Raw genomic sequence first — 72089 nt, forward strand, 5'->3', positions numbered from 1 at the left:
ATCCAAAGCTTTGGTCGATTTTAGTTGCTTGGCCGCAAACATTGGAAAATACATAGTGATCCAAAGTTATAGAAATGATAATGGACCAAATCACTAGATATGTTATGTTTAGCCCTCACTTTTTCTAAAAGTAGAAAGATGGATTTATAAAGAGAAGCTAGGAATAGAACCCTAATTGCTTTAGGATTGTCTGATTTAAGCAAAGAGACATGGAGGGCATATTTAGAAACAATAGCCTTTGAAGAAGAGCATATAAAGTACTTACAAAACCAAAATAAGAGAAAAACATTGTGTTTTGCGTCAAAAACAATATTCTTCGTCTTCATGTAAGTGGTGATGAAATGGGGGTAGCCATTGGTGGACAGGTCAAAAGAAGACCCTAGGTCTTTAAAGGGTTGGTCGAACAAGGAAGGCACTTCATCGCTGACAATAAGGAGGCCCAAGATGGTAGCCATCTCTTGTAACCCGATAGTCATGAAGTGATAACTATAAAATTTGAGTTAATTTGATAGTCAATTTTGGCTAAAAATGATTGCAATTTCGTTACTTTACCGTTGTTTTTAATGAAATAATAAAAAAATTAATATCTTTGTATTTTTTTATTAACAAAAGTTAAAAGAAGAAGTTTCAAGTGCTTTGGAGAAAAATTGATGCAAAAACTTGAAGAAAAAGCCTTGAAAAATTTGAAGATTGGGACAGCTCGCTTAGCGCGCAAGACAGGCCCAGCGTGTTTCCTTGCTTAGCGTGAAAAAAGGCCCACAAAGAAGCCCAAAGGCGCACTTAGCGTGAGGAAATTAAGCTACCTTAGGCCTTTAAAAGGAGTAGGAAGCAAAGGAGAAAGACATTAATCCTTACACACCGGGACACAGAGACTCAGAGCTCTCGAATAAATACATCCTAAGCCTGAGTATCTCAAATAGGGAAAACCCTCTATCTATGTCCATTATCCCCTTCTCTTCCTTTATCTATCCCTCTTCTTCTATCCACATCAGCCCCTAAAGTGTAAAGTCTATCATTACAATGAGAGGCTAAAACCCCATTGTTGGGAGCCTAACAGGCCAACTCTTGTAATGTAACTCTTTCTTATTATCTATTTAATGCAATCATGTTTCTATTGCTCTTTTCTATGCTTAATTGTTTATTATGACCTGGTCATCCATATAGTGTTTAGGGGATAATTCATTGTAAAATGGTTATTTTCTAAAGAACTGGGAAAAGGTGTCTAAATGAAATCATTGCTAGAAATAGATTGATATTCGTTTAGCCTATTTCATGCATTTCTAATCTTAATGTGATTTATTATTTTTATCTTTGCAAATAAATTTGGAAGAAAAGAATAGATAAATTAGACTCTTCGTGCGGGAAACCGAAGATAGAGTATCATAGTAGATGTGGGTGGAAACTGGGATAACATTAGATAGAGAAAATCATTAACATTGCATCACAAATAATTTTGGCATGCTAGGCCCCAACATATTTGTCTTCTGAATTATCTTTTTATCATCACCTTTATCTTATACTTTTCTTATCTTTAAATCTCTTATCTATTTATCTTTTATTTTTTATCTTTAAATCTTTTATCTTTTCTTTTAAATTTTTATCTTATCTCCTACCTCTCTTTATCTTCTATTTTAAATTCCTTATCTTTTGCTTGTAAATTGGGTTTGAATCAATCTAAGTACCAACAAAGTCTCTGTGGATTGACACTCGAGCTTCCAAGTACTTTACTACTTGAGACAATTTGGTGCACTTGTCAATGAGTTAACATGAAGCTGAAAGAGAACACAAAAGTGTTCGTAGCAGTGGACCAACATCTTAGGAAGCTTAAGATCAAAGGGTAATTCAGCTCAACATCGTGATAGGTCAAGTTGATGGCGTCAAAGATGCCACATCATTTCCAATCAGTCTCTTTTGCAACGGTCACTCTTTTAAGCCATTTGTAATAAAGGTTAGAAACCCTAGGCCAAATGCCCAAATTGGAACGGATAGAACTTAACTTGAACCAAGACATAATGGGAATAAAATAGCTATCATGTTGGAGGTAATAATCAAGAAAAATAATGGCATCTATGACATCATCAGCACAAGGACGAAGGTAGAAGTGTCATTCATGGGCTTTAAGAGGAATAATGAAACCACCAGGAGCTATGGGTTTTTCTTGATCATCTTAATTGCTTGAAAAGTTAGAAGAGGAGGGTGATAACTCCTCATTAGAGCCATCACCATATTCGTGGGGTTTCGATTGAAAATTGTTGGTGGATGACATGGTCAAATAAAAGGAAAGATTACTAAAGGTGAAAGGAGAAGAAAGTGAGGATTAGGATAAATTGGATGGTTCAACAAAAGTAAAAAAAAAAAGTTATTTAAAGTGATAAGATTTCTGCAGATGTAACAACTAGATATAATAAATGTAAAGTCAGTTGCAAAGATTAAACTAAGAGGGAAGGATTAAACAAATATATCTTTACCCTTGATTTCACCAATCAACGTCAAGATATAGGGGGACACTTTTTACCAATTGAAATATTTTCAGTTAGTTAAATGAATTGAAATGGAAACTTAGTCGAAAAAGGGATTATTTGTTATTTCAAATAAGTGATAAGATTTGAACATTATAGAAAGATAATTCGGCCAATTTTTTAAAATTTAGAGGAAGCTTAATAAGTGCATTTGATGTAGCTCCATGTAGAGCTTGTAGGCCTTGGATCTTCTTCATCAATGGAGTCCTTTGCTTCTTGAATATCAATGGTAGCGGAATGGAGAAGGGGGAAAGGTGATTGGAGACGCCACGTCAAGGAGAAGATGAGTCAAGAACAAGCTCACCACCATAGGAAGCCATGGATAAGAGCTTGAACGTAGGAGAAGATAAATAGAGGGAGAGGGAGAGAAGGGGCACGAAATTTATGCCTCAAATGAGGTATGACCTTTGAAGTGTAATTTCTCAAATAATCAAAGTTGAAAATTGCACACACATGGCCTCTATTTATAGCCTAAGCGTTACACAAAATTGGAGGGAAATTTGAATTTCTATTCAAATTTCACTTGAATTTGAATTTGTAGAGCCAAATTTGGATCCAAAATTTGACTAATTATGATTACTGAATTTTAGCTATGTGTTAATTTCTATCCATGAGCTTTTAGTGCATTGAAAATAATTAAGAAAATAGCAATGTGCCTCCAATTTATAGTTCTTTTGTGGAAATTGTAAATATTTTCGTTCTTGTATGAATTTATAAAGTAGAAACTCAATTTTAGCGAGGCAGCCAGCTCGCTCAGCGAATGCAAAACCCTAGAAGATGATAAGTCAGAGACCATCCCGCTTAGCGTGCATTCAGCCCGCCCAGCGAGGAAGTTGTCTCTACTCACGCTTAGCGCGCCCAGACTCGCTTAGTGGATTTTCACTTACTCTCGCTCAACGAGACATGCTTGCTGAGCGTGCCTTCATATGTTAAGAAGTCCAAAAGCCTTCAAAACATTGAGTTGGTGGGAAATGAAAGGACACCAAGCTAGACCAAGCATACTCTACATGAAAACAGAGAGAAGAAGGCAGAGAGGCTGGAGAGAAAACATTCTTCTTCATCCTTTTCCATTTTCTTTCCCAAAAATATTCATTTTCCTATTTGTATAAAGCTCTCCTTGTTAATGGAGGGCTAGGAACTTCATTGTTGGGGAGTATTCTACTGAGCACTCTTAATGTAAACTTCTAACTATCTATTTAATGTTATTTTCTGGTGTTCTTTGCTTCTATATGTAATTATTTTACATGCTTGTGGCTTGATCATCCATTTGTATGTTTAGTTAGGATTTTGAGTGTTGGAAAATGCTTTAAATTCTTAGAACTTGATAGAGCAGCTAGAGGCCTTTGTATCTAGGAATAGAATGCAGTAATCTAGTATATTTTGCACACTGCACGTACTGCAACTCTTTTAGAATGAGTTTGTTGAGGAATCAAGAACAAAAACTAAAAGAGTTAGGCTTATTCTTGTGAGGAATCATGGTATGAGTAATTAGTTGGTGCAAGAGCGCTAAAATAACGTTAAATAGAGAAAAAAAATTTTATATGGCAAGAGAAAGTTTAGTAGAAGACTCCCCGGCGCTTTTATCTTGATATTTATCACATTTTTACCGCTTTGAGTTTATTTCGTAAGTTGATGAGTAGAGTAATTGATTGCAGAAAATTAAACCATCATTGAATCTTTTATTTCATTTCCAAAGTTAAAAGTGTTTACATACTGAATATACATAATTTAAGTGAATCAAATTCCCTATGAATATGATACTCGGTCTTACTGTTTAAATACTACTTATGCAAATTGGTACACTTGCCGATTGGTCAACACTATGGTTCAGCCCACTAATCCAAGATCAATTCCAAGAGTCTCCACTAAGTGTGCTTAGGTGTCATGAGGCATGTAAAGCATGAAGGACATGCACAAAGGGTGACTATATGATGTGGCAATAGGGTGTAGCAAGCAAATGTTCACCTCCCCCTTAGGAAGGTCCAAAATTTAATTGGATTGGGCTTCACCCAATTCAATTAAATTTCTCTCCCAACACACACACATCAAATAGTACACTTAATGCATGTGAAATTACAAAACCATCCCTAATACAAAAACTAGTCTAGGTTCCCTAAAATACAAGAGTTGAAAATTCCTATATTACTAGGGTACCCTCCCTACACTATGGAGCCCTAAATACAAGGCCCAAAAATAATGAAACCCTAATCTAATATGTACAAATATAAGTGGGCTCACACTTAGCTCATGGGCCAAAAATCTACCCTAAGGCTTATGAGAACCCTAGGGCCTTCTTCAACAGCTTTGGCTCAATCTTCTTGGAGTCTTCTATCCAATGCCCTTGGGGGTAGGATTGCTTCAGCATTAGAGTTTGAATTGAGGCTAAAATCAAGGGATTCTAGATGGAATAACTTGTGAACGTGAAGATCTAGTGATCTAGGAAGTGGTTCTTGAAAAATTGGAACGTGGGATGTACGCCAAGTGGTTACTTAACCGAAACACGAATAAACTAGTGGTATTAGTTGAAAATGAAGGAGTCGTGTACAAATCTGGATAAAATGATTTAGATTAAGTTAGTTTATATTTTACAGTATAAATAGTTGTTGCAGAAATGTTTGTAAGGACCTTCAACCAATACAACCAATCAATGCAATTATTTTTTAAGTTATTTTTCAGTTATCTTTGCCTAATTTATTGTTTTCTTTCAAATTCAACTTTTACTTTAGTTTTTTCATATTTTCTTTAAGATTCCCCCTAAATCAAGTGTTTTCTTTAGTAAATTGAAATCCCACAAAAGGTCAAGATGCAATTTCCCCTCTTGAAGACTAAATCACTTGACCCATCACTCAAATTTTTGAATCGTATTGAAAAAGTTATAGCTAAACTCATTTTGGCTAATTCCTAAAATTTCTCACAATAACACGCATACATGTTTATCTTCAACAATACAAACATTCAATAAAAAAGATATACCTTATAGCCACATCATATTATTGAATATAGAATAAGATATGAAGTGATAAAGTGATCAAATATTGTTAAATGCCTACATAAAAATCCATCACAAAAAAAAGTTGCCTATATAAAAATATTTTATACTAATAGTGCATATAAATTAAAGTCAAATGCAATTTCAAATACTATCCATTTTTATTATCCAAGAGTAATTGGAAATTAATAACAAGTTGCATGAACCCAACTTAATCAAGGAAGTTCGTTATCACCGCATGAAGCACCAAATTGCAAAGAACAAAAATAAATTCACGCTCGGGTGCAAGATTTTGCACTAGGATGAAGGGTCAGATATTTGTATGAATAAATCAAGTGAAGCAACCAACTAACAGTAAAATATCACTTCATTTCTGCATTTCCTTCTTTATTTGTTTTGTCATATTATGGATGCAAGGACCTAAGTTTGAAAACTACATAGTTTTTCCAAATTGTTGAAATATAATATGATGAATAAAAGAAAAGCAATTAAATATACCATGGTTTGCAACTTTCAAGGTAAATTCCAGGTTCCAATTTGACTCACATATATCCACTAAAGGATTGAAATAGATCTTGCTAACCAAAAAAGAAAGATATGATAAATCTTTTAATTCCTTATTCTCTTTATTTACTTGAATCTGAAGAGAAACTAATCATAAGTAAATGAGGATAACTTTGATGAGAAAGACAAGAAAAAACAATTTACTCGTTCACCTAGATTCAAGAAAGACAAGAAAAAAAACAATTTATTCATATGTGCCTATAAAGATAAGAAAAGGGTTGGCTCAACCGAATAAGGCTTAGTTGCGTTCACATGTGAGAGAATGATTTATTTAGTGAAAAAATCTATGTTCGGTTCCCACTGAATGCAAAATTTCCTTGGACCAATGATAGCCACACACCAGGAGCGAGATTAGCCTTTGACCTAGTGGGTTAGGGAACACCCGTAGTCTCTGACCCAGGACCAAGAAGAAGATTCAAGAGCCTCACACCATGCATATGTAGCAAGTAGGTTTAGAAGTCTCATATGTAAAATTTTAAGGGTTTCCTAGATTAACAATTATAGGAAACCAATGGGATCTTGAAACCTATGATTCTTACAAATAATAGATAAAAAAATGCAACATTTCTCCATAGTGAGGCTTTTCTCCAGTGAACTTTGATTTCTTGGAAGAGGAGAGAAACAAGATTTCACTCCCTTGACTATTCTTTTTGTCTCTCTATGTTTGTGATGACTAGAGATTAGATAGAACACTTTTCTGTCAGGAAAGAAACATCATTTCACATTAGTGGGTATTAACCCCTTTCATAACCACTACTCTCATCAAGTAGCAATAACCTTTAGAAACTTCTATTTAACCCAATTACAATTTAGTCCTTAATTATTAATTATTTATTAATTAGTCCCTACATAAGTCACATGCCTCTCAAATGAGACATTAATTCTAACATTCTCCCACTTGGCTCATGTGACATTACTAAAAATTATGGACTAAATAAATAAATAGACTAAACTAACATAATGCGCATTAAAATGACTAAACCATTCTATACATTAGGTACATCATAATTTCATGATTAAGAATAGGAATCAATTTGAGTCATGGCAGTTGTACATCACTTAATCGACACATTCCCTTCTATGTACTACAAATTAGTCTTCTCCTTAATATGACCATTATTTAGAAGTACATAATTGGTCCAACATAATTCCTTTATTCAAGACAAAACATGTTAACATTACTCTAATACAAATATGCATGCAAACATAGAGAAAAGGTAATCAGAAACATGTCATAAATGAACTCCAAGTGTCAGTAAAATGCATAAGTTAAATTACACTTAATGATCATCAATAACAATAATGCTCATACTTTCAACATGTTCTATAAATGTCTTCGACAGTAATCCCTTTGTCAAAGGGTCAGCTATCATAAAGTTTGTGCTAATATGTTCTATTGACACTATTTATTTCTGAACTTCTTACTTCGCGACAAAGTACTTCAATTCCATATGCTTAGCACCCTTAGAGTACTTGTCGTTCTTAAAGAAAAATATTGTTGTGGAGTTATCACAATACATTTTCAGCGGCCTATCAATACTGTCGATAATTCTAAGCCCTGAAATAAAGTTCTGTAGCCAATTAGCCTGAATTGTAGCCTCAAAACATGCTACAAATTCAGTTTTCTTGGTAGACGCAACAACAACTGATGCTTACAAAATTGCTTCCATTTGTTTTCATTCCATATCATTTCTAAGACATTGTGCGAGACTAAATTTGTCTCTTTCTAAATTGGAACAGGTGATGTTGAACACCTTTCCATGCAAAGTTGTGTATTGCATGCAAAGTTTGATCGATCTTCAATTGAAATATTTGCCCTAGTGTGTAAACCAAGGAAACCAAGATCTTCTTATGAGATCATTGTTGTGATGCATGATAAATAAGTGTAGTCATATTTTTACTTTATGAAAACCGTGTGCCTAGTTTTTTTATGTTTTTAAGAAAAATTTGTATCAGTGTTTCTTTAGTTGTTGATGTTTGTTTTATGAATCAATTGAAGAGGTCGTTGTTCTTACATTACTAGGCACATGTTCTTTAAACAATTGATGAACACAATAAAAGTAATTCAACCACAACATAAACTTGAAAAAAAATCTTTCAAAACAACATCAAAAAAATTGTATATACTATATCAACACATAATAATAACAACAACATCAACAACAAGAATAATAATAACAATAACAAAAACAACAACAACAATAATAATAATAATATATGTCCAATACAATTATCAACCGCCTGTACCACCCTTGCTAGTCCTCTTCTTGAGGTTCTGTGTGTCTAAGTTGCACTTGGCTACTAAACCCTCCTACAACAATTGCAAAGTTTGTTGTATGAGTTAATGATGACTCATACCCTTTAGTACAACTTTGAGGTCTAACAAGCTCTGCATAACTGTTGACAACATCTGGAATCAATCCTACAATAGCAACAATTACAATTAATAACTATTTTTCCAATGACAATTTTGAGAAAAAAAATCAACAAAATTCAATTTGTATTACCTAGCAAAAGTAGTCTCCACCTGTTTGCCAATGACTGCCCAGGTTGTGACTGTCATGGAATGGGTGGTAAACGCACAGGACTACATTGTGCCCATCCTTCCACCAACAACATGACATAAGGGTGTAAAACCTTGTAAAAATAAGGCAAATAGTCAGAGATGCAAGTTTAGGAATCCTCAGATGGCATAACATTGCCCTAAGGAATGATATGTTGTTGTCACTCCCCCCTCCCCCTCCCCCCCCAATCTTATCACAAAGTTCACATGTACGACAGGGAGGTGGTTGGCGTGGAATTGTTTGTACCAGGCCAAACTGCCTTAGTACCCTCACGTCAGTCCTACATCTAATGAAACCGGAGTAAAGTGTTTTCTCTACGAAGGGTCTCACACGCCTATGGTCCTTCTATGGACACCATATGACAACATCCATTCGTAGCTCATCCAATCTCTCCTTCATCAGAAGCGCATGTTCGCTACCTCTCAATGGCTTCCATTTAGTGGCTAACGGGTCCTTATCAATGTAATCATTTGGCTCCAAGTAACCAACATTGGGAAGATGCTCAAACACCCATGCCTGTAAAAATCAAATTTCATTTAAGTACAAGAATAAAAAATATTAATAAAAAATAATTGCAATACAAGCTCAAATACTAAAATAACTTCATTACCATGAGTAACGTCATATAACCCCCACGCTGCTTCTTGTCCTACAAGCTCGCATAGGAGAGAGGGTCATAGATGTATGCCAATACAACTACTCCCCATGCGTACTCGTGACAAGCAGTCAGGTTGTCAAGGCATTGGAGGTAGGTGACATGAACGTGAGTCGAGCTTTTGTCAACAAATATCATATTATCGATCAAGTACAAGAGATAGCTCGTGGTAGCCCAAACATAGGATTCTGACTCAATATATCTCTGATATAGATCTATCAACCATGTCAACCTTACCTTGGAACTTGCATTTGATGTCACTACAATCTCTTTCTTTGTCGGAAGGCCAAGATGAATCTAGACAAAGACACACTATGAAATTGTGATTCCACTGAGTGTTTGGACAAAGACCACAACAAAATTGTGTTTTCGTTGTGGCATTCAAAAGTAACAATAACAATAGTGTTGATTTCCTTTAAGTTTTATTTTATCAATTTTTTCACACTTTCGCTAGTAGTTTGGGAACCCATAGTTGAGAGTACATTTCCTTTCTCAATGTTAATTGTTTGAATTTTGTTTTCAAATTATGTTAAAGTATTAGTAGATTTGATTGACTAATTTTTCCTGTGACAAGAATGTGTATATAAATATGCATAACTAGCTAGTCTACAAATTGTAACAGACCGACCTTTGTCGCTTACCAACAACAACAGTAGGCCCTACACAAGAAAAGAAGAAAATACTCTTGAAAAGGAAGGAGTTACATGGAAATGATTTCATCAAAAGTCCTAAACCATATGAAGTGCGAAGTCCCTATTCATAAAGGGGATAAAAGAAGAACATATGTTTCAACAAAAGCAGGGACTCCTTTCAAAATTTTCACACATATCCCTATTTAAAATTTTTTATTAGAATAATATTATGACACCCTTTAACCCAACATACATATAGTGAAAGGAAACATAAAATAGCAGGAGTAATATAAAAAAAGATTTACTTCACAACTCAATATAAAACTTCTCAACGGAGTAAAAAGTTCACATTCCCTAATTAACCAAGTTAAAACTTATCAGTAATAATATAAAAACATGGTCCAGCTCCAAACAATGATCGTACTAGTATTACAATTGAAATTCCAATGAGAAACATAGAAGTAAATCATGTTCAACTACATATCTCAAACTAGCATATGGTAAAAAAAACATAAAATCGTAAGCCCTGATGTCACATTCTATCAAAGCAAGGTGTCCCCCCATCCTTTAGCATGAGGTTCTCCATAATCATTCACCTAACCATCTGCTCTCATGAACACAAGGTTCGAGATCATTACAGGATCCAAACACAAACAACACACAGGGAGTGAGTTATCACATTCCTAGCTAATAGAGAGAAACAAGACAACATGTCGTATACATATCATATAAATGAAATACAACTCATGTCATTCCACCACTTATTGTATAACATCACGTCTCAACACAACACATCTCACATTTTCACATCATTCACGTACTCAAGGATCAAAAACAATATCACTCAACCAGTTAATAATGATCAATACACGAGCAATATGTAACAGATATACTAAGACAAAATCCTAGATGCAATATGATACCATGTTAGTGAAAAACCTAGTCAAGCGCCCAGGAGTACATGACATGACAGACCACACACTGGTAAGTCAATTCTCTCTCACTAGGTGAAATCATAGAGAGACCAGTCAGGACCACGCTATTTTTGCGAGAATGCTCCAATCATGTGGGATTGACAGAGGCTTAAAGGAGCACTCAAAATGTATTTACCCCAAGGCCTAGACTTCGAGAAGTTCGTTGAGACCTCTCCCTCCTGATTCAGGTCCAACCCAAAAAAATATTTTAACACATGGACTCTACCTATGAACTATGCAATACACACAATTACTCAATTGTTTTCAAAATCATTTTAACTCGTTATGCCTCAAAGTGATTAGACTCATCGGGTTCCTATAGTGGAGCCCATCATAAAACTCGTCGCGCATTAACCCGTTGTCCTTAAAGGGTCTTACAATTGTGTGATTGTACAGTTCATAGCTCACAACTCAATGCATACAACATCTCAATACACATGTATCCTACAATTCAACACATACTCATTTTATCACATACACTCAATCTCAATCACAATGTTATAATCCCAAAGTAACATATTAAAGGGTCTTACAGTTGTGTGATTGTACAATTCATAGCTCACAACTCAATGCATGCAACATCTCAATACACATGTATCTTACAATTCAACACATACTCAATTTATCACATGCATCCAATCCCAATCACAGTGTTATAATCCCAAAGCAATATGTTAAAGGGTCTTATAGTTGTGTGATTGTACAATTCATGGCTCATAGCTCAATGCGTACAACATCTCAGTACACATGTATCTTACAATTCAACACACACTCAATTTATCACGTACATCCAATCTCAATCATAGTGTTATAATCCCAAAGCAATATGTTAAAGGGTCTTACAGTTGTGTGATTGTACAATTCATGGCTTACAACTCAATGCGTACAACATCTCAATACACATGTATCTTACAATTCAACACATACTCAATTTATCACATACACCCAATCTCAATCACAATGTTATAATCCGAAAGCAACATGTTAAAGGGTCTTACACATGTATCTTACAATTCAACACATACTCAATTTATCACATACACCCAATCTCAATCACAATGTTATAATTCCAAATCAACATGCTATCACACCTCATGAATCATATACACATCACATAGTATTAATATTTACATGACACAAAACATGTATATATTAAATTGAACTATATTATTTTGAATTAAAAAAGAGTGAATAAATAATTAAACTAAAAATGCATTAAAAGTATTTATTGTTGAATCTTAATATATTAATTTCCTTCAATTTAATTTTACTATTTGAACTATTAATTCCTAATTTATTTTAAAAATTCATATACATATGTGTGTGTGTGTGTGTGTGTGTGTGTGTGTGTGTTTTGTGTGTGTGTGTGTGTGTGTGTGTTATATAATCATCAACATGTAATAAGCTTATGAGACCAAAACATGACAAAGAACGTTTCCAACAATCTAATTCTCACACTAATCTAGTATATCTTGTCCTATTCTTTATATAGCTTTATGATTACCCAATTGATTCAAGAACTAAGGGCAACCCTGCATATTCGCGTGGTACCATGGACTATTATATAAAAATATTTCTGATCATCATCAATAAGAAAAATACAGATATTGTTGATAATTAATTGAACAATAGTATATTAAAATCAAATAAATATCTTGTGTCACAAATATACTGAAAGCGCACTCAATTCATAATAATAAAGCAATCAAACGTACAATTTATAGGTACAAGAAATAAGAGAAAGACACACATTATAATCATAGATAAATTTTTAAAGCATGAAACAAGGGAATAGAACACATCAATTTCACAATTTCACATCGGAATATCAATTGGTCTGTCAAATACAGTCATTTCCAAAATTAAAAGCAAGAGAACATAATTGAATTTTATAAAACATCCAAAAATAATCCAAAATTGATCCTATAGGGATCCTTACACATGTTCATTTTAACCTCCAAGCGTGAATAACTCATTTTTTTACCTCTAAGTGGGCTCATGTGAGTAATTCTACAGTGATAACGACATCTCTAGCAGTTCCCTAAAATTCCATAAGTTTTTCTTCTGATTTTTTTGCTAGGATTTTCAAGCCTTACAGAGAAGGAGAAGGAATTTGAGTATCAATTTCACTGTCTCTATGAGAGGAGTATATCTCTCTCTCTCTCTCTACAAACATTATTTTACAAACCCCTATGGTGGGAGTGTGTGAAAATGAGTTCCCAAGGTGATGTCCGAATTTTAGGATGATCCCACGGTTAACGAGTCTGTAATCGTAGTTTTACTTGGACAAATTTGGATGTACATGGAAAAAAGAGAGTTTTGAAAGGGAAAGAGAGAGCAAAGAACATACATAGGTTTATGGAAACTACTCCGACGTTAAAAAGACTATTTATACGCCTGAGTACTCTGAGCCTATAATTTATCCTATTTTTATTTATTTTATTATTTTATAAAAATGAACTCTATTTTACTTTTTATTAAATAAATAATCTATTAAAACATCTCTTTATTTTCTAAAATATTATTTTACTCTATTTATTTTCTAATACTATGAAACCCTTATTTTAATTAACAAAAACTATTTTATCTCTATTCTTTAATTTCTAAAAACTTTTTATTAATTTCTGATTCACATGACTAATCATTAAAACTCAATTTCAGCCCAATATCTCACCCAAAATATTTACTTAATTCAATTAATTATAAAAAAACTCAAAATACATGCTTAATAAATATCAATATATATTTATTTACCAAAAACTGGGTGTTACAAATATAGCCTTTATAGATGAAATTTTAGAATTAACCTTAGTAAAAAAAAATTACCCTTGATTAATTATGATGACTAGATGTCAATTTTGTATTCAAATTACTCGAATGATTAATTGTGTTTATATTAGATTCGTTGTGAAAAATAATTATTTTTCATGGTGAAGACAAATCTACAAATAGAATTTTGCATTCAAATTACTTGAATGATTAATAGTGTGTTTAGATTAGATTCCTGATGAAAAATAAATAATTATTTTTTATGGTGAAAATAAATCAATAAATAGTTATTTTTACTTTTTCATATACCACCATAATTTGGAGAAATAGAATTGTTTCTTAGTGTTATCCAAACACACTGAATTCATAGCTAGACTGAACTGGCTACCTCATAAAGACATGGTAAATATTGGATTGGGTGTACTGATTTCATTTGGTAAAAATCCAAGACACTGGTTATAGAGGTTATTTGGTTACATAATCAAACGAAAATTAATATACACAGCCTACACACACCCCTCCTAACTAACAGTACTGGTTTTTTCACACCACAAATCTATTACTTTGATTTGGCCCTATTAACTTTACGAAAGGATGCAATTAAATCCCAATGCCATAAACCAAAGTCAAAACAAAATTAATTTTGACTTTAATTGAATTAATAACCTGCATGCTATCAACATTGTTATATACAAAGTCCAATTTTAGTATACAAGGGCCTCTAGCATTCCCCCTTAACTCTAAATCAAGAACATACATGGAGCTTCAGTGAGGAGAATATTCATCAGATTATCTTACAGGAACAAAAACTTTTTAAACCCTTTTTTCCTTTAAACTTCTGGTCACAGAGCTTTTACTTCCAAAGTTCAATTCCTAACAATGATTCACCCCAAAGTACATCAAAGACTAATTAAAAACACCCCAGCAAAAACTAAACGGTTTAAGTCTAAAGAATAAACAACAAAGTCCTTGCCACAATAATCATGTGACAATATATAATGATAATCTTCTAGGTCCCGTTGTAAATAAATATCATTCAATCAAGTATCTATCATCTATTTCACTTATATGTACATTGGCTCCTCAAATTTCCTTGGATCTCAAGCAATGCAAGTTGGCATCAAGCAGCTTGGAAAGAAACACAACCCTCTCTTCTGCATTAAACAAAAGCAAAAGGCAAAATAAAATTAGAAAAGGGATTTTATCAAAACTTTTGCTAAAGATGCAAATAGCAAAGGACTGAATATGCAATGAATTTGACATTATGAAAGTAATAAAGATCAACACAAAAAATGTGTTTAGTGGAGAAAAAAGCAAAAGGGTATTGTGTGTGTGTGTGTGTCGGGGGGGGGGGTTGGGCTACGAGTAAGACCTTCCTATTTTTGGCATAAAGAAGCTCTGGTGAGATCTTGTACAAGTCCTCATCCACCGGCTTTGGTTTTGGTCTTTGAATTGGACTAGTTGGGCTAGGTAGCTCCTTCACATTACTCACCCAATTCTGCTTTTTTTCGTCTTTTTCATTCTGGCAACGTACCTTTTCCTACAATAGTGTCAACAACAAAATAAAAATTCCATCAGAAAAAAAAATAAAAGTTACCTCTTTGAAGTTACATGTCTGGCATCTACCACATGAATGCTTACCTAGCCTGGTGTGTGTCATTACTCATCATTATATCGCAATTTCAACTTTGATTACTTTATTGCCTAGTTATGATACCGATGGATCCCATTGTCTTTGTTTTTAGTGACCAATTGACATGGACAATAAAGCCTAAATTGCACCCATTGCACTAAGTCATTTTTAATCATAGTTTATTATCAAAAGATGTTATTATAAAATTGTTAATAAGTGTGAGATGTACAACGTCACAAACAATCTGTGTGCTCGTGAAAAAGCTCCTGATATAATAATTTCTCACCCTGTCGCGTGAATCATGAATCTCATTCAATTCAATATAGCTGGGCCCACTATAAAGTGTGTCTATAAAGTATAAAGTGTAACCTTAGAGAAAGAAGTAACAAAGTTGTTTTGTTTTTCAACACTCACGGCCTAACCCGATCATTAGGATGACTATGGATATGCATGGAAAACATTGGAACTTCGTTTACTAGTCATTAATTAATTTTCACCTTCTTTTGAGGTGCCATACGTCGTTTTACAAAATTAAAATTGAAAAATAGAAGACCCTTTATCGTGATTAAGCACAACCTCACAAGATAATATAAAAAAGACTCAGAAGACAATGAAGCGTGTTAAAAGGGGTGGATCAGTGCCTATAATATTGTACACACCGATGTTTTATAGAACTACATTTGAATTGTCACTTTAATCACTTTAAAAATCGGACATTAAAGTGAATGACTCATACAATATTAATGACAAGTGAAGATTAACTTGTTCTAGAAAATCTCTTGTTTCAGCTTTCAGCTAATAATAAGCAACGAGACGATGGGGAATGAAAACAGGGAAAGAAATATAAACTACATTTCAACACATTTTTTTACTACTTACTAAAATTAAAACTCATGCTTCATCCAAAATTAATACAGACTTAAAGAGTACGTTAAAACGTATTATACTAACATTTCCCGTCAAAAAATTTGTCCAACTTCAAATTAATGTAGCCCGAAGGTCGCTTCTAAATGTACAAAAATCAATTAGTTGCAGTTTCCTTTGATATTTTACTATTCTTCATTCAAAATCAAAATTTCACCCTAACAAGGTGTAATAACGTTTAGTGTAAACTTCATGTTACACAATTTATCAAAATAAAACTCAAATTCCCATTAGAAAAGAATATAAAAAAATTACACTCAAAATATGTCCCTTACAAATATCCTCCCGTGAATATATTGAAAGCAAAGCAATTAATTTTTAACAATTTAAACACTTCATTCTTTTCAAAAGATTATAGGAAAGAACTTCTATAATGCATAAAAAAATAATTTTGTATATTCTTATTTTCATTGCCAATCATACTTATTTAAGTTGATTTAGTGGCATATAGAAGCAGAGAAAAAGAAGAAGTTGCATATAGAACATACCCGATGAAGAAAAAAAGAAAATTGAATCATAAAAAATAAGAAATGTAGAACATACCCTTCTGCGAGGAACAACGATCACAGCGGGTTTGACAAAATCATTCTCATACAAGTCTCCAGTGACATAAAGATCTCTATCTTCAGACTCAGAGTAACCATATCTTAGCAAACCAGCCTGTCTTGCAGACTCAAAGCATTGTGTAAAAGGAAGATTATCATTCCAATCCCAGCTCCCAAATGCTGGCACGTGATGTCTCTGGTAGTAATACTCCTATATACACAGGAAATTAATACATTAGAAACAAAAAATTACTTTTTCATCACAAAAAATTTAGTAACAAACTTATAAAAATTATTATGTCACTAATGTTTTTATATATACTTTGATTTACTCATATTACTAGTTGATATGGAATCTTTAACGTGTAATTAATATCAACTATTCCCACAAAAATCAAAGTTAAATAAAAAGTAGCCTAACAAATGTTGATTTTATACACTATATTACTAATTGGTACGGAATCTTCAACATCTATTATCAACCACCCACAAAAATATCAAAGTTAAAAATAAACCAGTAGCATAACAAAATATAAGTAGTTATAACAATACAAAGACTTATTATGACTTACTTCCATTGCAGCTACACACAGTGTTTGTTTGCTAAGTGAGAGAATGATTGACCAAGTGAATAGGCTTTTGGTTGTGTTGTGGCTCTCTCAGCTTTGGAGGTGGGAGGACTTAAAAAGAGGATGAGAATGTGTGATGTGTGAGGTAGAGAGAGAGAGAGAGAGGGAAAAGAGGAAAGTGGAGTTGATAGGGTACGGGAGAATGAAAGCAAAGTAAAGTGGTATAGGTAAAAATGAAGGGAAAAGATAACGAAGTTTCACAGTGAGAAGCAGAGGGACAAAGTGGTAAGGTAGGAGAAACAGTGAGTAAGGGTGAAAATTGAAAGGGAAATAAGAGAAGGGTATACGTTGTTTTGTTTGGTTCCGTGTAATATCCAAGACAAAGTTGATCGGTAACAGAAAAGAAAAGGTACTCAGATAAAGAAATAAAGTTACAACTTTTTATTAAATAAATGTTATTTGCATATTCTTAATTATGATAATTTTTAGAATGGAATTTAATTTATATGTAAAACTTTTTAAATAGAAGATTAATTTAATATTTTATCAGGTCCTTCGTGTTTATAGTAGCCTTTTTGTACCTGTGTTGGAGCTAAAAATTAAATAAATAAAAAAGTGCTAAAAGATGCATAAACTACTATTGTTATCTCATTCTAAAACGTTAGTCCATTTCAAAAACACACACCTTATCTCATTCATTAATATATTTGGTCAAAAGTATTTAATTATATTCACGATTAATATAAATTAAATTAAAACTTCAATAGAAGTATATTTTCAATGTAATTTTTAATAAAAAAATGTTATCAGCTCCCAGCAAGACTCATGACAAAGCTTTGGTCGAATTTTTTTCATATTATTTTCAACAATAACCAGCTTGCATTAAATGTGTAATCGAATTTTAAATAAATATTCATATATTAATATTTAATTAAAAGAACTTCCTATTTAAAAATTGCATAATAAATGAAATTTGAATTAATATATATAAATATAATTAAAATGCCAGTATTTTAAGTACAAATTTACATTAAAACGTGTAAGAAATTGACTCACAAAATTGTGAAACTGACCTAATTACTGAACTGTATGCCCCTTTTGTTTGGACTCAAATTTTTAAATTCTGGCATGACCTTTTATCAAGGGGATCTCTCTCTGTCTCTGAACAAACGTGTATTATTCCAATGCATGAGAAAAGAACCAAAGGTGAAAGGTGGTTGCTTCTTTCTTGGGGCACCCCAATTCTCGATACTCACACCACTCTAACCCTATTCCTCGTGAATGCGTTCACCTTTTTTAACCCCACGCACACGCGTACCCATACATTACCCTAATGCATTGTGCTTTGTGCAATCACATGTGATCATGTCTGTTTTTTGTGTTGACATCAGAGTAAGTTGAAACAATACAACTACATTACAAAATTGTCCTATAAAGTTTCTCCTCACCTATGTTTTTTAAGGGTGTTGTTAGGAGTGTCATTTTAAGACACTGATTAAGGAATAAAAATTATAAATATTTAATGTGAATATTATAGAAAAATATAAAAATAATTATGCATCGTGTAATTTTTTATCTTTTAATAAAAATATTTTATATTTAAGTTCTTTAAGTAGTGCTCAACGATACTAATTAGTATTTATTTTTTTTAATTGTAAAATTAAGGGTGGGTTGATGAATTAATCATTGAATTTGGGTGTTAGATAAAATCAAATTTTTTGACATAGGAGAATGAAGTCAATAAATGGTTTAGACTTTAGCATGTCTCACCCGACAACTCTATGAATGTTGTAATTCCTATCAATGAATTTAAAATTAAAGGTCAGCTTTGAGGTCAACCAACGCTGGTGATAGGTGGCAGAGTTTCAGACTTTTAAACGCAAAACTCAAAACCCCGGTGATATGTGCAGAATTTCGTAAAAGCATTTAAAAATAAACATTTATGGATATTGTTATCAACTTATGGAGTTAACTCATTAACTTTTAAGAGATTAAAAATTCACTTTTCATTTACCAGTTGATTCTTAAGTAAAATGTTTTTGTAGTGGATTTTGAACAAATTTTATAAACTTTAAGTAAACGCAGTAGATTCTCAAGTTTATTATCGAGTCAACAAATTAACAAGTTAAAAAAATTATATCAAAATGTAAATCATTTTTATTGTTTTCTCTCTATTTAATATTCAACATACCTTTATTTAACATGTTATTCTCAAATACAAAATTCTCACTTTTAATAATATCAAATTATTGTTCTCTAATAACATCAAACCCTCGATGAAAATGATTTGTCATTATAAGCTTAAGTTATTATCTAGTACTAATATATTACTACTAGACTTGATTATTTAAATATTCTAACTTTATGATTTATTGTTTTGTTTTATTATATTGTTGAAATGTTTAATTAATATATTATATATAGATACTTTTATTATTATTATATGAACTAGACTCTTACTAGTCTATGAATTGAATCCACAAGTCGAGTTTATGAAACTCTCACGAGTTTAGATAAACTCTTGAATTTGATAACATTATTTATGATTCTTGCTAATTAGATTTTTTTTTCATCCAATAATACAAATAAGTTAAATAATTATGTAAATAAAACAACCCAGAAAGATATTTATCCTAAGATACAACATATTGAACAATTTCTCACGTGTCATTTTTTTACACATTATAAAATCAATTCTTTCATGATGTTATTTTTTTTTCTAAACCACCTTATGAAATTGGTTCTCCAAGAACTAGTTTCATAAGGTGTTTTTTTGTTTAGTTTAAAATGAAAATTAAGGTTTTTTTATTAAAAAAATTTGTATTTTTTCTTTAAATATTTTTAAAAATAACTAACTTTTTTTAAAAATTAAACATTTTTGTTTTTAAAAAATATTTAAACACTTAATATAAATATAATTTAGTTACATATTTATAAAAAATACATATATTTAAGTGATGTAATTATTCTACCTAAATAAATTAAATTAATAAAACATGTTCAATTTTAATAGTATGCATTTGATGATTGATCTAAAAATATAAGTATTTAAATATAATTTATTTAAAATAGTATTTTATATAAATAATTCATTCTAAAATAAATCCTGACAATTTTATTATTGTATCATCCCTCTTAATATTTATTTTCCCAAATATCCCTTTTCCAAATTATGTACCCAAATGCCCCCATTTTTTTAAGGTGTGAATTCCATTGGAGGGACCCGAATTCACACCATTGTTTTTTAAAAATTGCCATAAAAAACAATTAAGAATTTGATTTGCTGAAAACAGACTTCTTTACGTGTTTTTTTTAATATTAAAAAAAATAATTAGAAAAATATATCATATTAATTAATAAGACTTAATGTAAACTAGAATTGCTACTATTATTAAAAAGACATTGTGATTGAACTTAAATGATAATCCATAAAATAAAAGAAGATTACACATAAAATTCCTAAAATATATATGATCAGGACTATTGGGAAATACCTAAGTCTCACATCGGCTGCCTCAATCCTTGGAGTGGAGCTTATATATCTGTTGGGCAACTTCACTTATATCAATTGGTTTGCACGAAATGCATACTTTTTGACAAAAGGTCAATTGTCTTTCGGAAGCACTTGTATCAAATATTAACAACATATGAGCATACAATGTAATTTTGTGAATACCAAAATTATTGGTAACCTAAAATGCAAAAAACATTACCTTGACAACATTGTGCAATGTAATATTCAAACAACATTTGGAGTGAGAAGGAAAGGGGCAAAACACAACCACTTGTAGAGTATATCATTCAATTCAATAAAAAAAATACTCTATATGACACAAAAAGTAAGAAATTAACAAGAGTAAGAAACCTACCTCTCACATAACTAAGACAGAACCAATAGCTATATATGGCCCAAAATCTTGACGACTTTGAGTGAGCTCAAATTCATGCAATGACATCTCACTATCTTTCCCATCTCCATCATAGATGAAGGTATCTAGAATCTTTTCCCCATCCTAGATGGGGTATCTCATGCATATTATTTTCTCAAAATAAATAGAATGTCTATCTTCATCCCTCAACACACATAATTATGAAATATCTTTCTAAATAACTACCAAACAAATTTCCTCGTTCCTTTTATAAACGTCAAATTTACCAGGTTTTCATATATATTTTGTGATGCTTATTTGACATTTTAGTTAACTTTAGGCATTACTTTGAATCAAATTAACTTTAAATTTGATTTTTACTTTGTCTTAGGTAGGATTTTATGTTTTAGTTATTTTTAATGAATTTTTTTTAATTTTTCAGCAAAATCATTAGAAAGTTCTGGAAGGAAAAATTGTGAAAATTAATGAAAAAAACTAGAAAAGAGTAAGATATTTTTCAAGGATAAATCAACTAAAAAAGAATATAATTACTTTAATTAATTAGAGATATTATTAGTTTATAATTTATTGAGATTATCTCCTTAATTAAACCAACTAAAATTCTATAAATAGGAAGTTAAGCATTCACTGAAATATGTAGAAGTCCTGATTAATTCTTAAAATTATATTTTAGACTTCCACATACTAGACACTTCCATTATTCTATTAGACACTTTAGGTTTCATTGTATTATTCTTATGAGTACAATTCCTTCCAACTAGGGGAGAAAAGAATAAACCTTGTTTCTCTTTAATTGTACCATCTCAATACTAGTTGATTTATCCTTGATAGAACATTATGGCGGAAGTTGATCCATGTAGCCGACCCCACCTAGTGGGATAAGGCGTTGTTGTTGTTGTTGTTGTTGGTTATCTTATAGATGAATTTAGGAATAAACTTGCGCTTTGGCGAGCCTTGAGTTACTACATCATGATTGGGTTACACTTGGTCTATAAGTTGAATCTAATGTGAAATAAAATCAAGTTTTTTGCATCGTTGTTGGGGAATAAATGGAATTTTATTTTTATTTATTAAGAACTTGTAAATATTTGTGACTAGTAAATAATTGTAAATAGTTATAGATAATTGTAAATAGATTTTATTAGATGTAGATAAATTAATAGACGATAATTAGAGTAAACAAAGTAGGTGTATATATCTTCTAGATTTAATTATGTGTATATATCTTGATTAGATTTAGGTAGTTAGTTATAGAGTAGATTTGATTAGACTGTGAATATATCTTATATTCTAGTTAGTTATTAAAAAATTTAAAATTGAAAATTTAAATAATATCTACCTTATCTTTTAAGTTTGATTGATATCTCACTTCCATTTGAAATTTTTATTTGTATTTTTATCTTGTAAGTATATTATTTAATTGATTGTATATTTTAGATTTTTTTATTTACTAACATATCTTTTGTAATTATCTTATAAATATTTTCAGCATTTAATTTTTCCTCCCCTAATTACTCCTCATTTTCAAATGTAGATATCTTTTTAATTTCAGTTTTTTTAATTTTTATCTCTAATCTCTCTGGGTAAATGTAGTATAAATATAGTATGTATAATTTAGTTGGTAGATTTATTTTTAATTTTTAGAATTTACATTTTCTTTTGTTTTCAAACTTTTGTGTATATATATTAAATGTATATCTTTTTATATTCTATTTTTTATATATTTTTATGAACTAATATAATTTAGAATATTAGAGTAGTTACTTTTAATTTTTATTTTTAGATTTTATAAAATTTCAAAAATCATATATATATATATATATATATATATATATATATATATATACCTTTTTTTGTTTTTATTTATTAGTGAATGTATCTTAGATTATCTAATTAGAGTAGTTTTATTTTTCAAATTTTATTTATCTTCTAGTGTATCAAATTAGAAAAAAAAACTAAAAATAAATATACCTTCTATTTTTATTACCTTTTTCTTTAATTAAATGTTAACTATTCCTTAAATAAATCTAGATATAATTAGCATTTTAATTTTCAGATTATATGTCATATATAAACTTTTAAAAAAATTTAATTAATAATATATCTTTTTTTGTGATTTTTATTTTTTAGTACTTACAATATTTATATTTTATTTTCAGATTTTAATATTTTCCTTTTTAGTTAATTTTTTGAAAATTTAATAATATTTTTATCTTTTATTTTCTATTTAAACTAATTAAAGTGACCACTCTACTCACACCTATTCCAAGTTTCTATTTATGCTTAAATGCTAGTTACAAGGAGCAAAATGTTGGATCGAGTGGCCTCAGAATAATTAAGAAGGGGGAGTTGAATTAATTATTCCTAAACCTTTACTAATTAAAAAATTACTCTTTTAAGGCTTTTACTAAATTGTTAAGAGAATGAGGAGTAGAAGACAAACTTAACAAAAAGTAAAAGCAGATATTAAATGCACAGCGAAAAGTAAAAGAGTAGGGAAAAAGGAGACAAACACACAAGAGTTTTTATACTGGTTCGGCAACAACCCGTGCCTACATCCAGTCCCCAAGCGACCTACGGTCCTTGAGATTTCTTTCAACATTGTAAAAATCCTTTTACAAGCAAAGATCCACAAGGGATGTACCCTCCCTTGTTCTCTTTGAACCTAGTGGATGTATCCTCCACTAGAACTGATCCACAAGAGATGTACCCTCTCTTGTTCTCAGTCAAACCCAAGTAGATGTACCCTCTACTTGTACCACAAAGGATGTACCCTCCAATGTGTTGAGACAAAGATCTCAGGCTGTTAAACCTTTGATACTTTGTGAATGGGGATACAAAAGAATTCTCAGGCGGTTAGTCCTTCGAACACTTTTGTATTAGGGAAAGGGAAGAATCAAAAGAATTCTCAGACTGTGTCGTTTTGAATTCTTTGACAAGGGAGAAGGGAGACACAAAAGAATTCAGGCGGTTAGTCCTTTGTTCTTTTGGAAAAGGGAGAAGAGAGACACAAAAAGAATTCAGGCGGTTAGTCCTTGGCGAATTCTTTTTGGCAAAGGGAGAAGAGAATGAAAAGATGAATACCACAAGTTTTCAAGGTTTGGAAAACCAGAAAGCTTTAGAAAGCTTTTGGTACAAAGAAGAAGAAGAAGTTCAAAGAGATTCAAGGCTTGTAAAGGATTGTAATGAAAATGATTGGAAAAGTATTCAAGATTGTTGAAATGCAAAACAAAGCCTCGCTTTTATAGACTCTCGATGTCTGGTCAAGAAGACCATTCAGAAGAGTTATAACTTTTAGAAAAACTTAAAACCCATTTGAAAAAGTCAAAAACCTTTTTGAAGAGTTACATCTTTTGATTTTTTTCAGAAACAGTTACTGGTAATCGATTACACAAGGTTTTTAAGTGAAAGGATGTGACTCTTCATATTTGAATTTGAATTTTAACGTTCAAGGGCACTGGTAATCGATTACCAAAACATTGTAATCGATTACAGCCTTTTGAAAATAATTGGAACGCTGTAAATTCAGTTTGAAAACTTTTTCAAACTCATTTTGCTACTGGTAATCGATTACAACAATATGGTAATCGATTACCAGAGAGTAAAAACTCTTTGGTAAAGGTTTTGTCAAAAACTTATGTGCTATTCAAAGTTTTGAAAAAACTTTTTAATACTTATCTTGATTGAGTCTTTTCTTCATTCTTAAATCTTGAGTCTTGAATCTTGATCTTGATTCTTGAGATCTTGAGTCTTGATTCTTGATTCTAGGCTTTCTTCTTGAGTCTTGAATTCTCCTTGATTCTTGAACTCTTGACTTGTTCTTGATTTACTTGAGATGTTCTTTAATTCACTTGAGTTGTTCTTTGATCTTTGATCTTTTTGTTCATCACCTTTGTCATCATCTTTTATTGTCATCATTGTTATCATTAAAACACCTTTGAATCACATTCACCATGAAGCTTTGCTTCTACACAAAATAGTTGTTCTAACTTCTCTTAATCCTGAAATTGAAAGCGCTTTTCAAAAGCTAAAGGGGAAAGCTTCACGTGCCAAGAAGCAATTGTTTGAAGAAGGATCCTCTTCAAGCTCATCAATTGAAGCAACCGAAATAGACAATGAAGGATGGCGAAGGTAGAGCACACCATGGTGGAATTAGCAGCCAGTCAAGTAACCGACATGAGCCAACCCATTAGACCACCAAACATCGGGGACAACCAAATCAATTTCCCTTCACAGGTCCACAACAACCCCAACCAAAACTAATTCATGGGAGCAAGCACCGAGGACCCATGCTCATCTCATAAGATTTCTATAATTATGTGTATCAATAAGGCTGTCAGGTATTAACGATGAACATATTAAACTCCTACTCTTTCCCTTCTCTTTGGGGGGAAGTGCAGTCGATTGGCTCAACTCGCACCCATATCATTCACTAACCACATGGAAGGAAGTCAAAGGCAAATTCCTCAATCACTTCTTCCCCAAGTCTAGAGTTGAATCTATCAAGGAGCGCATCGTCAACTTCAAACAAACTCCAACTAAATCATTATTTGACACATGGGAGAGATACAAAGCCCTCCTAAGGAGTTTCCCTTGTCATGGATACAACCAATTCATGCAAATTTCAATGTTCATGAAAGGAATCACCAACAATTGTATGAAGATGATCAATGCATCGACTAGAGGAAACTACCTTAATAAAAACACCACTCAAGTAAGACCATAATTGAAGATTTGGCAGCTAGTGAGAGAACCGTAGAAACAAATCGATCAAATATGATGCATTCCTCCCAAGGAGGGGACCCATCACCAGAGCCATGGCTAGGAGACTCCAGGAAGATTGGGTCAGGGATGCAGGAAAAGACCCTAGGGTTCTTATGAGCCTTAGGGTAGATTTTGGGTCCATGTGCTAAGTATGAGCCCACTTATCTTTGTAGATATTAGATTAGGATTTCATTATTTTAGGGCTCCATAGTGTAGGGAGGGTACCCCATAAGTTTAGGGTTCCCTAGTAATGTAGGATTTTTCAGCCCTTGTATTTTAGGGCACCTAGACTAGTTTTTGTATTAGGGTAGTTTTGTAATTTCACATGCATTAAGTGCATTATTTGATGTGTATGTTGGGAGAGAAATTTAATTGAATTGGGAGAAGTTCAATCCAATTAAGTTTCGGACCAGTCTAAGGGGGAGGTGAGCATTTGCTTGCTACACCCCATTGTCACATCATATAGTCACACTTTGTGCATGTCCTTCATGCTTTACATGTCTCATGACACCTAAGAACACTTAGTGGGAAATATTGGATTTGATCTTGGATTAGCGGGCTGAACCATAGCTGAAATTCACTAATCATAATTAGTTAAATTTTGGCTCCACAAATTCAAATTCAAGTGAAATTTGAATAGAAATTCAAATTTTCCTCCAATTTTATGTGACACTTTGACTATAAATAGAGGGCTTATGTGTGCAATTTGCAACTTTTATCATTTGAGAAATTAGACTTCAAAGTTTAGACCTTATTCTCCCTCTTCTCTCTCTCAAATTTTGTTCTCATCTCTCCCTCTCCCTCCACTCATCTTCTCCTACCTTCAATCTCTTATCCATGACCTTGTGTGTGCATTTTGCAACTTTTATCATTTAAGAAATTAGACTTCAAAGTTCAGACCTTATTCTCCCTCTTCTCTCTCTCAAACTTTGTTCCCATCTCTCCCTCTTCCTCCACTCATCTTCTCCTACCTTCAAGCTCTTATCCATGGCTTCCTATGGTGGTGAGCTTGTACTTGACTCATCTTCTCCTTGAAGTGGCATCTCCAATTACCTTTCCTCCTTCTCCATTCTGCTGCCATTGATCTTCAAGAAGCAAATGACTCCAGTGATGAAGAAGATCCAAGGCCTACAAACTCTACATAGAGCTACATTTCCCCAAAAAGGTATGTATGAACTTAATGCTCAAGATAACCTTTTAGCTCTTCAACAAAAGATACAGGTGCAAATAGAAGCAATGACTAAGGCAATCCAACAAATCCCGCAACAACTCCAAGGGGTCATCTGAAAGAAACCCCAATAAGCATTCATGTGTGAAGAATGCAGAGGAGGCCATCAAACATCAAAATGCATTGAGGTACCAACTGAGGAGGTTAATTACATGGGAGGACGACAACGACCGTACAATAACATCCAACAAAGAGGTTTCCAAACATACATGGAAACTATAACCAAGCGGGAGACAACAAACCACAACAAAGACCAAATTTGTGGGACCACACTCAAAAGTTGGAAGAAGCCTTGACCAAACTCACCGAAGTGGTCATCACCAACCATAAAAACATCGAAGCTATGATCAAAAGCATAGAGACTCAAATAGAGAAATTGGGAAAACAATTGCAAACCTCTTCAACTGGATTTTCTACAACCACCAAGGAAAGGGCCATTGCAAGACTATTATCTCCACCATAGAGTGTGACGTGGGAGGTAAAGAAGAAGAAGAGGTAGAAGAAAGCACCATGCTACAACTGGATTTTCTACAGCCACTAAGGAAAGGGCCATTGCAAGACTATTATCTCCACCATAGAGTGTGACGTGGGAGGTAAAGAAGAAGAAGAGGTAGAAGAAAGCACCATGCTAGAGGAAGAGATGAAATACAAAAACCTAGTTCTTAGTTAAAAAATTACATGAAATCCCTCCTTTATTCCTTTTGGAGACGACCTAGACAATAGTTCAATTACTACATCATGATTGGGTTACATTTAGCCTATAAGTTGAATCTAACATGAAATAAAACCCTAACATCCTTACACCTGATAATAATTCATAAGATCATGCCACAAACCATAACATCAAAAAAGTCAATTAATAAGTAACTATTAAACAAAACACATATACACATCAAAATATATTTTAATTGGTATATACAGAATTAGACACAAATTTGGACATATTGTTTGATTCATGAATTTCAAAATAAGTTCCACACATATATGCATATACATTTGCTAAGCCTTTTGTCAATTTCAACCAAGCACTACATGAACTTTTTCTTATTCTTTTATACCTATATAAAAATACTAAATCTTAACACCAGTTCTCGCCTAGAATGTTAATTCTATGTGTAAGAGAAGTAGCGAACACATCAATGGTGTCACAAGAAAATATTATCGTGAGACCCATATATTATATATAAACAAGATAATTCAACCATTTAACCATGATATTCACTAAAAAAAAGCATATTTTTGTTGTCTGAAATTCGTTGGAAACCTCAAAAATTCGTTGGTAATTCAAAATTTTCGACGAATCCAAATCCATTGAAAAATGGTCGCAGGAAATTTTAACCGATGGACTTTTATTGTCTGTTCGAAATTTCCAACAGAAAATTTCTGACGAACAATATCCGCCAAAAATGCCATTTTATAAAGAATTGGTTATTTCATTTGTTTTTCATTTTTTTTTATATTTATCATCAATAATTTAACAACTATTTTTTTGTATTTATATTATTTAACATCAAAATTTGAATTAACACATACATGTAATTAACAAAATATTCAAATTCATAAATCCAAAACAAAGAGTATAAAATAGATCATTAAGTTAAATTGAAAATAAATGTAAAAGAAAAGCACAATGTAATATGTCAATAGTAATTTTGTGTTGCTAAGTTAGTAATCAAAATAGTTATTGGGAGAGTGCCTCTGCTGGTCATCTGCCTGGTCATTGTCTTGTTATTGTTGCTGGTCCTAATGCTATTGGTGAGGTTGTTGATGTTGATGAATAATGTTTCACGCTTTAGGAAGTAGGAACTGAAGGACAACTGACTGAAATACACGCATCTCCTCCTTTGATTGACGAAGCTCCTCCCTTAGTAGGTTAATCTTTGTGGCATCTTTAGCACGACTGGAAGATCCTTGTGTATGTTGCATGAAGTTTTCATCTCCACATTTATAAGTATGAGCAAGGTCTCCAGTACCAGAAAGACGTCCCTTACGCTTTGGTCCCGCAGCTGCAACCCAACACCAAGTTCTAAGTCTTTGTTCTTCAGCAAGGTCTAAAGGAGTGAGTTGTGATTCACCAACACTTGATGCAACATTAGACCTAGCTTGAGATAGTCTAGCCTGAAATTCTTCATGTCATTCTTAAATAGTTATTATTTCATAAATATAATACACATTTTAAAGAATAAAAAAATCCAAGATAATTGTCTCACATGTGTTTGCCTAGATCTATCATCAACAAATTGACCAATATCCTTTCGTAAATGAGTTTACTGAAAGACCTCTTCTACATATGCAGATCGGCCAAGTTTCTTTGACTATTAACAAACATTATAAAATAAACATCAATTGGTAAATTAAACAAGTACAAAGAAGTATGTATTATAATTTTAATGTACATACCAAGCGAATGGTGTGATCCTGCAAGCTAATAGAACCACCTTTGTGCATACACCCACCCTTTTTAGATGCCCGATTTTATTTTATTTTTTTGCCTGTGCACACTTGGAACGATACTCAGGTGCATTCCAATGTGATAACATATCGTTCCAAACACAATCTCCAATCCAAATGGCCTTTTATTTTCATTTTAGGGATCCCTAAACATCTTAGAAAGTCTATGAGAGGCTTTCGAGTTAAAAGTTTTCTTATTTTTATTCTCTTCCTCGGGTCTCCAAACCAATTTTCTCTAAAGTGTGACAAAGTTATGAAATGATACAAAATTAGAAAAATACCAATTTTCCAATTTCAGATCAAATAAAAAAAATCAGCATTACTATCCATTTCATTCATCGAACTAATTCATTAATAGAAGGATAAGTTACCTTAAAATGCTCAAAAAAAGTTCCTGATGATCTTTTGGAATGGCTCCCCATGTAGGCCAAGGGTGAACAAATCGTTGCCTAATGGACAAAGTGACAGCCTTTGCCGCAACCTTAGATGGATGGAACCTAAATAGAAAAAATAATTTATGAAAAAGTAAAAAATCAAATGATCATACATAATTATAATTATATAATTTTTATAATACTTGCTCTCCATTGAAAAGTAAAACCATAGGACGATCATTGAGGGGGGGGGGGGGGAAGGGGTCTTCCATGGCCAAATTTGGAATGTCATTATCAGTAGGCATGTTGGCTATAACCGGGGATGGGGATGATGTGGATGTAGGTACTAGGAACGATCCACACGTATCAAGATGTGATGGAGATGGTCTAACTTTAGTCAGAGGTGGAGATGGAGTAGGTGCAACCTCGAAAGATCTAACTGCCATAGATACAGTAAACGAGAATGGGATAGATGATACTAGACTATCTCTAGGTGGTATTAATCTAACCATATATCGTTTTTTCTTCACACTTGTCCCTTTCCCACTGGAGTCATGTGACGGGAGTTGGGGAGGGTGAACACCACCAGATGACATATCTATATATAGAAAAATAATATTACAAATAATTAATCAAATACAATATTGAGATGAATTAAAATTAGATAACTAATAGAATTCCATTTCACACAAAAAATAAAATACATTAATAAAGTGTTCAAGTATTACAACAAAACAAATATGTCACTAATAACAAACATTATAGCTGACTAACAAACATCAATGTGTAATCCTCTTCAAAATTGTAAACTTCAAAGTCATCTTTTAATTTCCCTTCATTGTCTTTTTGAATATTATTTAATTCTCCATTCAAATTATTTGATTCTTCTTCATTTGTCAACATATTAGCAGGGTCGATTTCTTCAACACCACCTCTTAAATCTTGCATTCAAGAAATATTTTCAACTTCAATGACTTTGTTGATGTGTGACATTTCATCTACTTGGTAAGCCACATTTTCTTGTACATTATTGGATTCTATGTAAACCCTTGACTTTGTTTTAATTGCAGCACACCAACCTCGCATGTCCCTTCTTGTTGCTGGATATGACACATAATACACTTGTCTTACATTATGTGCACTGACGAATGAGTCAAACATATTATATCTTTTATCCATTCGAATTTCCACAGTGCCATATTTAGGATCAACTCTTATTCCTCTACTCGTTAGATCAAACCAGTGACAATAAAATAATACTACTCGCTTAGGATAGCTTGTAGTATTATACTCTAGCTCATATATATGTTGAATGAAAACCACAACTAACCTGAATAATGGAACGTATGTGTGAATAAGGGAGCGATCACCTAACACAATCTCACCCGTGAACCTGAGAGTAAGAGAGAAAGAAAAAAGTTTTAAAATGATTATTTAGAAACTATCTAAAAATGCTTATCATGAGAAATGACAGGAAATGTGTCTTGCAAGTAATAAACATGGTTTATGAAGCACAATTAATATTCTACTTAAGAATAATATTCTTAATTAGTAGCACAATTAATTTTCATTTCTTTTTAAATAGAAGTAGTCTTACAATTGTTTAATTTTTAATTCTATTGATTTAAAATAATAATCTATAATTTTTCACATATATGCAATGTTTTGATTCAATATGTAGAAATAAGGAACCAATAGTAGAATCACTATACAACTTTCATTTCTTTTATAAAGCATGTGTATAGTCACTTATTTATATCATTTGATTCTATTAAATCTGCATATCATTCACTGATGTATTATTCTTTTGGAATGCAAGTACTCATTTTCTAGCAGAAAAATATTCGCTCCACACAACTGATATGGACACAAAGAAATTTATTGATCACTTGATCATTATAATCATTTTTCCTTGAAAAAAGGTCAAAATAATCATTATGCAAATTAATTAATCATAATAAAAAATAAAAATTTCTATTGAAATGTTTTGTTTACTTTTTATGTAACCATGAAAGTGGCCATAAAAAAATTATTTGTACAAATATTTTAAAATATACAAAATATTATATTCGATTTTTTTTTTTACTTTTTACATGCATAAATCATATAGATAGCTTTGATAAGTGCATTAAAATAAAATTAGGAAGAACAAAATAAGAAACTTCTTTATGATGGTTTATATATAGGTTCAACTGATTGTCACACTACTACAAAATCTAGATTTAACATCGTTAAGTTAACGTCGATTTTTGATAAAACCGATGTTAACAAAAATGCGGTGACAAAATGGTAAATAATGAGACTTTATTAACATTGGTTTTTTGAAAAATCGACGTTAACACAGTAGGTTAACATCGATTTTTCAAAAAATCGATGTTAACAAGAGCATGGTGGTAATAAATTCAGTTAATTGACATCAGTTTTGAAAAAACCGATGTTAACCAGTTGATGTTAACATCGGTTTTTTTAAAACCTGATGTTAACATTAATTTGTTAACATTGGTTTCATCAAAACTGATGTTAAGTTTATAATGTTAACATCGATTTTTTTTAAAGAAAACCGATGTTGTGTTATTCATAAATTAAAACGCCAAACTTTTTTCCCCCCGCGCACTCAGTTTTGCAAACCCTTTCTCCCTCACCGTCGTCTCCCTCCTCCACGACACTGCATTTTGCGACCCATCACCACCGTCTCCTCGTCACCCCAGGTCGTTAGGTGTCACCATCAGCGCCAGTGAACCTACAACTGGTCCTCGTCACCCCAGGTTCATCACTACTGTTGCGAGATTCAGGTACATGGTTGCTTAATCTTTTCTGATTCTGAGCATTCCCTATACTTCCCTCATGTCTTGTGAGCATCCGTTGAGGTACGTGGCTGCTTCTTTTCAGATTATGAGCATCTTGGACTTCTGAAAACTCTTCTGAGCATCCTCTTCATCACTTACATGAAAATACATTCCATTGAGGTACGTGGTTGGGAATGTTGTTTAGTTAGGTTTCTCTGTGAGTAGTTTAGTCCACCTAAATAGTCTTAGTGAATGATATAGAGACCTCTCTTTATTGCTTCCCCTATCACCTCCTTGCTACTGCTTGACATCATTATGCAACCTTTTTCCTAGCGACCTTTTTCCTTCTATTAACTTTGGATGAATGTCACATGAATGGCTTAATAGTCGATTTATATATGATTGTATATTTTTCTTTGTTTGGAATTCGAACAGGTTGTAGCAAGAGGACTAAAAGATCCTTCTTTTTGTATGATTCAAAACCACTTTGCAATTTCAGGAAATCTAGGAAAGGTAGCAGCAAAGGTATACTCACTTTGGAAACTTATTTTAGAGTAGAAATGTGTGATTTATGGTCTGGTAAATGGTAATAATATTTTCTTGTCATTATATATCTATGAAGACAAGAGTTTTATTAAAACTACATTGATATTAGTTATTTTGATGCTTTAAACCATTAGTTTTAATTTTTAACTCTCCTATCCATGAATGTGATTATATATTCAAACTCTGTATTGATACTCACAATCCCTCCTCTATAACCAAATACCCTTTGTTGTTCACATTCATCAGAGTATAAGAGTGTTTGTTTTCATCTTTTGTTACTTGTGTGTGTGTGTTGTGGAGATTGGAGACCTATAAAATGTGCTGGCACATATCATATGGTAGTAGAAACATGGAGAGAAATCAGAGAATTAGTATTCACAAATCCCAATGCTAGAACTTTCCATTAATTAGGAAAAAAATAGCTTATTTATGAAATTGAAATTGCATAAGAGCTTGTAGGAACTAGCTAGGAACAACCATAACAGACTACAAATAGCAGATGCACACACATGCATGGACTTTAAAGATAGAAAATTTTATTTGCTTGAATAAGTTGAGGATCATGCTGGTGCTTTCATAAGGTTAGATGGGAAATCCAACACCACAATCTTCTCAATAGCAGGTGAAAATAATCCGGTAAACTCAAGGTCATTCACGTGAGTTTGAAATGCGTTGAACTCCTCCTTCCCATTGAATGCCATCAAGAAAACATGAGTGAAACCTTGTCTTAGCATATCATGACTTTCAATGTCCTTTCCCCTGCCATACAAATATATAGTTAAGTACATGAGAATTGTGTGTACTAATTGCTAAAAAGCTAAATAAAATTAATGGAAATTCTATAGATACCCAAAATAGTCTAAAAGGTTAAAGATTATAAAATCTTTAGTTGGTTGTGCTTTTTAATTATATACTAAATCTAGAAGGTGGCCATTGACCAATTAGATACTACTACAACAAAGCCTTATTTGACCAGGTGATGTAGGCTATATGGATCACACAAAACCATTCACCCATAAGATAAATGCATAAAAGTATTTGTTAAGGGAAATAAGAATCATAACTATCTAGAAACAAAGTAAACTGAAGATATATAGTTTTATACCTTTCAAAGGACTTGACATGGTCAATCCCAGACACCATCTTCTCCAACCCTTGAATGAGTTCATCAACAGCCACACCATCGTTGAACTTAACAATCACATAGTGATTGAAAGTCCCCATGGCTACTACTACAATACAATAATATTTCAAATATCAAGGAAGGTTCACCAAGCTAATGCCTCACGGTCACTGTTTCTTGTAGAAGCAAACTTCATTGCTTCATGATGATGAATCAAGATTGATTCATGATGATGAATCAAGATTGATTCAAGGTGTTTTGATGATAACAAAGATGATGACAAAAGGCCCAAGAGAATGATTTCAAGATTGAGTCAAGAACAATTCAAGAATCAAGAGAAAGTTTCATCAAGAAGATTCAAGATTCAAGATTCAAGAATAATCAAGATCAAGATTCAAGACTCAAAGATTCAAGAATCAAGAGAAGACTTAATCAAGATAAGTATTAAAAAGTTTTTTAAAACATTGAGTAACACAAGAAGTTTTCACAAAATCATTACCAAAGAGTTTTACTCTCTGGTAATCGATTACCAGATTGTAGTAATCGATTACTAGTGTTTTAAAACGTTAAGATTTTCAAAATTCAAAATGAAGAGTCACATCTGTTGATGTGTAATCGATTACACCTTTATGGTAATCGATTACCAGTGACTATTTTCGAAAAATTCATTTCCAAAAGTCACAATTCTTCAAGTGACTTGTTTCTAAAGATTCTTTCAAAAGTCATAACTTTTTAAGTAATTAGTTTTAAAGGAACTGCCAAGAGTTACAAGTTTTGACTTGAGTCATCAAGAAACTATAAATATGTGACCTTGGCATGAAACATTCATTCATATCAATCATCTCTTTCAATCATTCTATCTTTCAATCCATCTTTCAACATCTTCTTTCATTTCTTTCAGAACTTTCTGGTTTCATCTTCTCTTCATCTTTCTAAAAGTTTTTGTTCAAAACTTTCTCTTCCAAGAAAAGTTGTTCAAAAACTTCTTCTATTCATCTTTTTCATTCCATTCTCCCTTTGCCAAAAAGAATTCGCCAAGGACTAACCGCCTGAATTCTTTTTGTGTCTCTCTTCTCCCTTTTCCAAAAGAACAAAGGACTAACCGCCTGAATTCTTTTGTGTCTCCCTTCTCCCTTGTCAAAGAATTCAAAATGACACAGTCTGAGAATTCTTTTGATTATTCCCTTTCCCATAAACAAAAGATTTCAAAGGACTAAACGCCTGAGAACTTTGTCTTAACATATTGGAGAGTACATCCTTTGTGGTACAAGTAGAGGGTACATCTACTTGGGTTGTTGTGATTGAGAACAAGAGAGGGTACATCTCTTGTGGATCAGTTCTAGTGGAGGGTACATCCACTAGGTTGTTCAAAGAGAACAAGGGAGGGTACATCCCTTGTGGATCTTTGCTTGTAAAAGGATTTTTACAAGGTTGACAAGAAATCTCAAGGACCGCAGGTCGCTTGGGGACTGGATGTAGGCACGGATTGTTGCCGAATTAGTATAAAACTCTTGTGTTTGTCTTCTTCTTCCCTACACTCTTTATTTTCCGCTGTGCACTTCAATTATTGCTTTTACTTTTGGTAACATTAAGAAGGATAGATTTTTAATTAGTAAAGGTTCGTTAATAATTAATTCAACCCCCCCTTCTTAATTATTCTGAGGCCACTTGATCCAACATTTCTCTCAAGCACAAGTGTTTAAAGTTATTTCTCAATCAACAACCAACACAAGTCTCAACTTTTGTATTTCATCTCATGCCATACAGTCACAAACACACAAATTAAATCCAAAGGACTTTTCTTGGCTTGTAATGAGGCTGGGCTGCAAACAAATCATGGTTTTTCTAGGATGCAAAACTTAGATTCTAGGAGAGCATTCATCCTTAGATCAACTCTTTTCTCTTTTATTCCAGTTCTATTACTTGCCTTTCAATATTTACAGCACTTTGTTTCACTTAGCTTCAATAACAATACACACTCAGCTTTTATTCTTGAAATTTCTCTTTTTTTAGTAGCTTTTACTTGTTGTTTTTTGATATTATTGTGTGTGTTGCTATTTGTCTTACCATACTTGTTGTCACCTAATAATTTCCCCCAAATTTTGGACAAATTTGCCTTGAACTGTGATGCTCTCCTACAACTTAAGAAAAGGTAGATGGAGATTACAATTTACAAGCTTAGGGTTCAAGTCAATCAATCAATTTTCAGCTCAACATGGGTGCAAGGGATAAATCATTCATGAATAGGGCAAGCTCTTTGGCTAAGTGACTATTTCAATCAATCATGGCCTTCATCATCTTCAAACTCATGCATTCATTTAGTAATCAGAGATTCATGCAAAAATCGATACCCAATGTTAGTCGTTCTCTCACAGTTAAAGTTCACACAACTCACCGGGTTGTGGCTAATGATTACCTTCACAATTTATCTATCAAACCAACTAACATTTTCAGTCATTCCCCTAATTCATGTTCTTTCTCTTCTAATTACTGCATACTTATTCAAAGTAAGTGATCTACGCATCACAATTCACTCAATCCATGCAATCGATCAATTCAAATCATTCACAAACACAAAATTTTCAAATCAAACAAACCACTGCAATAACAATCAAAACTGTAAACTGTTCAACAAGCTGTAAAGTTTACTAACTAAATAAACTAAAACATAAAACTGAAATTAAAACATAAACTAAACATAAAACTATATCAAGAGCAAGAAAAATAAATCAAAATCCTATCAAGGCTCCTCCTGTGCTGCTGTAGGCTCGTCCTGAGATGGGGAGGGAGCATCCTGGGCTGGCTGAGGAATATCTTGAGCTATAAGAGGCCATGGATTCCAGGTGCTCTACGCTGCTATCATATCTGTGGCATAATATGTGTCTGCAGCGCCATCCTCCTCCTCCGAGACCTCCAAAACTGGTGTAGTGACTGGTGAAGCCTGTGAAGTAGTCTCTGGAGTGGTCTCTGGCTATGGCTAAGGCTCTTAGGTTGCGGAAGCCTCACCTTCCCCCAAAGGAGAAGGCTGGACTCCTGGCCAGGCCACCTGAGCTGAAAACTCCTCCATGCTCATGACGGGCCGATGTTGAGCCAAATCATGGATACTCTGCATCACCATGCATAAGCCATAGTGGAGGCTCTACAACATCGACACTAAAATGTTTGAGCTCTACATGGAGGTATCGGAGGGTACTGGAGCTGATGGTGGTGGAAGAGTTGATGCAGAAGGAGCTGATGTAGAAGCAGGGGCAGAAGTAGAAGTAGGAGCAGGGGAGCAGAAGAAGATGGACCCTCAGATCCTCGAGCCCGAGCCTTATGGGTCCCTGGAAAAATGATCAAGGGATCATCCAGGTTTCAACAATTCTTCTTTATGTATGCCAAGTTAATGGCAGGGCTTATGGACTCGAATGTGAGTGAGTCTAATATAACTCCTCGGGCGATGCATAAGGCGGTGATAAGGGCTGGGAAGCCGAGCCGCGAGGAGTTGGACTGGACCATTTGTGAGATCTAGCCTGAGATGAGTGAGCCCAAGTCCATGTCCATCTTCATGCCTAGCCCATAGACTAACCTCGCCCTGTCCATATTCAGATTGGATGTGTGAGAAGTGGGGGCGAGGTTAGAGTATAATAACACACTCCATGTTTGGGCTAGTGTCGTCAGATCCTTCCTCAGGAGCTTCCAGGGTGCCTCTTCAGCATTCAAAACAAATTCACGCCCTGGAATATAGAGCTTGGAAGCAAGCTCCTAAGGGTTTACGCGCATCCTGCAGAAAAGAGAATAAGAAGTATACTTCTCCCCTGGCTGAATGACTGGTGGCGTCTCTAGGAAGGCGTTCAGAGAGGCTGGATTAAACTTGATCAGCTTCCCCTGCACTCGGACTTGCTTGGGGGACTTGTCTTCTGGGTCATAAAGGTTTGCATAAAACTCCTTGACTAAGGCTACATCTATGTGCCCATCCATCTGCCTGGTCAAAGATTTATGCCAGCATCGCCTATCGAGCTCCCGACAAAACTCATCGTAATCTGTGACATAGAGAATAACGTTCCTCTCTAGAAAGATGTTCCAGGAGTGAACGTTCTGGGAATACCTCTCCCAGGAAGTCTTAGAGATGAATCTAGTGGTGTCATAAGGCTCCTGGGGCCGGGATGTTGTGGCTTTCCTCTTCCTGGAGGCCATTTGCATAAAAAAGAAGCACAGGAACCAAGTTAGACAAGTTTTTATTTCAACTGAAAGCAAAAAAATAAAACAAAAACAAATTGGGTGCTTAGCGAGACGGATTCGCTTAGCACGCGTTATGAAAATAACAACACTCGCTTAGCATGTAGGGCACGCTTAGTGCGACAACACAAAAACATAGACTCTGGGTAAGCGAGACACAATCGCTTAGCTGAAACAACACAATGGCTAAGCGAGTATGGCTCGCTAAGCCTTATTCTCTGACAAAGAGCTAAATGTGCTTAGCGAGACAGACTCACGAGATTGAGTCACTTAGCACATGAACAAAAACTCAGAAAACTAAATTGCTTTGGGCTTAGCGAGACTGACTCACTTAGCCCAAGCTTATTCACTAAAAGAGGCTGTGTGGCTTAGCGAGACTGACTCGCTTAGCCACTAATAGAAGACCAAAAGCCTCTTAGACTCTGACCCAAGAAACACAACTCGCAAAGCGCGGCACGCCGGCTTAGCGAGTTCATACGACACTTAAACAAAACTAGAAATTTAAACTCCCGCTAAGCCGAAGTGCAGTGACTTAACGAGTTCATACAGAAACTCATATATTCAAACAAAAATGATGAACACGCTTAGCGGGACAGGGTCAACTTAGCGAGTTCATTAGAAAACCCAGAAATTCAATAGAAATTGATGAACTCGCTTAGCGCATGGACACGCTTAGTGAACACATCGAATATTTCAGAAAAATTGGGGCTCTTCAGCCCCTAACCTTAGGCCCCTATTAGGCCTCAAAACCTAATCAAATCAACACAAAAGAACATACATTGCACACAAAATTAAACCCCTAATAACATAGCATCTAATAACTAACCTAGCAGCAACATTACAAATCACAAAATTGAAACTTTAAAACAATTGCAGTAACTCTTCTAACGTAAGGTTCAAAACAAAAATTAAAATGTCAAGTTAGAGAAACTTACTTGGACTGTAGAGTGGAGAAGCAAAGAGGAAAGTAGAGAAGCAGACTGGAAGAAAGGAGTATAGTGGAGAGAGTGCAAGAATGAGGGAGAATGAGTAAAGTGTGCACACAGTAACTGCCTAAGGTAGTTAAGCCTTATTTTTGGCAGTTTTGACTACCTCGCTTAGCGTGAGTCACTCGCTAAGCGAGCACTCAATGACATTTGAGTTTTCAGAATTCAAACTCACACGTTTAGCGGTCAAACTCGCTCAGCCCAATTCAAAAATTTAGAAAATCCAGAGAAGGATTTAGGCTTAGCGCGAAGGGTACACCCTTAGCGAGTTCTGCAGCTTTGATTGGTCTACAACTCTCGCTTAGCGGGCCATGGGCTGGCTTAGCGAATAAAATGCTTCCCGATGTATTAATGGGGCTCGCTTAGCGAAAGACTCTCGCTTAGCGCAATTCCAAACCCAAAAGGGATTTAGGCTTAGCGGGCTAACCCACTGGGCCCAATTCATATGAATGGTCCAACAGTTGGAAATTATGCTTAGTGAGATGTAGCTGTGCGCTTATCGAGATGACTTGTTTAGCCCAATTCCATAAGATGAAATTCCAGAGAAGTTTTTGGGCTTAGCGCACAGGGCTCGCTCAACGAGGCCCTTTCAGCCAATTAGTAGGGGTTTACGCGCTTAGCGTGAGAAGTGACTCACTCAGCGCGTGAACAAAAATTCGCTTAGCGTACAGGACGCGCTGAGCGAGTGGATGGCTGAAAAATTTTCTAAGTTATTTTTCCATCCACAGCTTCAGAGAAGCTTAAACAACCCCATATCCAAATGCAAAATGTGTTGATGATTTATTCAAGCAATCACAAACAAGTAATCCTAACTATAAGCAGTGATGACTGAAAATTAAAAAGAGTTGGGTTGCCTCCTAGTAAGTGCTTCTTTAACGTCACTAGCTTGATGCATAATACCTCATGGATCTGGATCAAATTTGGTTCCAACCTTCAGAACCTCCTCCTTAAATTCCTTTATCTTCAAGCAAACATTCTGGTCTAGCAGATGCTTCTCTTCATCAAACAGATCAAAGCTGATCTTTTGATCCTTTATGCCCTTTTCCCATGTCTACCACACAACTGGCAATTAGCATGAAAGGAAGTCCCAAGATCAAAGGAATCTCAGTATCCTCTTCAATATCCATGACTACAAAATCAGCAGGGAAAGTGAACTGCTTCACTCTGACCAAAACATCTTCAATCACACCACATGGTCTGGTTATAGAGCGATCTGCTAGCTGCAGTGTCATCCTAGTTGGCATAATCTCCAAATTTCATATCCTCCTACACATGGAGAGTGGCATCAAGTTAATGTTGGCTCCCAAATTAATGAGAGCTTTACCAACAGACACTGAACCAATAGAGCAGGGAATTGTGATACTCCCAGGATCCTTTGGCTTCGGTGGAAGGATTCTTTGAATCACTACATTGCGATTTCCTTCCACAACAATATTGTCACGGTGAATGTACTTGCTCTTCTTGGTTAACCGATCTTTCAAAAACTTTGAGTAGAGTGGCATCTGCTGCAGGGCCTCTCCAAAGGGAATAGTTATCTCCAATTTCTTGAAGATATCAAGGAATCGAGCTAATTATCGCTCCTTGTCTTTTTTTGACGGTACCAAAGGATATGACACCTCTTTCCTTGTACGTGGAATAGCCTCCTTCTTCCTCTGACGAGAAAGCTCACTCTTAGTCTTCTTGACTCCTTTTCTCTCATTTTTCTCATTCTTTTCTTGTTCTTTTTGTTTTTCTTTTTCTTTTCCTTCCTTCTCTTCTACATTTATTTCTTTCTCATTCTCAGTTATTGACTTCTCCTTCATCTGGGTTTCTTCTATCTCCTTCTCATCTTCTCCTTCACCAACTAGTTCTTGGTTGTCATCAACTGTACTCTCCTCATCCTCAATCATAATGGCCTTCCTACCTCTGGTCATCACAATTTTGTACTTTTCTTTCGGATTCTTCTCAGTGTTTGCCCCAAAAGTGCTAGAAGAGTTTTCTGCTAACTGTTTGGGCAACTGCCCCACTTGGATTTCCAGGTTTTTGATTGCTGACTCCGTGCTCTTATGGTTGGACATTGTGACCTACATAAACTGAGCAAAGGTCTTCTCCAGCTTAGTGGTTCTGTCGTAAAGGCTAGGCACTTGTTGCTGAGGCCTATTAGATGGTCCACCTTGGTCCTTATTGAATTGATTTCCCAAATAGGACCTCCACTGCCCTTGTTGCTAGTTATAATTTGAACCATACTGAAAACCTGAATAGCCACCTGCATTAAAATTGGGTCTGGGTTGATTCCCCATGTAATTTACCTCTTGAGCTGTGTCATCTATGGGAATACAGCATCTGGACTCATGGGCTCCCCCACATATGCTGCAACCTCCAACCTACAAAACAGCTGAATGTGAAGGTTGATTAACATGAAATTGATTTGGCAACTTACTTAATGTTTCAGTTAATGTTTCAAGCTACTTGGACAACAACTTGTTTTATGCCAATAATGCATCTTGAGATAAGAGCTCCAGCAGGCTTCTTTGGGTGGGAATGTGCATCCGATCATGCAAGATTGCATGATCACTTGCAGCCATATTTTCAAATAGTTCCATGGCTTCTTCCGGGGTCTTTAATTTAATCTTTCCCCTTACAGAAGCATCAAACAACTGCTTGGACTAAGACCTTAACCCGTCAATAAATATATTCAACTGAATTGGCTCTGAAAATCCATGAGTCGGAGTTTTCCGCAGGAAGCCAAATAATCTTTCTAGAACTTCACTCAAGGATTCATCTAGGAATTGGTGAAATGAGGAGATGGCTGCCTTTCCTTCTGTAGTCTTAGACTCGGGGAAATACTTCTTCACAAATTTTTATACCACTTCATCCTAAGTCTTAAGACTGTTCCCTTTAAACGAATGTAACCATCTCTTCGCTTCTCCAGACAGTGAAAAGAAGAGAAAACTCAGCCTTACGGCATTTTCCGGCACACCTGCAATCTTGACTGTATCACAAATTTCAATGTAAGTGGCCAGGTATGCGTACGGGTCTTCATTCAGCAGGCCATGAAATAGATTTCCCTGTATTATTTGTATTAAAGAATAAGGATAAGTAATATTATGTGCTTGAACCTCTGGCCGCGCTATACTAGTGAAGAATTACGGCACAGTAAAACTAGAGTAATCTTCAAGGGTGACTCTTCTAGGTTGGTCTTTAGCCATTATGTTAGCCTCAGATGCACCTAATTCAGGTTCTCTTGGTTGTGGAAAGATGGAAGACAACTCAGATGATTGAGGTTCCTCTAGAATCGATGGTGATGTCCTGTCCTGCAGTATTTTCCTTTTTCTTTCTGCGTTGTTCCTCCTACAAGTGGCTTCAATTTTGAAATCCATTAGAACTAAATCACCTGCATAAGATTTACCTTGCATACATAGCACTAGCAGCGGCAGTGGTTAACTAATTCAAGAGAAAATAAATTCTGAACTAACTAACTATTCATACAAAAATTAATAAAAGAATAAAGAATCAATGCCTACAAACTGAGCTAAACTTTCCTAAATGGAAAGAAACTCCCCGGCAACAACGCCAAAAACTTGTTTCGCCTCTACTACAATTGCGAAATTTATCAGCAAGTGTACTGAGTCACAAGTAATATAAAACGGTAAGAACCAAGTATCGAATCACAGGGAGTTTGTTTCATTCGGAAAAACGTTCATTCAATAAGTAGACATTTGTATAAAATCATGAAATGGAACTTGTCATACCCTAATTTCGTTCGGGGACCATTGTTTGATGGCATGCAACCTTTGCTTGACCGCTTCGAGGTACTTGGCACCCATTGTTGCACAGTACGTAAAGTTCCATAACGTGCCAGAAGTCAAAAGAGAGCATTGTTGCACGATCCGTGAAGTTCCTTAACATGCTGGAAATCAAAAGGAAGCATTGTTACGCAATCCGTGAGGTTCCGTAACATTCCAAAAGCCAAAAAAGGGATGATTACGTAATCCGTACGGTTCCGTAACATTACGGAAGGAAAACAAGTATCGTTACGGAATTCATAAATTTCCGTAACGTTACTGAAAAAGAATCAGCAAAAAAAGGCAGAGGGGTGTATTTAGTAAACAGAGGGGTGCAAATAGCAACCAGACCCACTTGGGCCTTCCAGGATGTTCCTCCAGAAGGCACCGCCTTCCGGAGGAAGCAACCTAGCTCGCCTGGGCGAGCTGGGTGGCAGGCTCCTCCCTCATTTTCCTATAAATAGGGGGAGGAGGGAAGAAGAAAAAGGTTCAGCCCTCCTGGTATCTGAGGATCACTTGAAATTAGTGAAAAAAATCATTTCCGTGAAGAACATCCAAGCCGAGGCGCTTCCGTAACGCGTCCGAAACTTTTCCGTGGGTGATTCCGTGAAGATTTTCCGCCATCTTTCGTTCGTTCTTCATCGTTCTTCGGTCTTCAACTGGTAAGTTCCCGAAATCGAGCTTTTTCAATTCATTCTATGTACCCTTGGTGGTCCCCACTTGTTTTGCATACTTTTATTTTCATTTCATTTACTTTCCGTACCCCCTTTTGACGTGCTTTAGTCATTTATTTAAGTCATTTTCTCACCTAATAAAAACATAAAATAAATTTCCACCGATCATTTGAATTGTAATATTTGTTAATTTCTGTTAAAATGAAATCCGACCGTTCGGTCATGCCGTAACCACATTGGAAACCAAAAAAGAGGTAAAATAATAATAATATAATAAAAAAATATCCTTTAGTAAAATAAAACAAAAAAAATCAATCGGACGTTTCTCTTTGGGATTTTTCTTTCTTAATTGAATTGACTAATAACTAAAGTGAAACTAAGGCTAAAATCAACTCAAAATCAAGCTTTGTCTGCAAAAATCACTGAAAAAACGTTTTAAGGTCCAACACCTCAGCTTTTCTCACCAAGTAAAATGAATCATTTTAAGGTCCAACGCCTTAAATGACCACCTTCCAAGTAAAAAAAATCACTTGATTCGCCCCTTTTGAAAGAACTACGTAGGTCTGATTTCCTCTTCGATGGAGGGTACGTAGGAGCAAGAGCCCCGCTTTTGTCGACCTCAAAAATAAAAAAAGGAAATAAAAGTTTGGATACATAATTTCACACAATTCTAATCTAAGGTTGTTGTCCTTTGGGACAAACGTGAGAGGTGCTAATACCTTCCTCAAATGTAAAGATAACTCCCGAATCTGGAATATTCTTCATGATCGATTTGCTTTGGTTTTTCTAACGTTTTCCTTTCAATAAACATTGGTGGAGACTCCGCGCATTTTCCTCGTATGGAAGACGCACTCATGAGCCTCGCCTCGCTTGCCCACAAAAGGGTAGGTTGCGATAGTTGACGACTCCACTGGGGACTGTTTTTGTGAGTTAGGCCTATTTTAGGAAAGTGTGGAATTATGAAACTTTGTGTGTGCGTTTTTTCCTTGAACTGTGTAAAAATGATAAATGCTGTCTTTTCCACATTTTTACATTGAATTCTAAGCACCCACGGGTTTGAGTAAAAAGGGGCCCTATACCCAGGTTCATGGAAATCTAAGGAGTGGAGGTGAATCTATGATCATGCTAGGTCTTCAACTTGCTTGATGATAGTGAAACCTCGTCTAGAGCTTTCTCTCTTTATAATGTGTTGTCGCTGGTATTCCATACCGCCGCAATATTATTATCTTGAGTGATGATACCTCTAGAAAACAGCCATGTGAGATATGGATCGTTGGGAGTAGTTATTAGAGACCCCTAGATATTATCCTATAGGTTCCCAAATAGGGGCATGGAGCAAGCACGCTCTGTACCATTTGTTCTCATGCATTCTTCTGCGGATAGCACATAAATTATAGTTTTGCTGTATATCTAGTGATATTGTGTCTCTTTAGAGTAATGCGTCACTTTTTAATGCATACGTTGGGGCGCCGCAATGCCTAGAACATAGTATTAAAAAGATGGATCTTTTTCGGTCTCGTATATGTAAATTACCACTTGTTTTTCTTTTCGTTTCATGCATGTGCATTGCATCATTCATATCAGAGCCTTGATTCACTCCTTTTTAGGTAAATGATGGGGACAAATCAAATCGGAAAAAGATTCTATCATGTCAAGATTAAGGGCCTAGATGTCACCAGCCTTAAGGAGTTAGGGCAGTTGATGGGTCAGCTCCAGCGACAAGCTTTTCGCAAAACTTATGGTAAAATCTAGGACCTAGCCATGATAGAAGTCTCCATAGAGGCCATTTCCTCCCTCGCCCAGTATTATGATCAACCGTTGAGAAGCTTTACATTTGGGGACTTCCAGCTGTCACCCATGGTGGAAGAATTTGAAGAGATCCTAGGATGTCCTCTAGGGGGAAGGAGACCATACCTCTTCTCAGGGTTTTATCCCTCATTAGCTAGAACTTCAAAGATAGTCCAAATCTCGGCGCAGGAATTAGACCATGGAAAGCAAGTCAGAAATGGGGTGGTTGGAATACCGAGAAAATGTTTGGAGGCAAAAGCAAGATCCTTGGCAGGTAGAGGCGAATGGGCCCCGTTCATAGACATTCTCGCACTATTGATCTTCGGAGGAGTCCTCTTTCCAAATGTGGATGGGTTGGTGGATCTAGCAGTGATCGACGCTTTTCTCGCCTATCATGACCACAAGGAAAGCCCGGTTGTCGCTATGCTAGCCGACCTATATGACACCTTCGACCGGAGATGTGAGAAGAGCAGTACGAGGATTGTTTGCTGTACTCCAGCTCTTTATGTATGGTTGGTTTCACACCTTTTTCGCCAAGAGGTGAGACATGCTTGCCCGCTAGAAAGCCATCGTTCATGCACAGAGAAAGGAGGGGCAAATTGGGACCAACTCTTAGCAAACAAAGAAGGAGTGTCTATCAACTGGTTCCCTCGATGGAAAGAAGGAAGAACCAGGGTTCTTATTTCATGCAGAGGATTTCCGAATGTTCCCTTGATGGGGACAAGGGGTTGCATCAGTTACAATCCTATTCTTGCTATAAGGCAACTTGGCTACCCTATGAGAGGGGCACCGCTAGAGGAAGAGCTCGCGCCTGTTATTTCACGAGGTTTCAATAAGACCAACGGGGAGACACTTTAGAAGGTCCGCAAGGCATGGGAGGTGGTGCAAAAGAAGGATAAAGAACTCAGGGGCAGTAACAATGGGCCCATCGGTGGCTACCGAAGGTGGTTGAAAGCCCACGTGCAAGGTTTGGATTGGCTCCCGAGTTTGAGAACCGCTAAAAGGGAGGAAGTTGAGGCACCGGAGGAAGACGAAGAGGTGCAGGCCCTTAGGGCAGAACTCGAGAAGGCCCAAATAGTCAAAGAAAGGTTCAAATCAGTAGCTCTTAAAATCTGAAAGGAGAATGCCGAACTAAGAGATACAAATATAGCTACCACCAAGGCCTTGGAACAAGAGACCAAGAGGGCTCGTAGGGAAGAGCACGGCCAGAACAATTTCTGAGGGGCTCTGTGGGGTAGCAACAGTGAGCTTAAGCTCTGGAGAGAGGAAAAAGACCAATCACGAGTACATGGCATGGTCTTAAAGGAGGAGTTAACTGTTTGCTCAAGATCCAAGAAAAGTTTGGCCCAACACTTAGAAGCCATGGAGCAAAGCATGTTATAGCTATAATAGGGCAGTACATAGAAGAGTTAAACCAATCTTTGACCCATGAGAAAAAGCTAGTAGAGGACTTCGCACAAGCATACGCCGAGAAGGAAGCAAGAGGGAGGGTGATTGATGCATTGCATCAAGAAGTGACCATGTGGATGGATAGGTTCGCCTTGACCTTAAATGGAAGTCAAGAGCTCCCGCGACTACTAGCCAAAGCAAGGGCCATGGCCGAAGTGTGTTCAGCCCCAGAGGAAATTCACGGGCTAATCAATTACTGTCAACACATGATAGATTTAATGGCCCATATAATTAGAAACTGTTAGGTTCTGTTGTAACACTTTTGTAAAATCTTGGCTAGATGAAAGCTTTTGTTCCTTTTTATAAAAAGAGAAGTTCTGAAACTCATCACGTTGTCTAAAAAGGCCTTGAGGTGGATCTAAGTGCTCTGATCATTCATTAGCATATGCATGATTTGGTGGCATGCTCACCACTGTTTGTTTCTTTAGGGAACTCACCATAACTAAAAAAGCGCAAAGGCACCCCTATAACACCTGATCCAAAAGTAAGATGGATAACAAAGAGGGAGTGCAAGAACAGATGAAGGCCGACATGTCGGCCTTAAAAGATCAGATGGCTTCTATCACGGAAGCCATGCTAAAAATTCAAAAATCAATAGAAGACAATGCTACGGTAGCCGCTTCCAATATAGCTAGGGAAGCGGAACCGATGCTACAACCTACAATAAACTTGGGCCGGGACAGAAGTGCGACGGGTTTCAATCGGAGGTATAGTCCTCAAGCCTACCCTTATGGTTTGCCTCCAGACTTCACCCCCCGTACCGCTCCAGACGATTTGAGCCAAGCCCCTACCTTCGAGGGGCAACTTCCTCCTCATGTTGACTATCCTCTGCAGGAAGATGATGAAGGAGATGCCCATTTAGGCCCACTACTTCCCCTCATGGAATCGGCCCCCCATGAGTTGCCCCAACCAAACATAATCCGCCATGCCTCGTCTCAATCCGCACCCGTTAAGGAACTCCTTCCCATTTCAAAAGACAAGGGAAAGATCGATCTGCTTGAAGAGAGGTTGAGAGCGGTGGAAGGCCTCGGCAACTATCCTTTCTCAGATTTAGCCGATCTGTGTCTGGTACCTGACATCATCATTCCTCCCAAGTTTAAGGTACCAGATTTCGATAAATACAAAGGGACGACGTGTCCAAAGAGTCATCTGCGGATGTATTGCTGAAGGATGGGGGCATATTCCATGGATGAAAAGCTGTCAATGCACTTCTTTCAAGACAGCTTAGCCGGAGCAGCAGTGGCGTGGTACACAAATCTGGAAGCCTCTCAAATCCGGTTGTGGAAAGACTTGGCAACTGCTTTCATTAGGCAGTACCAATACAACATAGATATGGCTCCCGATCGGAACAAACTTCAGAGCATGAGCAAACAGGAACATGAGTCCATCAAGGAATATGCTCAAAGGTGGAGAGACCTAGCAGCCCAAGTCATCCCACCAATGACTGAGAGGGAAATGATCACGATTATGGTAGATACGCTGCCTACGTTCTACTACGAGAAGCTGATAGGATATATGGCGGCCAACTTTGCAGACCTCATCTTCGCCAGAGAAAGAATCGAGTCCGGACTGAGGAAAGGCAAGTTTGAATACACCTCCAATGCTGACCCCAATAGCAATAGAAGAGCCCCAGTGGTGGGCACATGGAAAAAGGAAGGGGATACCCACGCGGTCACCCTCGCCCCAAGTGGATGAAAACGCCCCAAAATGCTCAAAACTCATACCAACACAACCACCCGAACTTTTCGATCCGAGCCGGAAGTTCCTTCCCAACTCAAGTAGAAGGGCCTGCCACAACAGAAAAAATGCCTGCACAACACGCGGCTCCAGCCACACCCCGGCCAGCCAATAATACGACTCCTGACACGAGCTATGACAATTCACGACGCTCCCCGAGAGACCAGTTCTCTGCTTTTCCCATGGCGTATTCCGAGTTATGGCCCTCATTATTGGAAAACCATTTGGTGGTGGCCATACCCGGGAAGGTCTTCCAGTCACCATACCCCAAGTGGTACAACTCAAATGCCACGTGCGCATACCATAGTGGAGCCCCTGGACACAACATTGATTCTTGCCTGCCATTCAAGTATAAGGTGCAATACCTAATAAATGCCAGCTGGCTATCATTTCAAGAAGAGGGCCCCAACGTTAAGACCAATCCACTAGCCAGTCATGGAGGAGCTAGCGTAAACGCCATAAAAAAGGATAGGCCGTCAGGGTCAAAGAGATTAGAAGATGTGGCTACATCTAGAAGATTCATCTACCAGTCGCTGCAGGTAGCATGCATGGTCTCTCGTGGCGGAGACAAAAGCGACGAATGTCTGTTTCATCTCGGGGAATCACACGACATGGAAACCTGCCCCATGGTGGAAGAACTACTTCAACGACTCATGGATTGGGGGCAGCTCGAAGTGTCCAAGAGGGGTAGGGAAGAACCGCAGATTTGCACGCAGTCGGCGGAAAGGAAGGCTCCCCCAACCCCCAAAGCCCTAGTAATGTGTTTCACTAGGAATAGGACCAGCCCCAGGTCCGAGTACCCCCCGACGGTGCCCAAGCCGATGCCATTTTCCTATCAAAGCAATAAGGCCGTCCCATGGAAATATAACCCTCCTGCTTTTGGAGAAGGGGCTGCAACCGAGGTTGACTCCTTGTCAGCCAAGGTGACCAACATTACCGGCCTTAGTGGCGTAACCCGCAGTGGTCGGGTGTTCACTCCCCCTCACTTGGAGGAATTGCCCTCCAAGGGGAAAGCGCCCATGACCCAAGAGCCCGCGGGCGCGGCCACCCCCTCAAAAGAAGTGGATCCCCCGGTAGTAAAGGGAGCTGAAAAGAAGGAAGGTCTCCAAGGAAAGGCAGTGACCTTGGAAGAGGCTCATGAGTTCCTTCGTCTCATCCAACAAAGTGAGTTTAAAGTAGTTGAGCAACTGAATAAAACTCTAGCAAGGATCTCTTTGCTCGAACTGCTCATAAACTCCGAGCCTCATCGTGCACTATTGGTAAAGGTCCTCAACGAAGCCCACGTAGCACACGACATCTCAGTCGAGGGTTTTGAAGGCATTGTTAATCACATAACTACCAATAACTATATCGCGTTCACGGAAGAAGAGATTACAGTTGAGGGGAGAGGGCACAACAAAGCTCTACATGTGTCTGTCAGATGCATGGACCATGTCGTCGCTAAGGTACTCATCGATAATGGTTCAAGTTTAAATGTGATGCCAAAGACCACCTTGGAGAAACTTCCTTTTAATGCGTCACGTCTAAAACCGAGTTCGATGGTAGTACGATCTTTCGATGGTAGTCGGCGAGAGGTGATGGGGGAAATTGACATCCCCATTCAGATAGGCCCCCACACTTGCAGTGTGGTTTTCCAAGTGATGGACATAAATCCCGCCTACAGCTGCCTTTTTGGGAGGCCATGGATTCACGCGCTAGGAGTGGTCCCTTCGACGCTTCACTAGAAATTGAAATTCGTGGTTGGTGGACTCTTGGTGATAGTGTCGGGCGAAGAGGATATGTTGGTAAGCTGCCCCTCCTAAGCACCATATGTAGAGGCAGCGGAGGAATCATTGGAAACAACTTTCCAATCCTTCGAGGTGGTAAGTTGTGCCTCTGTAGAAACAAGTCCATTGCTACCTTGTCTCTCTAATGTGGCCATGATGGTGGCGCGGGTAATACTCAGGCACGGTTATGAGCCCAGAATGGGTCTGGGCAAGGACAGCTACGGGAATGCCGATGTGGTTGACGTTAGGGGTAACCCACACAAATATGGGTTGGGGTATGAGCCCGAGAAACCTGGAAGAAGGAATGCACCATCAAGACTCCGGGCAGATAGGGCAAAGCCCGGTCATGCTAGCCAGTGTTTCACAAGTGTCGGGATAATGTTCGAGGAAGAGGTGTCGGCAATAGGAAAAGAGGCTCCACAAGATCCGCCGAGTTTCGTGCGACCGTGCCATCCCAATTTCCAAGTGGGGAACTGGCACGTGATGAGCCAGTCGGAAGTCTATACCGCTGATTCAATGTAATTGGAGGCTATAGATTCCTTTCTCTTTTGTTTTGTGAAACCTACCTTATTAAATAACAAAGAGATCTTGTTTCATCTGTTCTTGCGGTTCCACCTTTTCTCATATCATTTTGCATGTTTTTGTTTTTTTTGTCTTGAATGGTATAGATGTGAGGATCGATCCTTTGAGGATCCTAACAACGAGTGTTTGATAATCGATTTTGACCAAGAAGTAAGTCAAACAATAAACGAAGAAGAGGAAGAGGATGTCCTTTCACCAGAGTTGGAGAGATTGATCGCTCAGGAAGAACGCGAAATGAAGCTTCACCAAGAGGAAACCGAACTAATAGACTTAGAGGCCGGAGAGGGAAAGAAAGAAGTGAAAGTAGGAATCGGTATGACCGTACCTATCCACCAAGGTTTGGTAACCCTTCTTGAAGAATATCAAGACATCTTCGCATGGTCGTACCAAGACATGCCAGGTCTGGACCTCAACATTGTGCAACATATGTTGCCATTGAATCCTGGGTCTTCCCCAGTTAAGCAAAAATTACGAAGGATTAGACCCGAAATGTCTTTGAAAATTAAAGAAGAAGTGAGAAAGCAATTCGATGCGGGTTTCTTGGCTGTGGTTCGATACCCGAAGTGGGTAGCCAACATTGTCCCTATCCCAAAAAAAGATGGCAAAGTGCGAATGGTATAACCAGATAAAAATGGCACCTGAAAATGTGGAGAAGACCACTTTCGTCACCCTATGGGGGACGTTCTGCTACAAAGTGATGGCCTTCGGGCTAAAAAATGTTGGGGCAACCTATCAACGTGCCATGGTAGCTTTATTCCACGACATGATGCATAAAGAGATAGAAGTCTATGTAGATGACATGATTGCCAAATCTCGGACCGAGGACGAACACCTCGTCAATCTGCGTAAGCTATTTGGAAGGCTACGAAAATAGCAACTGAAACTAAACCCTGCCAAGTGCACCTTCGGGGTAAAGTTGGGAAAGTTGTTGGGTTTTATCGTGAGCCAGAAAGGGATAAAGATAGATCCCGAGAAAGTGAAGGCCATTCTTGAAATGCCAGAGCCACGCACGGAGAAGCAGGTTCGAGGTTTCCTAGGCAGGTTGAATTACATCGCGAGATTTATCTCGCAACTCACCCTTACCTGCGAACCCATCTTCAAACTATTGCGTAAAAACTAGGCGGTCCTGTGGAATAGCGACTGCCAAGAGGCCTTCGAAAAAATCAAACAGAGCCTCGCGAATCCCCCGGTGCTCATGCCACCTGTAACAGGAAGACCTCTTTTCTTGTACATGACAAAGTTAGACGAGTCTATGGGGTGTGTGTTGGGGCAGCATGATGACTCTAGAAAGAAGGAACACGCCATTTACTATTTAAGCAAGAAGTTTACCGCCTGTGAGATGAATTACTCAATGTTGGAAAGGACGTGTTGCGCCTTGGTATGGGCATCACATCGTCTTAGGCAGTACATGCTCAGTCATACCACTTGGCTTATCTCCAAAATGGATTCCGTGAAATACATCTTTGAGAAACCGGCCCTCACGGGACGGATCGCTAGGTGGCAGGTACTACTATTTGAATTCGATATTGTGTACGTCACCCAAAAGGCGATAAAGGGAAGCACCTTGGCAGATTATTTGGCCCAACAACCCCTCCAAGATTATCGGTCGATGCACCCTGAGTTCCCGGATGAAGACATCAAGGCCCTATTCGAAGAGAAGCGAACGCACGAGGATATAGACAAATGGATTGTTTGTTTTGATGGGGCATCTAATTCTTTGGGCCATGGAGTAGGGGCAGTTGTATCCCCAGATGATCAATGTATCCCTTTCACGGCCAGGCTGGGTTTCGATTGTACCAACAATATGGCCGAATATGAAGCGTGCACCCTTGGGATTCAAGCTGCCATTGATTTTGACGTAAAGCTACTCAAAGTGTATGGAGACTCGGCTTTGGTAATACGTCAGTTGATAGGAGAATGGGAAACTAGGTATAAAAAACTGATACTCGATCAAACTTATATCTTGAAGTTAGCCGAATTCTTTGACGACATTTCTTTCCACCATATACCTCGGGAAGAGAACCAAATGGCCAATGCATTGGCCACCTTGGCATCCATGTTTCAACTTGCCCCACACGGGATCTGCCGTACATTGAATTCAGATCTCGGGGCAAGCCGGCACATTGTTGTGCAATAGAGGAAGAGCGAGATGGGAAACCGTGGTATTTCGACATCAAACAGTATGTCAAGAACAAAGAATATCCACCAGGGATTTCTGACAATGACAAAAGAACGTTAAGGAGATTGGCTATTGGTTTCTTTGTGAGTGGTACCGTCCTGTACAAACGAAACCATGACATGACCCTCCTGCGATGCGTAGATGCTAAAGAGGCGAACTACATGATTGAGGAAGTCCATGGGGGTTCATTTGGGACACATGTCAATGGGCATGCTATGGCCAGGAAGATCCTTAGAGCAGGTTATTACTGGCTCACTATGGAAAGCGATTGCTGCACCCATGTAAGGAAATGCCATAAATGTCAAGCGTACGCAGACAATGTTAATGTTCCGCCACATCCTCTGAATGTCATGTTCGCCCCTTGGCCTTTTTCCATGTGGGGGATAGATGTCATAGGGGCCATCGAACCCAAGGCTTCAAACGGTCATCGCTTAATTCTCGTGGCGATAGATTGTTTCACCAAATGGGTCGAAGCGGCTTCCTATACCAATGTCACGAGGAGTGTGGTGGTCAGATTCATAAAGAGGGAACTGATTTGTCGATACGGACTGCCTAGGAAAATCATTACTGACAATGGCACCAATCTGAATAACAAAATGATGCAGGAAATGTGCGAGGATTTCAAGATCCAGCATCATAACTCCACCCCCTATCGGCCGAAGATGAACGGGGCTGTGGAGGCTGCAAATAAAAATATTAAGAAGATTATTCAGAAGATGACGGTGTCATACAAAGATTGGCATGAGATGTTGCCTTTTGCCCTGCATGGATATCGAACCTCTGTACAAACTTCTACTGGGGCAACACCGTACTCCTTGGTTTATGGAATGGAAGCAGTACTCCCATTTGAGGTAGAGGTCCCTTCCCAGAAGATACTAGCGGAATCGGGCCTAGAAGAATCAGAGTGGGCTCAAACACACTACAACCAACTCAACCTTATTGAAGGTAAGCGTTTGACGGCCATGAGCCATGGGCGCCTGTATCAACAAAGGATAAAGAACGCGTTCGACAAGAAGGTGCGCCCGCACAAGTTCAACGAGGGGGACCTTGTGCTGAAAAAGATATCCCACGCTGTTAAAGATAATTGAGGGAAGTGGGCCCCAAACTACGAAGGGCCTTTCATTGTGAAAAGGGCTTTTTCTGGAGGGGCTCTGGTGCTCACCAACATGGATGGCGAGGAGCTACCCTCACCTGTGAACTCCGATGTTGTCAAGCGATACTACGCTTAAGATCTGGGGCAATTGAGGAAATCACTGCATGTTATTTTATTTTTGTGTGTTCTTCATGGTTTCCCCCAGGGAGTCCTGTCCGCTGTAATTTTCTCATCACAGTTCTTTAAAAGAAGAGAACATGGGTTTGAGGCTTCAATCCTCACTTTGGTTTTAAACCATGTGCAGCTTGTGATAACCTGAGCCCTTTCGCTCAGTTCATGGGTGCCCCAAGCGCTTAATTAAAACTGAACCTAACTAGCTTTCACTAAGAAGATTGTTGCATTTGAAAACACTCATGCATACGCATGTATATTTTGTGATAACAGGGGCAGAATCATCTTAGGTAGTGGTCAGATGTCGGGACGAAGCTAAAGGCAGAAACCAATCAAGGTAAAACGGTAACGCGGCCACAGTTTTCCACGCAATGTCGTTTCCTACTTTCAAGTATTTAGGGACGGATGCAAGTAGAGGCTAGGGTCACGACCGATAGATCGTCATCCCAGGCCCAGCTCTGGACAAACGAAAAGCGCCGCTGCAAGGCAACCCAATATCCTTTAAATTCCTAGTAATTATTACTGTTGTGTCTTTAAAGTAAATATTGGATGCCTAATATACCCTAAGGGGGTTCGAGTAAGCAAATGCCGACCTATAGAAAGCCTTACTTATTTCCTCCAAAAAAAAATGCAGGTTAGCTCGCCTGGGCGAGCAACCCCTGCACGAAATGGTTTAAAAAGGGGGGAGGGGGAAGGTTTCTGCACCAAAAACTCTCCCCCCTTATTCAAAAAAGCAAAAGCTCACGGATTCACAAGTTTTGCAGCCCTTGGGTCACCATTTTTGCGTTTTTGATTCCATTTTGCTCTATTATTCATCTCCAACAAGTAAGTACCTCATTCTTGGGCTCTCTAGCTTTCCATTGATGTATTTTGGTGCTCTAAGTTGCATGTATTTGCTAAAACATGTGAGTGATTTATCCTTGGATTGTTGCCTATTTTTTATGAATTAAGGGGTTGTAGGGGATGGCCCTAGGCCTATGGTGCATTCTGAGATAATGGGGCATGCCACATTGCCCCTATTCCCTTGATTTTCATGCTTAAACATGCGCCCACCAAGTGTTCGGTGAAATGCCTCAATGGCATTTGCGCATGATTTTGTGAAACTTAGCTTGTGAAACAAATTGTGCACATATGGCTGCCATTGTGAGTATGTGGGCAGTTTTGTAGAAGCTAGACTAAAGTGCCAAAAGCATGACTTACGCCTAGGAATCTAAGTTTTTGGTTTTGAATGTAAAAAATGCATGAATATTAGAACGTGTTTGAGAAGTTTTTGACTAGAATTTGAATTTGCTGCCTCATGAGGGATATATATGTGAATATATAGCATGGAAATGTATTGCAAAGTGTGAATATATAGCATGAAAATGCCTTACAAAGTGTGTGAATATATAGCATGAAAATGCCTTACAAAGTGTGTGGATATATAGCAAAAAATGTCTTTCAAAATTTGTATATGTTGGATAGATAGCGTAAAAATGCCTTTCAAAATATGTATATTTGTGAGTAGGTAGCATAAGGAGCCTTTCAAAAAATGTGCATATATGTGGGATGTAGCATGAAAAGGCTTGTCAAAAACATACATGGATGTGTGTCGTAAAATGCCTTTCACCAAAAAATTTTATGTGTGCATGTGTAAATGCATGTATATAGATATGTGTCATAAAATAGCACATGCCCCAATGTGATTATTTTGTAAAGCGCATGTTGACACTCGTGCCATATAAGTGTTGTTTGGCTCTTGTTTGTAATGATTGGTATCTTCTTGTAAACTAACTTTCCAAATGTTTGTCCTCGTAGGAAATGGCTCTGAAAAATCTTTCCGCGAAGAGATCTAGGAGGGACGTTGCGGCTGAAGGAACCAGTGCCGCCCCCGAGTTTGATAGTCACCGTTTCAGGAGCGCCCAACACCAGTAGCGCTTTGAGGCCATCAAAGGATGGTCGTTCCACAGAGAGAGACGCGTCCAGCTTAGGGACGATGAGTACATGGATTTTCAGGAAGAAGTAGCTCGCCGACATTGGACATCGTTGGTCACTCCTATGGCTAAGTTTGACCCAGATATTGTCCTGGAGTTTTATGCTAATGCTTGGCCCACAGAAGAGGGAGTGCGGGACATGCGGTCATGGGTGAGGGGTCAGTGGATTCCCTTTGACACAGATGCCCTCAGCCAGTTCCTGGGTGACTCGCTAGTGTTAGAGGAAGGCCAGGAGTGCAAGTTTAGTCAGAGGAGGAACAGGGCCGATGGGTTCGACGAAGAGGCCATTGCCCAGCTATTATGCATATCGGGTCAGGATTTCGCTCGGATCGCTGTAGGGAGGCGGGTGCAGATCATGCGCACCAGCATGACCACCTTGACCCAGATGTGGATGACATTGCTGCTCAGCAATGTCTTGCCTAGTGATCATAACTCCGACCTTCCTCTGCCGAAGTGTCACCTGGTGTATGCCATCCTGACATGGATGGACGTCCATGTGGCTCAGTTGATTGCTGACGCCATCCATTTATTTGCAGGTATGCCACCCACCAGGCACCCTCTAGACCCGGATAAGTCTAACAGGGCCCTGGGGTTTCCAGCATTGATCACGGGCCTCTGCCAGTCATTCGGGGTTCCCATCACACCTAGTAAGGTGATCCGACCGCCGATCACCCGGGCCTTCATTGAGAAGTATTGCACGCCTAGGCAGGCGTAGGGTGATGCACCACAGGCCGCAGACGCACCGCCACCACCTCATCAGGCTGATCCTGCTGGGTCATTAGGCATGGAGCTGTATCTACAACACTTGGTTCGCCAAAAGGCGGCCAACCACTAGGGGCAGGTGCAGATACATGAGTGTCTCTACCAGCTCAGCCTCAGCCAGCAGGACCAGGGTTTTGCTCCTTTTGCGTGCCCTACTCCAGATCAATTTAGGGCTGAGGTCGCATGGCCCAGAGATTGGCCCGAGGCCCAGGCAAGGGAGGCACCTGCAGAGGCTCCCGACGATGCAGAGGAGGCCCACATGGATGAGGAGATGATGGATTTGCTCGGTTTCTTGGGAGGGAGCGGAGCCACATGACCATGGGATCCCCAGATTTATATTCTTTTTTATGTTTCATCCTTTATCATTTACATGTTATTTTATTTCTATGACTTGAGGGACTAATGTTTGTTTTTGTTGTTTTGATTGTCATTTGTTTTGTGCATACATTTTGTTTGGACTGTTGCGTTAGTGCTTACTTCGTTATTGTCGATAATGTTTGTTGAAATTCCGGAACCGTGTAGAGTTTTCATTTAGGAACGTCATCCTAAAATAAAACGAACAAACATCATGATAACACCAAGAATAGAAAAAGAAAGAGGCGTTGTGAACAAAATGTCATATCTGTATATAAAGAAAAGAAAAGAGTTTTTGTATATAAAAAGTGTATGAAAGGATTTTGTGTGTATAAATAATGTGTTTTTCTTGTGTGCGAGCAATGAGTGTATATAAAGAAATTTTTTTGTATAAACAACGAGTGTATGTTGAAAAAGGAAAAAAGAAATCTTTGAAAAGGAATAGAGGTTTTATATAGACCATGTTGATATAAAGAGAAAGAGTTATTTTTAATACGTGTGTTAGTATACAGAAAATTTTTTTTGTGTATAGGAATGTAGGTGTACAGAGAAAAAGCTTTTCTCATAGATAGCGATGGATGTATAGTTTTTGCAAACATGCATAAGAAAAGTGAAACAAAAAGAAAAGAGAAAGAAAGACCTCGAAGGTCAGCATGTTATGGTCATAGGAAGCACAAATCATTCGTAGAGAGCAAACATATCTTTTGGAAACAAGAAACTGACGCTAAGAGTTTATTCTCCAAAATAACCGAGATAAGAATGGATGGATTCGTTGAACCGATGAAAGAACATAATTTGGAAACGTTGGGTTTACTTGTGTAAATCCCAAGCCTTAGTATCACAATGCCATAAACTGGATGCTTGAGTACCCACCTAGCTGTATGCATGACTAATTTTGCACGTTATTTCCAAATCATCATTGTTACGCGTGCCTCGTGGAAATGATATGGAAGTTTAACCCGAAACTAACACCTTACACATAAATCTATTTCGCCCCAAATATCAAAATCGGGCACACACAATGAAAAGACCATGTTGAGACACAACCTTAAGCTACTTTGAACCTTGGCCCATGAAGAAAATCCTCATCCTTTCCCCCGATGAAGAGGACACAGAATCTCCTCAAGGGAGAGCGAATAACGAATGCTAAAACCCGAATTCCCAATCAAAAATTGGAAGAAAAAGAAAAACAGAAAGAAAAGGAAGAAATGAAAAGAAAGAAAAGAAAGGGAAAAGAAGGATTCCCGATCGAAGATCGGAAGAAAGCAAAAAGGGAAAGATCGGAGGAAAACAGAATAATTCCAGATCAATAAAGGAAACCAGGAAAGAGAACAGAAAATCTTTGGACCGGATAAATTTTCGGCGAGGTAAATAACCGCCGGCAAAGGGAAAACCCATTTTTGAAGTGGTTCTTCCTTTGGGATTGCCATTCAAGGTCACTCCCGACTGGTGATGTCCTGCCCCACATAAACAAAGAGGAAAAGACTGAAACACCCAGCTTCCTCTCCAAAAACACCACCCTTGAGGAAATCCTATTGGTCCTTGATCGCGCGTGTAATCTTTTGGTTCGATAGGAAATCATGTGCAAAATAAAGTCATGGTGCAGCTATGGTTTGGAAGTAGGGTAAAACACTTACCTGTGTGAGTTTTTATACACCATGAGTGATTTTATTCCCAGTTTTAGTTTGACCCGACGTTTCCATTGAATGTTCATTTAAAAGCTAAACGTTGACATCCTACCCTTCATTTTCGGTTACAAGGAAGACTATTCTTGGCATAAGCATATTGTTTCTCTAAAATATGGTGCTCTCGTGAATGATTTATTTTTCCTTGCTAAAGCATGTTCGTCTTTTAGGTGAAAGAACCCGGTGGACCATTCGATCCTAAAATCAAATCTTATTCGGAACCCTATGAATTGATTGCCATTCATGCATCCTCCACCATCGAGTCTGGAGCCCCATGAATTGATAGCCTAGCGTTGTTCGTGCATCCTCCACCATCAAATCTTGTTCGGAGCCCCACGAATTGATTGCCTAGCGCTGTTCGTGCATCCTCCACCATCAAATCCTGTTTGGAGCCCCATGAATTGATTGTCATTCATGCATCCTCCACCATCTTATTCGGAGCCCCATGAATTGATTGCCTAGCGCTGTTCGTGCGTCCTCCACCATCTTATTCGGAGCCCCATGAATTGATTGCCTAACGCTGTTCATGCATCCTCCATTATCAAGTACGGAGCCTCCGGTGAGGAGAAAATATGGTTTTTTGTTATTTTCCCAATCGGTTCCTTCACCAAACATGTGTATACGTATGTATATTATATTATTTTCGTTTGTTTTGTTTTGTGTTGTGCAAAGAAAGAAGGAGAGACGGGAGTCACTTATTTCAAATTGTTTTGGGTTGGAACTATTGTGATTGAGACCAATTAAATCCCCATGATGGGCAAAGGATGGCCTTCGGGAGTCATCATAGATTAATTACGGAAAGGGCTAAGACGGACGAAATCAGTGTTTTATCTTTTCTTTCCTCCTATCTCCGATAAAAGGTAAGTAAAGAGGGGCAACTGTCATACCCTAATTTCGTCCAGGGACCATTGTTTGATGGCATGCAACCTTTGCTTGACCGCTTCGAGGTACTTGGCACCCATTGTTGCACAATACGTAAAGTTCCATAACGTGCCAGAAGTCAAAAGAGAGCATTATTGCACGATCCGTGAAGTTCCGTAACATGCCGGAAATCAAAAGGAAGCATTGTTACGCAATTCGTGAGGTTCCGTAACATTCCGAAAGCCAAAAAAGGGATGATTACGTAATCCGTAAGGTTACTTAACATTATCGAAGGAAAACAAGTATCGTTACGGAATTTGTAAATTTTCATAATGTTATGGAAAAAGAATCAGCAAAAAAAGGCAGAGGGTGTATTTAGTAAACAGAGGGGTGCAAATAGCAACCAGGCCCACTTGGGCCTTCCAGGATGTTCCTCCAGAAGGCGGTGCCTTCTGGAGGAAGCAACCAAGCTCACCTGGGCGAGCTGGGTGGCAAGCTCCTCCCTCATTTTCCTATAAATAAGGGGAGGAGGGAAAAAGAAAAACGTTCAGCCCTCCTGGTATCTGAGGATCACTTGAAATTAGTGAAAAAAATCGTTTCCGTGAAGACAATCCAAGCCGAGGCGCTTCCGTAATGCGTCCGAAACGTTTCCGTGATTGATTCCGTGAAGATTTTCCGCCATCTTTCGTTCGTTCTTCATCGTTCTTCGGTCTTCAACCGGTATGTTCCCGAAATCGAGCTTTTTCAATTCATTCTATGTACCCTTGGTGGTCCCCACTTGTTTCGCGTACTTTTATTTTCATTTCATTTACTTTCCGTACCCCCTTTTGACGTGCTTTAGTCATTTATTTAAGTCATTTTCTCGCCTAATAAAAAAATAAAATAAATTTACACTGATCATTTGAATTGTAATTGTTAATTTCTGTTATAATGAAATCCGACCATTCGGTCATGCCGTAACCACGTTGGAAACCAAAAAGAGGTAAAATAATAATATAATAAAAAAATATCCTTTAGTAAAATAAAACAAAAAAATCAATCGGACGTTTCTCTTTGGGATTTTTCTTTCTTAATTGAATTGACTAATAACTAAAGTGAAACTAAGGCTAAAATCAAGTTTTGTCTGCAAAAATCACTGAAAAAATGTTTTAAGGTCCAACGCCTCAGCTTTTCTCACCAAGTAAAATGAATCATTTTAAGGTCCAACGCCTTAAATGACCACCTTCCAAGTAAAAAAGAATCACTTGATTCGCCCCTTTTGAAAGAACTACATAGGTCTGATTTCCTCTTCGATGGAGGATACGTAGGAGCAAGAGCCCTGCTTTTGTCAACCTCAAAAATAAAATAGGAAATAAAACTTTGGATACATAATTTCACACAATTCTAATCTAAGGCTGTTGTCCTTTGGGACAAATGTGAGAGGTGCTAATGCCTTCCTCAAACGTAAAGATAACTCCCGAATCTGGAATATTCTTCATGACCAGTTTCCTTTGGTTTTTCTAATGTTTTCCTTTCAATAAATGTTGGTGGCGACTCCGCGCATTTTCCTCCTACGAAAGACACACCCATGAGCCTCGCCTCGCTCGCTCGCCCGCAAAAGGGTAGGTTGCGACAGAACTAAACAAGATAGAATTTCAATTCTAAAGATAAATACAGAATTAACTATGTAAATGCGAGAAATAAACAAATGATTAAAATGTTGCTCGCTAAGCGCATATGCCTCGCTTAGCGAGATACCAACTGCAACAACCTTCTATTTCTTCATCTTTTCACCTGAAACTGAAGTTGAAACACATTAATTCACATTGAAGGCCATATCTATTGCATAAAAACTAAAGTAAACCTAAAAATATGTACAAACCTACAAAAAGAACCATAAATTAGGGAAAAACGTGATTTTCATAAATCTTTTCAATACAAAAGTTAGTCGTAAATGATGACTAACAGTGCACTACCAAGGTAAATTATTGAACTTCAATACATGGATGAATGGCATCATACTATGTACTTATCGTTAAGGAATCTTGAGTCTTGACTTAGGTGAATGGAATTATTAACCTTGTCTCAATAATGCCTAGTATTCCTTCCACTCACTTCTTATTGGTCAACAACGCCAGCACCAAGTAGTGGCACCTCTACCCCAATAGCAACTGCTTTGTTGACAAGGGAGTTGTTTGTCTCAGGTTGTGAAGTTACAATATAATCACCACTCAGACTATGCCATTAACTATGTAAATTTTAGGTATATGTTCTTACAAGATATGATTTTAGGTTAGGTAAATTTTATGCTCATGAAGTAAATTTTTACATTTATCCTTGTGCTATTTATCTTGTTTGGTAATGTAGTCTCCCACAGAAATCACTTTTAACTGGCATGTTTGGTAAAATACTTTGGTATCTCACATTGATTGCTAGATGGAAGAGATTGGTTGTAAGCGGAATATGCTATTTGTTTAATAGACACTTAATATGTTGAAAGTTTATGATTGCCATAATGTCACAAGGGACAAAGTCATATCTTCCAATTTGTTATTCTTAATTTGGTCATTATGTGATATATTGAAACATTAATATTGCTATACTGATTCAACTAATTTGATTGATATATTTAAGCATCTGTATGAAATGAATCTACACTAAAACTCTAATGTTATCTTACAAACCATGAATATGGGTCACAGAAAGACTTAGAAGACTCTAATGGTATCAAAGAAAAAGGAAAAGTCACAAGATCAACAAGTTGGTGAGGCCAAGGGGATAATACCAAATGGACTCTTACTAGTAGACTTATTAATGAAACTGTTTTAGGCAAACTTAGCAGTGTGAAATACTAGATTGCAGTCAATATTATCCCCTGCAAGACGCCTAAGGAAATCACCTAGATCACAACTAGCAACCACAATTTGATTCTGTAGATGCGGGTGCAAAACAAAAGAGAATATTTAAACTAGGTGCCACACAACTTCCACTGAATTTCCAAAAGTAGCTCATAAACTTCATTCCTCATAAATTGAATTACATTGTTGCCAGACTTTCTATTTCCATTCCTCTTATTTTATTTATCTCTGAATCCATCTCCCATCCCAAGTGTAGGATTTTGTTTCATAGACAATGAAACCAATGGCTACAACTACCTTAAATACTGGTAAAAGCCATATGGATATTTGCTTCTAGACTGCTACCCTTGATTTAAGATTTTTTTCAGCATACACCAACAATCCCCACCTGGTCTGTACTGTCAACATTTGGTAGTTCAGCCTTCTTGACAGCCAATATAACTTTAGTTAGTGTCTCAGTACTTTGCAGTTGCACATAGCTATAGTTTCCTCTAGAGAAGCATGTGCCTCTTTCTCCATAACAAATTAGCAATCCTCAGTTTCTTATCCAAATAATCCAACGTTGTTTGCTTCTCCATTTCATTGATCTTCCTTTACAATTGTAACCATTGCAAGCCTCAACTATAATCTTCAACAATACAAAACTGATTACTAGCCTCAGCCAAGTCACTCCCTATATACCAGAGTAGTTAATCACGCGGCATAGTGTTGCTACCATGTCGATGCATCATATCACATGATAGCCCCACTCCTTTTCTGTCTCAGGTTATGAACTTACAAGATAATCACCACTCTACCAACTTTATCAACTAGCATTAATTTCCTATAAAAATAGAATAATATAAAATTGACAAGATAGAGATAGTGCAGAACAAATTTCAATATCGGTTTGGATGGGTCCTTATAGTGATGATATTGATCAACTACTACATCTCCATTGCTTCTATCTGATATTTTTTCTATTTTCAAATACGCCAATTACTACATGAAGAATGAAGAAAATAGATACAGGACAACTTTCGTTGGCCAGAGGAAGTGGAACAACGGTTATCAAATCAATATACTAATTTAGCCTTCAGCTTTTGTCTTCTTAAATACCTAATTAATTATCTATGTTTTCTTAAAATCTATTCTGATTCTTCACTTTTAACAGTGTCTTAAGAACGACTTTTGCATACCATAATGTGACAAAACAACACAACTAATCAAATTTTACACAGAAAAAGAGAGGAACTCCACTTTGTATGTTCCTTATCTTCAGCTAATACAATATTTTTATACTGTGAGAGGTTCAAGCAATTCGGTCCAGAGACCTAGAGTTTATCTGGTTTTCACACTAAGCATAATTTTAAACTAATTTTTTAGTTTTCACCTATTACACTAATGTACAAAACCAGATAAGATAAATCAAGCATCTTTTTTTTATCTTTCTTTCAAATTATTGTAGAAGCAAAGATATCATGATGTTTTTTATGATGCCAAAAAAACACGCTTCTCAAGTTTGATCCAAAACAAGACTCCAAGAAATTCAAGATAAATGATGAAGTTAGTCTCTAGAGTCTAAGAAAGAAGTTTCCAAATTGATAATGCATAAGTTATGGCCAAAGGTTTTTCTCAAAAGCTTTTAAAAGAGATATTTACTTTCTGGTAATCGATTACCAGTGGCCAAAATGCTTACTGGAATGTTTTAAAATGTTTTTAATATTTTTGAAAGCTTGTAATTGATTACACAAGGCTTGTAATTGATTACTAGAAGTTTTGAACATTTTAAAATAGCCTTTAGAAATTTAAATTTAAATTTCAAAGTCTGTAATCGATTACAGAGTGTATGTAATCGATTACCAGAGTTAAAATTCAAATGTCAAATGTCAAGAGTCACAACTCTTCAGAAAACAATTGTGTAATTGATTACACCATTTTGGTAATCGATTACCAGTGAGGAATTTTCTAAAATAACTCCCAACAGTCAAATCTTTTCAAATGATTTTGAATGGCCATCAAAGACCTATATATAGGTGACTCGGGACACGAATTTTCGGTGACAGTTTTTCTGAACTGAAATGTCTTATCCTCTCAAAAAGGATTCCTTGGTCTAACACTTGCATATTCAATAAGGAATCTTGATTGATCTTCAATTGTAATATCCTTCTCTTAAAGAGAGAAAGTTCTTCTTCTTCTTCTTATTCAAAGGAAATTGTTTAAAAGACCAAGGGTCTCTTAAGTTGTAAGGATTCCTAAACACAAGGGAAGGGTTATCCCTATGTGGTTTAGACTTTGTAAAAGGATTTTTACAAAGAGAGTGGAAAATCTCAAGTGGGTTGCTTGAGGACTGGACATAGGCACGGGAAGTAGCCGAAGTAGTATAAATCAAGTTTGCATTTCTCTCTTCCCTTAAACTTCTTTTATTCATTGCTATTTATCTTTTGCTTTAAAGAAGTTTATTTTGAATTGTCTTTCGAGTAATTCATATTAAGGATGCATTGTTAATCCAAAAAGAAAGAGTGAAATTTTAATTGGGGAATAGTTTTTGTATCTTAATTCAACCCCCCCCCTTCTTAAGATAACTGAGGCCATTTGTCCAACAATTATTCACCAATTAAAGAAATTAAAGGATTAAACAGAGATACCTGGATATTTATGAGAATAGGTATCCCATGTACTTGGTCCTCTGCCTCCTTCATTTGCAGCACCTTCGTACTACATCATAGACACAAATTAATCATTAATTATACTATACAAATCTAACTCCTATAAGCTTAGGCCATTCACACATAATTTAAATTATGAAAATGTGAGGTACAATCTCTCTTAGACACCAACTACCTTGTTCTCTTTTCCAAATTCTTCATCATACTGCACTCCCTCTTTCACATGCCACCACATTTGTTCCACTTAGAATTTCCAATGCTGTGAGTGTTGATCCAATAGAAATAAGATGTGTGTGACCATAAGCCAAACCCATCAAGGCAGCAACATAATATGCATTAACAGCTTTACTAGTACTCTACTGATTTCCTCCATCTCCAAACTTAGTTAACCCTCCAGCCCATGAATGCAGTTTATAAAGGTCAAAACACCTTAGCCTTGTGTAATTTGAGTTCAATCTTCTGATCAAGGTCATAAAATCTTCCATTAGTGAATAGGCTTAATATCTTATAGGAAAATTAAAACAGTGCAATTTGCTTAATATATTTATTCTATGGTTCATTGATTTAGATTCAAACTTTGTTGTTGTAATTTGATTTGTATGATCAATGCTTGATTACAACAGTGCATGGCATTTAAGCCTTTTCACTATCACATATTGATATCTAATGTTTTTAGGAATGATGATTGATGTAGGTGGTCATTGAGTTATTTATTGGATTGTTGCATTGATTTTGGACCGTGCTACTCATCATCACAGGTACAAATGTTTGTTACCAAATAATGTTTTTATTACTTGTTCACTGCCATTAATGACAACTGATATATGCTATACAAATTATGTTCATCATGAGTTAACCTTAGATTCTCGTTTGAGATTGAATACAATGATTCTTGCAGACAGTTTGCATTAATCTTTGTATTCAATCTTGAATTGTCTGTTTGGATAGTTTGGGGAGTCTGATATTTTTATGGTAGATTCATGCAATAAGGTTAACATTATTTTGTTTAATTTGATGCAATTTTGGTACAATGCATTTCTAGTTGTTCTCTGAGTGCATACTAGATTATTGGGGAATTAATCTCACCAATTTCATGTGGTGTACTTAGAGACCAATGCGAAATGCTGCCGAAATTTTATCAAATTTAACAAAATAGAATTAACCTTGACGTATGAAGCTACCATAAAAAAATGTCTTCCTGAATGGGATAGGGCCACACCTATAATAAAAAAGTGAGATTTTCATGCATCAAATAACTTGGTGAGTATCACAAAGTTATTATTTAGATGGATCGAAGTTGGATGAACGAAAGTCGCATAAGCCCTGCATACGAGGAACACTTTGATCAGTTCTTGCAATTTGCTTCCAGAAGAAGTCATCCGAATGAGGACAAAAAATATTTTTGTCCTTGCATTAATTGTTTGAACCGGAGACGACAAATGTTGGACGACATACAGGACCATCTGTTGTGTGATAGGATTAAGAAGAATTACACCACATGGATATGGCATGATGAATTGATAGACATGTAGAGGGGGTCTCAATGTGAAGCATTTGATGTACAAATGGGAGACCGCTTAGAGGATATGATTCATGATCTTGGACAAGAGTCTTTTTAGCAAGCACATGTCCCTATGTATGATACATTGCAAACTAATTCAAAGAAGCCTTTGTATCCGGGGTGCAAGAATTCCTTGATGTTGTTGTCGGCGGTGTTAAGTCTAGTTAATGTGAAGGCCAGATATGGGAGGAGTGACAAAAGCTTTAGTTCACTGCTTCAAGTTGTGCACAATATGCTTCCATAGGAAAACATTTTGCCTAAAAGTTACTATCAGGCCAAGAAGATATTGTGTCCGATGTGTATGGAGTATCAGAAGATTCATGCTTGCCCGAATGATTGCATATTGTACAGACATGAATTTTAAGAAATAACCAAATGCCCTAGGTATGGGGTATCACGGTACAAAGTGAAGGATGATGACGACTGTAGTAATGACGAAAACTCAAAGAAAGGCCCCCCAACGAAGGTGTTATGGTATCTTCCCATCATTCCAAGGTTTAAGCGTCTGTTTGCTAATGGAGACGATGCAAAAGACCTTACATGGCATGCAAATGGGAGAAACTATGATGGAATGCTTCGTCATCCGGCTGATTCCTCGTAGTGGAAGAACATTGATCGTTTGTATCTGGATTTAGGCAAAGAGGCAAGAAATCTTAGGCTTGGACTAGCTAGTGATGGAATGAATCCATATGGAAGTTTAAGCACTCAACACAGTTCATGGCCAATTTTGCTAGTAATGTACAATTTGCCTCCTTGGTTGTGCATGAAGCGAAAATAAATGATGTTGTCTATGATGATATCGGGCCCAAGACAGCCAGGAAATGATATTGATGTTTATCTAAGTCCGTTGATTGAGGACTTAACAAAGTTGTGGGACGAGGGGGTTTTAGTGTTTGATGGGTTTCGAAATGAGACTTTTCAAATGCATGCAATGCTTTTTTGTACCATTAATGACTTTTTAGCATATGGGAATTTGAGTGATTACAGTGTTAAGGGCCATCGTGCATGCCCTATATGTGAAGAAGACACAAGCTACATGTTTGGATTTCCCCTGCGGTTACTTTTTGTTCCACTTTTTCTTCGCATAAATATATTCAAGGGAAATCTGGATTACCGGAAAGCGCACCGGATTGTCAAGTATTTAAAAATTAAAATGGATGAATCCGAGTATCGAACACAGGGAACTAATGTTAGCCTGAGTTAAGTGCAAAAATGAAGCATTATTGAGAGAACATGTATGATTGATAATTTTAAACAAAATCTAAACTAAACCTTTATGCTAAAAACTATAAAATTCAAAGTAAGTAAAAGTGACAGCAGTAGGTAGAAATGTTGGGTCTTTCTAATAAACAAGCTGATGCATATAAATATATTTCTCTAATCAATCATGCTCTTGTATTCTATGTTGTAGCCTAAATTACTAAACCTCGATCCCTCGTCAGACCGAATCAATCCAAGCTTCATCCTCAAATCCCTCTTGTTGGACTAGGCCCAATTTAGACGACCCTCTTAGGTTTAGACTAACTTAAACTGAGTTTCATCCGTAGATCCCTCTTGTAAGACTAGACTCAGCTCAAGCAGCTTACAAAAGTTTAGCCAAAATTGGTCCGCAGATTCCTCTTGCAAGACTAGGCCTAGACTAAACAGCATTATTGTAACAACATAATTAAAACCAAAACTTTATCTGCAGATCCCTCTTGTAAGACTAAGTTTTGATCCTGCTTCAATCAAGTTCTAAGGCAACAGTACATTTCCAAATGCTAAAGTCACCTAACTATGCACACAAATGGATGATCAAACCAAAAAGCATACAAACATTAAGCATTGAAGGAAGCATTGAACACAGAAAACATAATCAATTAGATATCAAGTATTTACATCAGTTGTTCATTAGAAATCCCCAACTAGGGTGCTTAGCCAGCCATTACAAAGAAACCCTAACAATAATAATCTTATAAAAGCTAGGCTTCAACGCACAAGCTGCTTCTCTTGCTGCTTCTAGGGCTCTTTTCCTAAAATAGGCACTGTGGTGTGCTCTGGAATCTGTGCCAATCATCTGCTTACCCTAATTCTGCACAAAACAAACTTTAAATAGGCCCTGAATTCGTGACATTGTGCTTAGCGCCAACCTCGCGCTTAGTGCCAACCTCGCGCTTAGCGCGAGTAAGTGGGTCTAGGCTTAGCACCAGTCTTGCGCTGAGCCTGGCAGACTTATGCGCTTAGCGCATTGATCTCGCGCTTAGCGCACGGTCTTGATGCTGATGCTCTGCGAGATTCTCCTTCGCGCTAAGCACGCTGAAGCTGCACTTAGCGGTGGATGCACGCTTAGCCCAACTACTGAGCTAAGCTTAACTGTCACTTTTTGCACTTCAAAACTTAGCCTCTTTTTCACCTGAAAATGCACATATTTCATCATTAAATCCATTGGAAATGTTCTGGAGACAGCTTTTACCATAAAACAAGATTTATTTACAAGATTACTCCAAAATAACCATAAATTGGGAAACTATATAAGTTTTGGAAAATGATTTCTATACAAAGGTTAGTCGTATAAGGCGACTAACACTACATACAACTGAAACATGGTAAAAAAACAATGTACAGTAGGCATCGACATTTTCTAAAACCGCATCACCCTTACTAGTGATTGAAAAAAGCATTTAATGGAAGTCAAGAGCATGAAATTGCGCCGATACCGTTAACTGGTGACCAGGTCTTCCAGTGGGTTCAACACTTGAATACTATATTTGGAAAGACCCCAAAGAAGGAAAAAAGTAAGACTTGCATATGGAAGAAGAGATCAATTTTGTTTGATCTTCCGTACTGGTCTGATCTAGATGTTAGACATTGTATTGATGTTATGCATGTGGAGAAAAATGTATGTGATAGTGTTATTGGGACCCTCTTTAACATTCAAGCAAGACAAAAGATGGTTTGAATACTCGTCAAGATCTAGCTGAGATGGGTATACGATCGCAGTTGCATCCAAGGTCTGATGGTAACAAAATATACTTGCCTCTAGCTTGTCATACTTTGTCTAGAAAGGAGAAAATGAGTTTTTGTCAGTGTCTGCACTGGATCAAATTCCCACAAGGATACTCTTTAAATATTAAGAGCCTTGTGCAGTTGAAGGATCTTAAGTTGGTAGGGTTAAAGTCTCACGATTGTCACGTCTTGATGCAACAATTGTTAGCCTTGGCCATACGAGACATTTTGCCTAACAAAGTCAGGTTAGCCATAACTCGGCTGTGCTTTTTCTTCAATGCCATATGTAGCAAAGTCCTTGATCCTGTGAAGTTTGATGAGCTGGAAAACGAGGCTGCTATTATATTGTGTCAGTTGGAGATGTATTTTCCTCCTGCTTTCTTTGACATCATGGTTTACTTAATTGTTCATCTGGTTAGAGAAATCAAATGTTGTGGTCCAGTTTATTTATGGTGGATGTATCCGGTTGAGCGATACATGAAGATCTTAAAAGGGTATACCAAGAATCTACATCATCCAAAAGCATCTATTGTGGAAAGGTACATTGCAGAAGAAGCCATTGAATTTTGTTCAGAGTACATTGAAAAAGCTAAATCTGTTGGGCTTCACGAGTGTTAGCATGATGAAAGAGTAGGCGGTAAGGGTTCAAGAGGACTGCATGTTATCACTCCAAGTGTAGAAGATTTGGAGCAAGCTCACTTGTATGTGTTGAATAACAGTAATGAATTTTTGCCATATATACTTCGTCATGAAGGTTTAGTGAAAGAAAGTAATCCAAAAATGTCGAAGAACTGGGTCTTGAAAAAGCATAACAAGATTTTCCTAGATTGGTTTGAAGATACAATCTTTGCTGATGATAATGCTTCTGAAACGTCAAGAAAGCTAGCAGATGTGCCTAAAAGAAATGTTATAATTTGGCAAGGATACGATATAAAAAAGTATTCCTTTTATACAAAAGCACAAGACGAGAAAAGTACAATGCAAAACAGTGGGGTCACCCTAAGTTCTGAATCTCAACACTTCGCCAGTGTATATGATGATAATCCCTATGTAGCTTCCATCCCTTACTTTGGGTTCATTGAAGAAATTTAGGAGCTTAACTATGTCAAATTTACTGTTTGTGTTTTCAAATGTAAATGGGTTGATAGCAACATTGGTGTGCAGACCGATGATGTAGGATTTACGTTGATATATCTAAAGAAACTCGCTTACCAGAATGACCCTTTCATCATGGCACAACAAGCTAAACATGTATTTTATGTTCAAGACCCTTGTGATGAAAGGTGGTCAGTGGTTCTACACGGGAAAACAATTGGTGTTAATGTTGAAGATGATGATTCATACATTGATACTTATGTTAGTCCTTTGTCCACACAAATGTTGCCTAATGTTGTCGGAGAAGAAGAAGCTGACGACGTTCATGCTAATCGTAATGATCATGATGAAGGAGAATTAATTAACATCGTCTAATGTAATTTTCTTATTATGTAATTGATTTTAGTCCATTCATTTACATA

At 36.9% G+C, this 72089-nt stretch overlaps 2 protein-coding genes across 2 annotated transcripts; both read right to left on the reverse strand.

The window, feature by feature from the left end:
- Positions 1-14476: 14476 nt before the first annotated feature.
- On the reverse strand, positions 14477-17585 carry LOC100797475 (uncharacterized). Its single transcript, XM_003542132.5, has 4 exons — positions 17341-17585; positions 16767-16979; positions 15039-15206; positions 14477-14820 (listed from the first exon to the last, which is right to left on the reverse strand). The coding sequence occupies exons 1-4, from the start codon at positions 17344-17346 to the stop codon at positions 14767-14769; spliced, it is 441 nt and encodes a 146-aa protein (XP_003542180.1). The 5' UTR covers positions 17347-17585; the 3' UTR covers positions 14477-14766.
- A 16351-nt stretch (positions 17586-33936) lies between these two features.
- Positions 33937-34603, reverse strand: LOC100798188 (stress-response A/B barrel domain-containing protein At5g22580). The gene is made up of 2 exons (XM_003542133.4): positions 34482-34603; positions 33937-34135 (listed from the first exon to the last, which is right to left on the reverse strand). Exons 1-2 carry the CDS (start codon positions 34598-34600, stop codon positions 33937-33939), a joined length of 318 nt encoding a protein of 105 aa, XP_003542181.1. The 5' UTR covers positions 34601-34603.
- Between the last annotated feature and the right edge of the window lie 37486 nt (positions 34604-72089).

Source organism: Glycine max, chromosome 13 (assembly GCF_000004515.6).
Source record: "Glycine max cultivar Williams 82 chromosome 13, Glycine_max_v4.0, whole genome shotgun sequence".
Lineage (NCBI taxonomy): Eukaryota > Viridiplantae > Streptophyta > Magnoliopsida > Fabales > Fabaceae > Glycine > Glycine max.

Coding starts and splice junctions, on each gene's coding strand:
- LOC100798188 (XM_003542133.4), bottom strand. CDS start 34,600: ATGGGGACTTTCAATCACTATGTGATTGTTAAGTTCAACGATGGTGTG. Junction 34,136..34,481: donor CATGTCAAGTCCTTTGAAAG/GTATAAAACTAT, acceptor TTTGTATGGCAG/GGGAAAGGACATTGAAAGTC.
- LOC100797475 (XM_003542132.5), bottom strand. Junction 15,207..16,766: donor TCGTTGTTCCTCGCAGAAGG/GTATGTTCTACA, acceptor ACACTATTGTAG/GAAAAGGTACGTTGCCAGAA. Junction 14,821..15,038: donor TTTATGCCAAAAATAGGAAG/GTCTTACTCGTA, acceptor TGTTTAATGCAG/AAGAGAGGGTTGTGTTTCTT.